This window comes from Melospiza georgiana, chromosome 32 (genome assembly GCF_028018845.1).
Source record: "Melospiza georgiana isolate bMelGeo1 chromosome 32, bMelGeo1.pri, whole genome shotgun sequence".
NCBI lineage: Eukaryota > Metazoa > Chordata > Aves > Passeriformes > Passerellidae > Melospiza > Melospiza georgiana.
This window is the reverse complement of record NC_080461.1, coordinates 747151-817781: the sequence shown is the minus strand read 5'-3', so window position 1 is coordinate 817781 and position 70631 is coordinate 747151. Positions and strand designations below refer to the sequence as shown.

The window sequence follows — 70631 nt, the reverse complement described above, 5'->3', positions numbered from 1 at the left end:
GGTCATTAAGAAGAAGCAAAGGGGAACAAGATCTGGTCATCATTATCATGAAAACTGTAGAAGTGATTTCATGCCTTAGAAGGCTGCGAAAAGGGTTTCAGCAGGTTTGTTTTTACCCCAACTGGCTTCAGCAATGGCATTGAAACAATTAGATTGGTTTGGATGTTGACTGAGTAAACAAACTAATGCCACATCCACTGCAATCAGTGACCTGTTGACCGATGTTAATAGTGTTAGACATGCTACCCTTTCAAATAGAGCAGCAATTGATTTTCTTTTACTGGTGCAAGGACATGGTTGTGAGGAATTTGAAGGATTGTTTCGTATGAACCTGTCTGATCATTCTGAATCCACCCACAAAAGCATACAAAAACTGAAAGATTTGAACGTCCAAATTAAAGAAGATAGTGAGTCCTGGTTAGATGATTTGTTCCAAGAATAGAGCTTTGCACCTTGGCTAAGGGAACTTTGCAAGATAGGTCTCATGTATTGGGTGTTTTGGTAGTGATATTAATAGTAATACCTTGAACACTTCAGTGTGTGCGACGAATGATGAACAAAACTGTCCAATAAGCTTTCATCATACAAGAGAGAGAAGTAGGAAGTAGACTCACAGAAAGTGCTCAAAATCTCACAGAGATGGTGGATGAAGGAATAGAAGTGGAGGAAGGTTTTGAGTTAAGACCCTGGAATCGACAAGAGATTTTTGAATAATGACTTGTAACTATTGTCAGGCATAATTTATGCCCTTTCCACTGACTGGACCTTCACAGCATTAAATTGCTGTGTTGTAATACAGCAATGCTTAGTGCCAACAAAAACATGCTTTAAGCAGAGAATAAGGAAAATATTATAGTAAGGCTACAAAATGCAAGTAATAAACGACATGATTGTGAAATTTTTTTAAGTGAACAGAGAGGGGGAATTTTGGGAATCCTTAAAATTAGAGGGTTTCAGAAAAGCTGCAGAAGGCAGGCCTCAGATACATCAGATTTGTGAACAGTGCTAAAGCAACAGTCATGAGATAGGTCAGCAGAAAAATTATTTAAACTGTAGAAAAGACAAGGGCAAATCGAACAATAAGCCTGTGTATTAATGCTTGTCTGAATAGCTCTTTAAGCTGCAGAAATTTTATCTAGGAAGATATTAGGAAGGTTGAAGCTTAAAAATGGAGCTCTTTGCATTGTGTCTTACAAACAGGTACTGTATTCAAAATAAGCAAGCACTGTTTTAACCAAAGCTACGTGTGCTTCTGGTGATTGGATAGAACTACCGTCAATATGCTTTTGCTTTGTGTGATTGGTCAAGAAGCTTATAAAGTATGTTGTAACCTTACATTTTTTGGCCTGATGCCTGGATTGTGAGCTGCTAGCAGCTTCCCATTATCATAATCATGTAATGAGATTGATACTGAAAAAATAAGTAGCTCAAGGCACTTTCCCAGCAGCCCTGTCCTGTTCGCATCTGTAAATAAACCCCCGACCGGCGTCATTTCTGACTGGGCCTGAGGCAGGGGCTGCCATTCCTCACTTGTGGGGAGACCGGAACTGCCAGAACCACACTGAGCCTGCAGGCACTGCCTGACAGCGCTGTAGCCACTGGGACGGTCGCGCCTCTGAGGCTCAGCCACTCCCTGCTGCTGCTGCTGCTGCTTTTAGGCACACGCAAAGCTCACTGTTAGGCCACGATGGTCTCTGCTTTTGCCCTCTTCCTGTCCCTGTGTAGGGATGGAGCATTGCTGTGCTTTCAGGAAGCTCTCTAGGAAAAACTTCAGCATTGCAAGCTCCTCTGCGCCCTCCATAGATGCATGCTGTGGAATCCCTGACAGATGCCTTCAGAGCATCCTCAAGCTGGCTCTTCTAAAACCCAGGGTCCTTGTTCCCTTCAGCATGCTCAGCAAGACTTTGAACTCTATGGTGCTGTGCAACTGAAGCAGCAGGAGAGGGACCTTTGCAGCCTGAGCAGCCCTTGTTGCTCTCTGCCCGTGCACATAACACAGCGTGGAAGAGAACGGCAGCAGGGCCCTGCATGTCCCCGGGCTCAGGATTTGTGCAACTTCAGCACAGGTGTGTAAAAAGTGACAAAGCCAAACTGTTTGTTAAGGGAAGGCAAAGCAAAGGGGTGAACTGGGAGGCAAAAAAGGGGATGGGCAGGGCCTGGGGGTTGAAGAGAGGGAGGGAGGGAGCTGCCAACAGGGAGGGAGATGACAGGAGCTACTGGAGCTTCCCACAGCTGTGACCAACAAGAGCTGTGCCTGGAGTTCCAGTTGGAACCCTGTGCTCTGCAGGTGGTCTCATCTTCATTGGGAACTGGGGGTTGCCGAAGGACACGGGTTCTTCTGGTCCTGCAGACCAAGTTTGGCGGCTCTTGCCTCGAAGTTCACCTGGATAAATTGGGTGATGAAGGAGGGGCACTCGTATTCCCTCAGGGCTTGAAGAGCTAGAGAAAAGAAGCACAGAGCCACGGTTAGAGGCCGGATTGCAGGAATCCAGGAAAACACTCCTGCCAGGGCCATTCCAGCCATCTCCTGCTATGGCCAGAAGGGAGGCGGAGACAAGGGCTTGGGCCAAAAGGTGCTGGCCTCGGCTCCCTCACATGTGCCTGAAAGCTCTCCGGGCTCTGCCCCCGCTGCCCCTTGTCTGCACAGGGAGCAGAGCCCTCGGCAGCCTGGGCAGGGATTGCAGCTCCGGAGCCGAGATTTGCAGCTGCCCCCGGCGGCCCCCGCTGGCACCCGTGCGGCTGCCCCCACTCACCCTGACTGAGGATCTGGAGCTATTCCTTCTGTCCCATCATGAGCACTCCGGTGACCCCTGGCAAGACAGAGCCCGTGGCGGCCCCGGGTGGCACAGCTGCCCGACACTGGCAATGCCAGCCCTGCGGCCGCACGCCCTCCTGCCCCGGCAGAGCTCCTGCCGGGTCCCTGCCGCACGCTGCCGCCCCAGGGCATGGCTGCGGGAGGGCGGCGGCAGTGCCGAGGGCGGGCGGGGCTGCAGCGGCCAGGGCGCGGCTCCCGCTGCCGGGGCAGCAGCCGGGCTGGGGGCAGGGAGGGGCGCGGGGCTTCTGGCTCACCAATCAACCTGACGGCCGCCTGTCGCAGGCGCCTCTGTGGGCTCTGCAGGAAGGGCATGGCCCAGCGCAGGTGCTCGGCCGCTCGGCTCTTGTCCTCCAGCAGCTGCGGGGAGCACCGACAGGGAAGGCTTGGCGCGAGCTCTGCCCCTCGGCCGGGCACTCCCTTCGCCCAGCCACGGCCGAGCCGGCCCGCACGGGCCAGTGCAGGGAGTGGCATGTGGGGCGCAGGCTGGCGGGCCAGGCGGTGTGTGGGGCGCAGGCTGGCGGGCCAGGCTGCGGGGCCGGGCAGGGGCACAGCTGCCAGCCTCAGCACGGGGGGCAGGGGGCTTCTCCAGCCTTCGTCTGGGCCTCCTGGGCTGTTCTTACCAGGCGCTTGGCGAACTTCATCCGCTGCTGCTTCGTCAGCAGCTTCTCCAGGTCCCTCTTCTTCTGGAAGCGGGCTGCACAAAGCAGGGCTTGGAAAGAGGCCTGGAGAGCAGCAGAGAGCCGCAGGTGGCACCACAGCCCAGGGCACAGAACCCGCATGCCTGTGCCTAAGCCAGGGAAGGCCGGAGCCTGCAAGGTGCCAGGGCAGGAGGCAGCCCAGCTCCTTGCCAGGGATGCAGCAGTGTCACACAAAACCTGACCTTTGCCACACCCCGGTTGTCATCGTGCCAGAGCAAGGAGAGAGGGATCAGGCTCTGGCTCACAATTCTCATGCGATGCTTTTCCCCCTCTTCCTCTACCAGCTCCATCACTTTGCAGAAGAGCCAAATGGAGAGCAGCTGCACCTGGCTGTCCTCCTAGAGGAAAGGAAAAGACCTTAGCACCAACTACTCCAGGCCCATCGGGGCAGAGGCCCAAATGTGCACAAGGCACAACATTTCTGGGCAGCGTCCAGTGCCCATGGCTGGGGGCACAGAGCCTTACATTCTCCAGGTATGGCAGGAGGTGCTCAGCCAGCTTCAGGGCGGTGGCGTTGAGTATCTTGAGGTCTTCCATGTGGAGCATGTGTGTGAGCACAGGGAGGATGATGGCGACCATTGCTACATCTGCATGTGCCAGCTGCTCCAGCAAGTGTTGACAGAGGCCGCGTATTCCTCCACCCTGTGTGCAAGGGCAGGCCATGCTGTGAAGCTGAGGACAGCCGCAGCACCAACAGGTGCTTGGGGCACTCGGGCAGCTGAAGGGAGAGGCAGGAGAGCTGGGAGCAGCTGCCTCTGCTGCCAAAGGCCAGCCAAGGCCAAAGGTCTGTGTTGGCCAGCCCCACACTCTCAGCGTGTCTTCAGCCACTGCCCCTTCTCACCAGCAAGTGCTCCTTGCTGAGCACCACGAGGCCTCTGAGCTCCGGGTGCAGCCTGTCCCTGCACTCGCTCGGCAGGTGCCTGAACACAACCAACAGGGCACTGCCACTGTGCTTGGTCAAGTGCACACCCTGCAGGGCCGTGACAGCCTCCAGCCTTCCCTCAGCCACTGCCCTGACAGAGTCTGCTGCACGCTCCGGGGAGGCTAAGGTGACATCAGCCTCTGCCCGCAGCTCAGCCGTACCCTCGGTTGTTGTGGTGCTGGGGTTTCTGCGCCCAAGGCCCAGGAACCTCCACAGTATCTGCAACAGAAGGAAGGGCGGGAAGAGAGGGACATTCTGTGGCCTGCTCCGAGTGCGGTGCTGGGCCAAGCAGTGCCAGCAGGCCCAGACCAGGTGGGGATGGCTGCAGATGCCTGCGCTGCTCTGTGGAAGCGGCCACGAGTGGAGTCCTGTTCTTGTGTCCCATCCTTGCCCGCATCTGGCAAAGAGCAAATGCAGCCAGATCTGAGGGGCTGCAGGAGAGGCCAGAGAACATGGCCCAGCCCTGCATGGCCCAGGCAGGGACAGCCCCCGGGTGCCCAGGGGACAGAGCACTGCCAGCGGGGGCAGCCCCAGCCCCTCTTCCATCCTGTCTGCGGGCACATCCACAGGGGCACATAGAGGATTGCAGTTACGTATGATCTTTTTCTCCGCCAGCAGGCCTTACCAGCAAGTTCTGAGCTAACGTGGGGCTCTGCTGCCAGCCCAAATCTTCGCTTCCCTTGCCCAGCCTGAGTGCAGGTGGGGAATGTGCTGGGCATGGCTGGAGATTTGTGTGGCCAAAATCCTCCTGCATTTACATCTGCCCATGGCTTTGGGTAGCACAAATTACGACACATTCATCTCACTTGACAAATGGCATTTGTTATAAATTGCTACACCAGCACTGACAGCATATAACTATAGAGATCTTTGTTAAATTTTAAAAAAGTAATTTTTTTGATTGTTTCACCATACTATTTAGAAACATACAAATATAAACTTCTTTTAATAAAAACTACTCTGCAAACCTCTACTACACACACAAAGATCAACAGAAATTACCAACTGAATTTATTGCATATGACAAGTGTACAGCCCATATAGAGATACAAAACTATCAGTATCTCCACGTAATACCAAGAACTCGATAAATAGAATTCCTCCACTATACAACCCCGAACAAATTTAAGTAGAACTATATACATATATAACCACCACAATATACACATGTGAATATAGATTAAATGTTACATATTACATTCAAGAATCAGATAAAAAAAACCCCTTATTTATAAAGAGACACACAGTACTACCAATCTAAATAACTGTACAACTGCATCAATAGAAATATACAGCTATACATCCGGATATATATGTAAATATAGCAGATATAGAAATAAATCAATATACAGCTAAAACTACAAAACCAGACATATATGCCGATACAAATACCAGTATACCTATTTAAAAAGAGATATACCAAAAACTACATCAATACAAATAGATACCTATACAACTGTATACTTATGGAAATCTAAACACAGATATTACAACATACATAAAGAACTAGATACATATACACACAAATATGTAACTGCAAACCTCTATGTATGTATATGCGTCCATATATACATATAACATTCATAAATATAATATATATTAATAGCTATATTATAATATAATATGTATAGAAATAGGTCTGTACAAATAGCAGGCTACATATGTACAAGTCCATATAATGATCCCTGTTCACATGCAAGTCCGTGTATCTTTAAACAGAGCTCCAAGCAGAGGGATCCCAGCTGCCCCATCTTCAAAGCCTCTCCCTCGGGCTCCTCCTCCCGTGCAGAGCAGCTCTCCTGGACAGCGACAGCCGATGGGGCATCCGGCAAGCAAAGGGAACACTGAGTGAGTAAGGGGACGTTTCTCTTGGCAGCCGCTGCACTTCCATCAGGGAAGGGGAAATGTTAGAGCCTCCCCAAGAGGGTCGGAAAGAGAAAGCAGCCGAGCGGGCCGGGCTGTGGTGAGCGCAGCCGCGGCGGGACTGTCCCGCAGCCCCGGCAGCCCGGCAGAGCCGGCACAGCTCCCGGGCCCTGCTGGCACAGCTGCCTTGCCCAAGGACAGCCCCTGTGCCAGCCGGGGCAGCTGCGCTGAGCAGCCCCAGCACGGGCAGGGCCCGCTGCTGCCCCGCCGGGCAGTGCCCACGGCCACAGCCCACGGCAGCCTCAGCCCCAGCCTGCCTCCCCGGGCCTGTGGCCTCAGTCGGGCTCTCTGCAGGCTGGCAGCAGCAGGTCCCCGTTCACTGCTCTTGCTGCTGGCCTTCAGCTCCTCCCTGCTGCCTCCCGCCAGTCCCTGGCTGTCCTCTGCAGCCGTGGCAAAAGTGGAGGCTCTGGAATTGCTTCCAAGGCTTGGCAGAGCTGCAGTCCCAGAGCCCTCTGCGCTCCCTGCTGGCCCCGTCCACCTGCTCAGCCCCGCCATGCTCTGGGTGAAGCCCGAGCCTCCTTCAGTTTCTTCAGCCCCTCACAGTCCTCTCACCCCCCTCAGTCCCTTCTGAGCCATCCCGTCACCTGAGACCCGCCACCCCATCAGCCTGTGCCACTTCCCTGTAACCTCAGTGCCACCATGGCCCTCGGCTGCCCCACAGCCCTCAGCCCCAGCAGCAGCTCGGGGTCGCTGTCCCTTCGACGCCACCGCCCCCTCAGCCCCCTCAGCCCCCTCAGCCCCCTCAGTCTCACCATCCTTCAGCAGTTCCTCAGGGGACAGTGTCTGGGGCCAGCGGCAGCTCCCACCGCTCCAGGGACAGCCGGGACTGGAAGTGCTGCTCCACCCGGCCCGGCCACCAGCTCGGACCCAGCACAGGGACAGGGGACACAGGGGGCATCAGGGGAAAAGCAAGAGGTTAAAATGGCAGCCAAGGGGGGAAAGAGGTAAAAATGCAGCCTAGCCTTACACAGCTCAATCTATGCATCTAAACTTCCACATACCTCTAACTAAATAACTATGCATATTTCTAGATCTATATCTAAGGATCTAAATTTAGGAATCTAAATGTAGGCATCTAAATGTAGATGTCTAAATGTAACTCTATTAATGTATAAATGTAAATCTCAAAATCTAGAAATGTAACTAATTCTATCCCATCTATAACAATATAGACCAATTTTTGTATATAGATGTATATATATGCACATATAAACACACCTCTGTAAATCTATAAATACAACTATATGGATATAGAATTAGAATTGTGGAAATCTATAAATCTATGTGTACATGAAGGGATTCCAGCTGTCTCATGCTCACAGGCTCTCCTTCTGATCCTTCTTCCCATGCAGGGCAGCCCTCCTGGCAAGGCAGATCAGCTGGAAGTCTGGGAAGCAAAGGGAACACTGGGTCAATATTGGCCTTTGTGCATCATTTGTCCCTTTGGAAGTAACTGTCCTTCTATCAAAGTCTGTAAAAGATGGGCCAAAAGGCAAAATCTCACTTGGCAATTTGAAGCCTGCTTTTCAAAGAGCCAGACTCCTTCCAAGAGTTTATAACTTCTGAAGTTTTGAAGTATCCCAATACACTGAAAGCCCTTGCAGTGCAAAGGCCCCCATGAGAGCTTGAAACACAGACAGTGCCAGCTGCCACAAAGAAGCCCAGCCTGGTTCTTTCTCTGTGCTGACAGAGAGATCTCAGTCATCCCTGAAATGGCTGAAGCTGAAGGTGCTGGGAGCTGAGTTATGAACTAGCACCGTTCCCTGCCATCTGCAACCTGCCCTCTGCAGTGAGCCACAGCTCCTCCAAAACAACCACTAGCTCTGGGATGAACAGCTCTTTGACAAATGACCAGGTAATATTGATTTGGAATTTAGGTATTAGCTTATGGATGTTGTTAGTGATTATAAGTATTTAGAAATAACATCAGTTAGAACTCTTTTAGCTGCTTGTAATAGAACAGAATCCATCAGCTTAAGCTTGCACTGTGTTGCTCATAGAAACATTAGTGTAATGAATATATTATCTATGGATCACTTATGGAAACAATTGTGTGATGAATGTATTGTGTTACAGAGCGTAGCAAAACATAAGGGGAAAAAAGGCTTGTGTGTAACTAAAAACAGTGTAAGGCTGTCCACTGACCAACCTGTCCAAGTGATAAAATAACCCTGACACAAACCAGAGCACCAGAGGACAATTAGAGAATACCATGTGAAATTTAGGGAGAACATACTAATACCTTATCAGAGGATGTGAAACAGCAGGAAAGAGAACCAAGAAGAAGTAAAATATGTTGACCTGACAAACAGGATGTCATGCAGTAAACCTGAGTGTGCAGAAGTCAAACAAAGGAGTTGCCAAAACATGGGAAAATTCCCAAGAATGCTTGAATAATTCATGAAACACATGAATATGCTTGCATCTCAGCAAGGTAACACCATAAAATAACACTGTGGCTACACACCAGGTGTTGTTTGGGTGTTAGCCCCGAGCACCACAGTGCTGCAAATATTGTCTTTTTTTATCCTATTAGTATTAAACTTTTAAAAATTCTAAGAAGTGAGTTCTGTTTTTCACAGCTGCGAAGGAAAGAGCTCCCTAACAGGACTGCAGGCAGCACCAGCTTTGCTCAAGGATGCAGACCCAAAGTGCTCTCTCTCTACTTTAGTTCTCACTAATTTAAAGGGGTAATTTCAGTTTTTCCTTGAGCTCCTGGATTTGTGACTAATGATTTCCTTGGCCTCAGAGCTTCTCCTGCTTGTATTTTTAATGTATCTCACTACAGCTATCAGCAGAGTGGCACTACATTGATTTAATGCTTGGAGACAAAAAGCTCAGATTTCTACACTGACCTTTTTCTGGGCTTTTCCTCTCTTGCTTCAAGAGTCACTCAGCGTTGCCTCCAGAGCACTGACATCCTGCAGCAAACTTATCCACGGACATCAGCACAAAACTGGGACAGCTGGCTTGGTGACACAACTGCCACAAGGTCAGGTTTCTCCCTGCTCTCTTGCCCCAGCACAGGACTCAGTGTCAGAGCCTCTGGAGAAGCGTGGAGGGAAGGGCTCAGGCAGGTTGTGCCCGTGCAGGATTTGAACTCAAGGCAGCAGGAAGCACCAAGCCTGCAGACAGGAACTCAACCCTTCTCATCTCCCTTCCTGCCAGAGGCAGGCTCAGAGCAGCCATCTCACCCCTCTCTAAACCAGTGGGGCCTCTGTCCTTACCAAGCTCCTTGGGCTCCTGGGAATTGCTCCTGCAGCTCTCGGTGCCAGGCAAAGCTCCCTCTGCTGCAGCTCTGTCCACAGGCTCCCCTCCTGAAGACTCAGGGGCAACATTAATATTCCCCTTGAAAGAGAAACAGAAATGAAGAAACCCTCCTCACCACCTACACAAAACACCTGGTCCACCAACTCCATGGCTCAGACACTTAATCCCTTCTTCCTAACAACAACTCGGGGCCCCAAAGCCATTCAACAGTCAGAAAAATTCTCAAACACAGTCCAAAAGCTGTCAGAGCTGACAGTGTTGAACATGGGGCTGACACTGAACACGTGGAATGGCTGCTAAGGAGGAGTCCTGCCAGCTCCTGGCACAGGGATGTGCTCCTTCCTCCACAGCCCTGAGCACAGCAGTCTCGTCCAGGCTGCAGCTTGGCAGGGACAGCATGGGAACACACATCTCTTCCCACAGAGATGCCCAAGCACAACAGGAATGAGCTCTGCAACATGGACAGCAAGACTGGCCAGTTTGCCCAGCTGAGGATTTCCCAGATGGAAACTGGACTGCAGGCAGCAGCTTACTGAGAGGACAAGAAAGCTGCAGCTGCAGCCCAGCCCTTGCTTTGCCTTGGCCTTCCCACCCAAAAGAGGCACAGCCCACATCTGCTGCAGCTGCAACAGAGGCACCTCTGGCATGCCCCTCCCCGCATGGGACACTTGGCCTTCAGTGCCACTTCTCCAAACACTCTTCTCTCCCATCAAACAAAGCCTCTTAGAACCTACAAAGCTTCCAATTCCTCACCACAAATGCTCCTGCATCAGGGGTTCTTCCCAGAAAAAGGAGCACCCAAACCTGGCCAACACAAGCTCACACCTTTTCATCCTTACTCCGGGATGACATTTTCATTCCCTCTTCTTTAGGAAGTCATGCTTTACCAGGCAAAACCTGCCTTGTCCATTCACAGCTGAACTCCAGAAGCCTTTCCTTCTCAGCCATGCAACAGCATTCACAAGTTCTCAGTCCAGCCCCTTTCTTCCCAGTCCAATGCAGTTGCCCAAGCAGAGGGAGAAAACATCTCCAGTGTCTCAAGCACCATGTCCAAATCCGGCGGTGGCAATTCCTCTTTCCCAGGAGTATTCCACAGCCAGCTGTGGCTGTCCATGCCGCAGAACCTGCACTGGCAGCTGGAGTGCTGGGGGCTGAAGTGTCTGGCCTGGCTGCAAGAATCCAAACACATTGGTCAGGCTCCACAATGTGTCTTTGGGACACAGAGCTCTAGTGCTGCCTTGGATCAAAACATCACAGGAAGCACACAGCAACCTCCGTTCCAGAAATGTGTTCAGACTTCCAAGGGGATTGAAGGAGTGAATTCTTCCTCTTAAAAATATTTATCCGAATTGACATGTACATAGATTAAAGCATGGACTGGAAATCTGATATAGACACACACAGAGACACAGACACACACAAACACCCTATAATCACAGTTTTTTGCATCTTCCCAGCAGCTTTGGGATTTGGCTATATTTGGTTTCTCATCACAAAAGACCACAGAAAATGGATTCACCCAGGAAGAGCCCAGATCTGTAGACATGCATGCTAAACTTGTACTGTGAGTTTATTCTAGAAACAGCCTTGAGGGTGAGGCCATATTCTTCAGCTGCAGCTGTTGTGGGGCACACGGAGCTCATTTCAATGGCATGGCTTGATTTGCAGGGCAGGCAGTCTTAAACATATGCAATGTCCTATCAGAGTCCCAGTTTGGCTTCATTCAAAGAAAGAGGAGAGTGCACCTAACACTGGCCACTTGTTAGGCAATATCTTTCACTGTGCCCTTGTACCCCTACAGAGAGTCAGTCTACAAAATGCCCAGAACACCCTCCAAATCTGCAGCGAGGACAGGAAAATGAGGCAGAGAATCTTTCTGTTTTCAAGGTCCCCCTTCCTAGGTGACTTGACACTTTCTACCTGCTTCTCACTTGAGATCTACCCATGATAGAGCACTGCCGGAAAACTCTTGAAAAGGGTCATTAACCAGGAGCTGCTTGGAAAGCAAGGGTGGAAGCTCTTTCCCTCCCTAATGGGCTGCGGGCTGGCAACTGCTGCTCTGAAGATGTGCAGCTGCTCCTCTCTGGAGAGGCCATGGAAGGGTTGTGATGGTTTATGGGTACCAGAGGAACGATGAGCTCAGGTTGGCATTTAAGCTCCACAGGAACAAGCAGAATGAAGAGCTCACAGTGGAGGTGAAATTTGCCTGTTCTTGGCTCCTCTGGTGAAACGCCAAGAAGTCCAGATGAAGCAAACACCTTCTCCCAAGAAGCTAGGAAAACCTCCGAATCCTGAGCACCTGCACTTTGCCTGGAATGGCATGGAGGCAGCTCTAAATGCTCAGGTGAGGCAGCACTGAGGTCCTGGTATGAGAGCGCTGTGTAGCAGTGAGGGAAGTAAAAGGGAAGCAAAGGGAAGGCTGGGTCACTATTGGTCTTTGGGTGTGCTTCCCTTGGCGGCAACTGTACTTCTGTCAGGGAAAACAAAAGCTCCCTGAATTGTTAAAACTGAAAATCACGGACAAAGACTCTCTAACTAGTCAAAGTTAGAAAGTGGTATGTTCATTACGCTGACGGCTGGCACAGGGGAGGGTCATTCCCGAAATGCATGACCGCTGGCCGGGCTCGGCTTGGCACGGCACAGCACAGCAGGTTCCAGCAGGACAGGGAAGGGCAAGGCGAGCAGGGAAGGGCAGGGCAGGGCAGGGCACTGGGAGCAGTGACAGGCTCTGTCCCCACGCTGCATCCCATGCCTGGGTAACCATCGGGGACAGAGAGGAAGGACATTGCTCTGGCTTGGCTGGGGAAAGGATGAAAAGCGGGACTTGGAAAACATTAATGTGGACTCTTTTTTAGCGGATTAGCTGGTTTTATCTCAGCATGTCCTCCTGTCTTTGGCAGAGTTGGCGCATTTCTCGTGATTTGGAGTCAGCTACAGCAGCAGGAAGGGGCAGCAATTTTGTCAGCATGGATATCAAAGCCAAAGTGCTGCCCTGTGGATGGATGTTGCTTTCTTCAAAGCATTTCTGGCCTAAAATTGTAGTGAACTCACACTGGTGTCTTCCCAAAGAGCGTTGCTGTTTTCTTTCCTCAGGAATCACCTTTTCCTTTTCTTCCCCCCATCTGGGGAGATCTCCAATGCAAATGCCTCCTGCAGCCAACTCCTGTCACTGTAGACTGACAAAGGAGATCTTGCAATGGAGAGAGACTCCGTAGAGCTGCTGTGGGGAGCTGAAGGGGGAAACTTTGTCCCTTAGTCTTGAAGTCGTGTTGGGGAGCTGCTTGTGCTCTGGGGGACGGACACCAACGATGTTTATCCAAGCCTTGCTGTTCATTCCTGAGCTTCTTGACACACCACAGAGACTTTGGGGTTGTCATATTGGCAAACCAGTTTCAGTCTGGGCACTTCTTGAAATGCTTCAATTATCCTTTTTTTCACTTTTCTGCAGAAATATTGTGATCATCTATTCCTTCCAGAGAATCTCTTCCTACTTTTTGGAGAATTCCTTTTTCTGCCCTCCCAGATCAGCCCAATTCCCAGGGCTCCTTCCCAAAGTGAGGTGTAGCCTGTGGCCTCCACTCTCCAGCCAGAACAGAAAGAAAGCACAGAGTTTGCTGTTGTGGGAGAGGAGCTTCTCGTGCCTGCCTGCTTTCCCCTTGGGACAGGTTGGTGTGTGCTCATTTGATAAAGGCAGGTTTAAACTCTGAAGCAGTTGTGTTTCGAACTGCTCCCTTCTCGAGCTCTTCTGTGGGTATCGTTGGACAAAAGGCCTCTTGGTGGGAGCTCCCTGTGGCAGCTTAAGGAAGGAGGTTGATATCTCAGGGTTGTGACTGCTGAAAGCAGCTGGTTTTCAGAGGTGTCCAGAATTGGGAGTGGCTCCTTTTCTCACCTGCCTGCAGAAAAGGAAGTTGCAAAGTGGGAATTTCATTTGTGGAGATGGCCACCAGGGGTGTTTGCCAAGAGATGGGCTGGCAGAGAGGCAGGTCTCCTGCTAAACTGGCTGTGTGTTTGTTTTGATGGTGGGGAGGGTCAGAGATGCAGACACAGACACCAGCTGAAGGAACAGTGTAATTTACTGTAATGCAAAAGTGCAAAAAAGATTCAGAAGAGGATAAGCTAAGCAATGAACCTCAGCATTATTACAAAAGGGTGCCTCTGGTTATTAAGGAAGATAGATCACCAGGTACCCCAATGCTTTTCCCTTCATCCAGTGCTGCACATCAGCTGGGGGAAGCTGTCCCAGCCAAGCCCTGCAGAGCCACGGCCAGGAACCAGGAATTCCTGTGGTGCCTCCACCTTTGCTGGCCATGAGGCTCCCGAGTGCGCTGTGAGAGTAGCCCGGCTCTGATAGTGCTGGACGAGCAACATGCCAGAGCTTCTGCTGGGGGCACAGCTGGTTTCATTCTCCTCTTGGTTTTCTCCTTGAGCCTGCCCAGGGCTCGAGGAGGAACCAAGGCCAGGTGTGGCCGTGTCTGTTTTCCTCATGCAGAAAGATGCAGACGTATTTCACCAGTGAATCGATGCAACAATATTTTTGACAGTAATACTTGGTTAAGGAGCAGATACATAGAACATTGGGTTGGAAAGATCATCTAGAGGGCAGCTTTGGCTCAGGTCCTGTTGTTGAGGCTTCAGTCAGGGTCTGTTGTTCAGGCCTTAGTCCTTTTGTATTTTGTGGTGCCAATCAATGCTGTGCAGAGCTGGAAACAAACAAGTCTGTATTTAGCACATTTGAGACAGGGAACAGGATTAGCCCTTCAAGGCCAGGCTAGGGCCAAGAGCAGAAGTCCAGCACCCTGCTTTTGCCCACAGCAGCCCTGCAGAGTAAGCAGCCACTCCTGCCCAGGGGCTGAGGTGCCCGAAGCTGCCTCCACGCTGTGCAGCTCTGCAGAGCCTGCGGGGCGCAGGGTCCTGGGCAGCCAGGGCAGCCCGGCTGCCTTGGGGCACAAGGAGTGGCCCAGAGAGAAGCTGCTGCCCTTTGCTTTGGAACTGTTCCTCAGAGTCTTGTCAATAATCCACAGTGTCTGATGTGTTTTCTTTTCCTCTCCCAACTTTACCAGAGATTTTTGAGAAAATTGACTGAAGTAGCTTCTGCTGCTGCTGGTGGTGCTTTTGCCTGCAGGTGAGGGCAGGAGATTTGAACCAAGGACGGAGTCCATTGTTAACACCCCAGCTTTGCCAAGTCAAGAAAACCATTCACAATTGGGCAGCCAGTGCTGGGCAATTTTCCTAGTTTTTGGAAAGCTCCCAACTTAAGAAATCCAAGAGATTTTCCTCCATGAGGATACAAGCAGTACCATGGTGCCAATGTTTTCCACCCCGTTGTCTGTGTCTTTGGTTCTTTTGAGACTTCCTCAGTTCCCAGCAGGAATGAAATTACCTGTGATCATGTGATTTGAGAGCTCTGTGTTGTTTGTTGCCCCATGAGTGTTCATGACAAGCTGGACACCCCAGTCGTGCCTCTGTTGAGTTAAATTCATCCCAATTCTGTGCAAATAGCAGCCCTGAGATGCTGAGAAGAGCAAGCACAGTGGGTGGGTGTGCATGCACATGCCCGGGGGCTGACTGCTTTGCGGGCAGAAGGTTTTGCACTGTTGTAATTCTTCACTCTCCCAAGCTGGAGGAAGAAACCAAATCTATATGAAATGAAAATATATAAATCTATATGAAATGAAAAAATATTAAAATGAATGAAATAATACCTATTAATTTCTCATAGATGTAATTTAACATCTATATACTATTGCCGGCTGGGGGTCTCTGTATGAATCACGAACAGGACGGGACTGCTGAGGAACGCGCCTCGAGCTGTTTGTTTTCCAGCATCAGTCTCATGACTTGGGTATGACTATGGGAAGATGCCAGCAGCTCACATCTGTGGCAGCAGGCAAAGAACTTAATGGTACAGCTTCCTTGAAAAGTTTTTTGACCAATCACACAAAGCAGAAGCATATTGACAGTAGTTCTATCCAAGCACTATACGCACATATACCTTTTGTTAAAACAGTGCTTGCTTCTTTTGAATAAAATACCTGCTTGTAAGCCTTAAAACACAATGCACTGAGCTCCATTATTAAGCTGAGAAGTTCCTACTATCTTGCTAGAGATACTTTTTTGAAGGTTAGGGAGTTGTCCTAACCAAGCATTAATACACAGACCATTGTTCTTTTTGTCCTTATTTTTCTACTTCTTCTATAACTTTTCTGCTGACAAGTCTTATGGCTGCTGCTTAGCTCTAATTGCAGGTCTGCTGTTTCTGAGGTCTGCCTTTTGCAGCTTTCCCAAAACTCTCTGATTTGAAGGATTCCCACAATTCCCCCTCACGGTACAACTAGAAAGAAACCTTTGTATCCGTGTAGTTTATTAACTACCTTGCATTTCGTAGCTTTACTATAGTATACCTGCTTATTACTTGCTTAAAGCATCCTTTTTGCTTGCATAAAGCCTTGCTATATTCCAACACAGAAATTTTAATGCTGTGAAAATCCAGTTAGTTCAAAGGGCAAAAGTCATGTCTGATAACAATTACAAGTCATTGTTCCAAAAAAGTCTCATCTGTTCCAAGGTCTTATTCAAAACCTTCCTCCATGTCTATACCTTCCTTCACCATCTGTGTGAGATTTCAAGAACTCCCTGTGAAACCATTTCCTACCTCTCTCTCTTGTGTGAGAGAAACTTCTTTGATAGTTTTGCCCATCATTTGTCACACACACCAATGTATGCAAGGTATTACTACTAGTACCACTACCAAAACACCCATTCCATAGAGACCTATGCTATAAGGTCCCCTTAGCCAAGATGCAAAGCTCCATCCTTGGAACAAATCATCTAACCATGACCCACCATCTTCTTTAATTGGAGCTGTCAAATCTTTCAGCTTTTGTATGCTTTTGAGGATGGATTCAGAGTGATCAGACAGGTTCATGCAACACAGTCCTTCAAATTCCTCTCAACCATGTCCTTGTGCCAGTAAAAGAAAATCAATTGCTGCTCTGTTCCATAAGGTTGCATGTCTGACAACACTAACATCAGTCATCATGTCACTAATTGCAATGCAAGTAGCACTGTCTTCTTTCTTCAGCCAACACCCCAATCGCTATAATGGTTTCAGTGCCTCACCCGAGGCAAGTGGATGCAGAAATAAATTTGATGTAACTCATTTTGCATGGCCCTAGGGTCTGAAATTGCTATGACACTTTTCTTTGTAATGATGGACAAATCTTTTTTCTCTGTGTTTTCTCTTGATGGCTTTTTTAATGATAGGTGCTATCACAGTGAGTTGTCTGATGCTGCATGGACCATCTTTAATTTTTGAGGAATTCCCTGTCAGGCTCTACCTCCACAAATGAGCCAATATTCTGTTACTGATTGTTGTGGGGACTCATCTAGGTCATCTGCTTGTCAGCAGTTTCACCCTTAGGGGACACTGGGGTAGTACAATTGCACCACAAACTTGAGTATCTGTCCACAGGATGATGGGGAGTAACATTTAACTGTGGATCTCCCTGGTACTGAAAGGCAGCACAGAATTCCATTAGAAATGAACCAAGAATTCCAATTCTTGACGTTCAGAAGGGGCTCTAAGAAGATCAGGGGTCCAATGATGCCAGCTGCTTATGGGATTGGTCTCGTTGGCAGCCTCACACCAATATTTGTCACGATTGGGTATTGGCCATTCCTTGGCTGGCACTGGCACACCGACCAAACAGGTCACAAAGGGTTTGTCTGGGCTCAAATTGGTCAAACATATGGTGTCTGAGCCTGGTGACTTGGCTAAAGCAAGGTAAACATTCATTTTTGGTTGATCTACAGGCATATATGCACTGCAAAAGCAAGCAAGCAAAACCAACGAATGCCAGTATATCATTTGATCAAGCTCCATGTTCCTGTGCAGCTGCTTTTTGGCAAAAGCTTCCCCATCTCTTTCAGTTCTCAAGCAAATCTTTTAGCACTTGTTCAGGGACTGGCCAACTATAGGGCACTAAACTGTCCCTCTGACCTTCAATTTTTACAAATGTGGATATCTTAGAATTCTTTTGAACAAAATGGGCACCATGCTTTTGCTGAAAGAGCTCTATGATACAAACAATTTTCACAGTCCAAAAATCAACAATCAAACTCAAGATTTGTAGCTTTCAAAGGTTGAACAGGGAACGTCTGGCATGAACCGTAGTTTCTTGGTGTGGCTCACGTCTGCGTGCTCAGTTCCCTGCTGGTGGAATTGTCGGTGCGCTCTTGTGTATGAGATGGTTTCATGTCCTTCGCAGGGACCCACTTAGGTCTGGCACCTGTGCAAATAAATACAAGCATACCCTTTGCCCCAAGTGATTAGTGCAAATGGTCCTTCAATTTGTCCTAACTCAAGGTTTCTGATCAAAACCGGAGGATTTTCTTACAATTTTGCCTGTCTGCTGATTGAAAAGTGCCTAAAAATTGGAGGATTATGTCCTGCAAATGAGCTATTCAAAGCATAAAGACATCTAAAGCTATGCTCAACACCTTATCAGAGGTGTTGCTTGGATCCCCCTTTTGTTGACCTAGAATGGGTTTTAGAGTCTGGTGCGTCCTTTCAACAATTGCCTGACCTGTGTGGGAATAGGGAATTCCAAAAGTGTGGCAAACACTCCAGTCCATCAGAAATGTCGCCAATTTTTGAGCTCTGCATGTGGGGCCATTTGTCGGTTTTTGCCTCGTGGGGGATCAGTTTGGCGAGCTCTGGACTCCAGTGACACTGACAAGGACAAAAGCAAAAGACAAGAGGCGCTCTTTCTTCTCCGGACCAAAGTCCCACAGCTTTAATGGAGAACAACTCCAGGAGAGAAAGGGGAGAAAGGAAGCATCTAGGAGAGGAAAGAGGATGTCCAGGAGAGGAAAGAGAGCGTCCACCTCGTGGCAGGAGATTTTTAACCCTGGAGGAGGGGGGGTGGTAGAAAGGAACTACCATAGGTCAACATACGTAAATCACCACACTGTAGTTTTCTGCATAAATTGCTGCACTTGTTGCAAACAAAATCCTAAAATCTCCCCAAATACAACCATTCAGTCCCAAATGCTCACAATGAGGGAGAAAAACCACTCAACCCCCCTGTATACCCAGGCACCCGGTGTCACAGGGAGTACCAACCCCTGCAACTACAAAGTCCATACACACAAGCTCACCGGGAAAGGAGTATCTCTTTATGAGGGGACAGAGTGCTTGCTTTTCTCAACACAACACACACCATAAATCACAACAGCATCCACCCACATCATCTTCCTCAAACATTCACACACTGAAAACACAACCACAATTACAACACACAGGAAAAATTGCAGCAATAAAACAGGATTTGCTCAATTCACCCCCAGAATTGCTAGCAGGTCGTTATTGACACAGCAAATCCTTTCTGCTGGCGGCCAGGCCCAAACCCAAACTGTACAGGTGCACGTTGTGCGCAGGACATCTCAGTGTGACTTAGGAAGAGCCCTTCCCCTGCGTTCGCCGTACGGGTTACTTTATACACAGTTAAACATTCCCTTTCTCCACAGTCCCAGCAGTCTTGTCTGTCCTCCACGAGGAACAGCCGAGAGCGGAGGTGCCTCCAGGAAAGGAATGTCCTGGCAGTGCCCAGAGACGTCCACAGCGCGGCTGTTCTCGCTGGAGCAGAGAAGCGTTCCTGGCGCGGTCACCAAATGAGGTGTGGAATAGAACTCACCACAGCTGAAGTTAGAAGGCGGTGTGTTTATTACAGCGCCAGGCACAGGAGTTGTCTCCTAAAGACATGTGTGAAGAATCACTGGCTCTCTACTCATCTAAAATATCTTACACATTCATATAATTCCCAAAAAACCTAACACATATTCATTAGGTAACACTGCCTACCGTCCTTTGTATTAAAATTCATTATAATCGAGTCCAAAGTTCCTTCACATTTCTGCAGTCTTTCACTTCAAATGGGTTGGTGGGTTTTAAAGTGGGGAATGGTGTCCTTCTGATGAAGGCCAAGACGTCTTCCTCAATTTGACCTCTTTCCTTATGACCTGTTGGCAGGCTTTTGCACTTCTTGGCTATAGCTGAAGTTTCGGGGCCCAGGTGCAGGCTCTGGTCCTCTTCTTTGTCACAAAGAAATCCGCATCCCATCCTGCTTCTTTAAACATAGCAAAGACAGGCAAGGGATATATTACCCTAGCCTTAACTACCTTACCTGCAAAACATTAACTATCCCTTATTACTTCTACTCTTCTTGCTATACTCCTTCCCCCTAACTAAATCTTGCTGAAATTTTAACTCTTCCAGTTCTTTTAAATCCTTGATTCATTGGCCTCATCTCACACACCAGCCTTCTGTGAGCCAATGACGTAACTGGGAAATTCCACTCCTGAGCAGGAGATATAGGGCCCAGTTCTGAGCTGGAAGGGTGAGAAGGATGAGATGCACACCATTTTCATCCAGGGGATGTCCTGAAAGTGCACTGCCTACCTTCCCCTGCAGCCGAGCACCATGCTCCACCTCCTTCTCCTGCTCCACAGATTTTTAGGAATCCAGGGGTTGCTGTGTATTATTTGCTATTGCAACTAATAGAATGAATTTGCTTTGCAAGCCCTGTTTTGTCCTGGGCTCTTTTGTGCATGGGGCTCCTCCTGAACCTGTGACAAAGACCAGCAGGGACCTACAGGACACTCCTATACTCATGTCAGGAAATTCTGAGAAGTGCTTTAAGTATCAATAAATCAAAAGGTATCAATCAGTAAATCAAATAATTTGGGGGAATATTAAGCCTGTGAGTTTTAGCAAAGTATTGAAAATGTCTTAGATCCATGGGTACAAACAAGTAAGTGAGATTGCTGGGTGTGCACGTATCAGGGAAGTGATTCCCCACACACCCAGTGCTGAGATCAAGGATTGCCTCTCTTCTAACCCTGAGCTGGCAGCAGGGATCAGGCCCTGCTTGGTAACATTCATTTTGAAGACTTCTGTTGAGCAGGTAAGAATGGTCCAAATTAAACCTTTTCCAGCTGTTTCCCTTTGGTTCACCCGTTTGAGGGTTAAAATTCTGTGCTGCAGGTGTCCTGGGTGTGTGCAGAGCAGAGCAGCCCCAGAAACCCCTTGGCTTGCCCACAGGTTGTCATACCTTGTTGCCAGGTGTGCCCAGCTGTGGCAGGAGGAGGAGCCTGCAGCGCAGTGGGCACCGTGCCCTGCCCAGCCGGGGCTCTCTGGCACAGAGCAGCAGCAGCGCCAGCACCATTCAACCCGCTCCTGCCTTGGCTTCCCCTGGCACACAGAAGCCTCTGGAAATCAACACCGCCAGCAGCATTCCCAGCTTGGAGCAGCTGCTGCTGGCGGGCAGATGCTGCCATTTCGACTGCTGCCAAAGGGCAAGAAAGGCAGAGATGTATATGCACCAGAGCTCTGGGCATGTCCAAGAAAGGTGCAAATATGTGGAGAGATTTGTTAGGAAGGATTTCAGCTGTGATGCCAACAGTGCCTTCTCTCCTGGTTCTGTGTGTTCTAGACAAGTAATGCAATGGTTGGCTCTGACAATTAAGAAGCAGATGTTATGTGGATGTTCAAATGTGTAGTGATGATATTGTTATATATCCTCCCATAGTCCTCTTTCTCCTCCCCTTTGTAATAGCCTTGGTAGTCAGGGCATTTGGGGAGGACTGGCTTGTGACCTGCAGGCAGGGGGAAACAACATCTGTCCTCCAGTCGAGGTGCAAGAAAGTAATCTCCACCAATGGACAGCAGAGAAAAAGTTGACTGACAAACCTTTTGGAGGGGCTAAGGGTATAAAAGGCAGAGCATCCTCTTTGTAGATGAGCACGTCTGCTAGTCATGGAGGCTCTCAATGCTGCAATCATTCCTTATTCATTCCTTTGTTAATGTTTAATATACCTTTAAAATGTTAAAATGAGAGTCATTTTTCACACTTGCAATGCTGTGGGCCATTGTCTTGGTCTGATTTCCTTTGCTTGGGTGCCATCTGAGTGCTCAGTTGGGGTACAGACTGTACATGTTTGGGGCACTCCTGGAGTTCCTCTTGGATCCCTTGAAAGACAGGGTTTGGCCCATGAGGGGAATTTGTGCTGCTTTGTGACAGAAGAGAACTTCCCAGGCTCTTTTGTGTTTGCTGTAGGGAAGGTGGGGTATTGCTTTGCATGAACTCACAGACCAACACAGAGCTGTTCCTTTGTGATGTCAGGGCATGGTTGCCACGTCATCATAGTGACATCAGAAGGTTGCCTTGGTGCATGGAAGGCCTGAGTGTCAGAGCAGCCCTAGGCCTGCTCAGGAGAACCTTCCTGGTCAAAGCATGTGTCAGTAGGCAGCTGCCTACTGACAAGAGGCTTGTTTATTTAGCTTTTAGAAAAGTTGCAGAAATGCCAATAATGAACCATCTCGCCACTGCAGCTTTTGCTGCATATGGCATTGCTTATTCCATTTATTATTTTACGAATTTTGCACGTAAGTAGAGGTTTCCCTTCCGCTTAGGTTATGGTGTAACCTAACCTGGGTTTTCTCTGTCTTCCTTCTCTTACTTAGTGACTGAGTGTCTGATTTTGAAACAGAAAGAGCATTAGGGTGCCACTGCTTTGGTAAAGCTCCTGTCAAGGCATTCATCTATAAAGGGAGTGTTTGTAGCCACAGGGGCAGCATTTGCAAGGGAACCTGCAGGGCTTCCATTCCCTCCACAGGAGAGTCTGTGGCAGCAGAGTCTGTCATTTCCTCAGTTTGCTGGGACAAGCAAGACACCTTGGAAAATGTAGACTGGCAGACCTTCTTGGAATGCCTTTTAAAATCTCTGCAGTTGTTCCCAGAATTCAGAGAAAGCTTCTTTCTTTTTAAATTTTGTCATGAAAGGATTTGACTAACTTGACCTTTTACTGAGTGCTAAAATAGTTGTTCCCTTGGAAAGCAAGTGCAAACTCTAAAGCAGTGAATGTCTGCTCCTGAACCTCAGAGGTGCTGCTGTGCTCTTCCACAATAGAACTGACATAGCTCAGGGGGATTTTGGGGAACCTTTTCTGGGACACTGTTTCCTGAAAGTTAATCAGAATTAGTGCATGACACTGATTGAAAAAAGAAGGAGTACCTGAAAGAGAGGATTTCAGAAGCTGTCTTATGTGTTTGGTAGAACAGGACCATTGAGTATTAAAGACCAATTTGCATTTTCTAGATCAAATTTGTATTCATTTACTGGCTAAACTGGCTGCAGTGTAGGCACAAGCAAGAAGATTGTCCTGATCTCTTGCTGGCTGTGTGAAGGAAATGTGTCTCCTGGAGGGATGTTGTGAAACGGGAAATCATCTGTGTTTGGGTTGCCTTGCTCTGTGGAATTCAGCAGCCCAGGCAGTTTTATGAGAGCATCTGGTTCATTTTCCCTTCCAAATACAGGACATCTGAAGCGTGTATTCAGCAGTGCTGAAGATCCTGAGGTGAGTGAGAAAGGAACATTTCATGTTGCTGGTGTTTAAGAATTGTAGAGGAAGATGTGAGATTGGCCAGTAGAAGTAGAGTGTAGAGGGCCAGCTGGGAAGGCCGAAAGAAAATACATATTAATGCCTGCAACAAAAATAAAAAAGGCATGTGAGGATATTTTAAAATTTCAATCTCAGAGCTTTGAAGAACTACAAATCCAGTTTTGCAGAGAGAACCTTGCTTGCTGACGGCAGATAGAGTGGAATATTTACTTAAGAGAAATTTCCTGTACAGTGGGATTAGACAATTTTGATTTAGTCAGAGTGCCTTACAATTCTATTCATATCAAACTTTATGATACCTACTTAGAAGATGTCGTTGTAGAAAAGGAAGGACACCTTGCAATGGTGCCTGCTGTATCTGAAGTGAAATGGGCACAATTGTGTCTGGGGAGCTGCGTGTCCCAAAAGGACGCAGGGCTGGTGGCCTTGAGCAGCTGAAGATGAGGCAGCGTGTGGCCAGGGGGCCAAGAAGGCCAAGGGCATGGTGGCCTGTGTCAGCAGCAGTGGGGCAGCAGGAGCAGGGCAGTGAGCGTGGCCCTGTGCTGGGCAGTGCCGCGGCCACAGCTGGAGTGCTGTGTGCACTGTGGGCCCCTGGGAAGCAGAGAGTCATGGAGGGGCTGCAGCGTGTGCACAGAAAGACAGGGATGCTGGGCAGGAGTGTGGAGCACAAAGCCAGTGAAGAGGTGCTGAGGGAGCTTCAGCCTGGACAATGGGAGGCTCTTGAGGCACCACCAGGCAGACTTCCATCAATCCCTGCATGACAGTGCTCAGCACAAGGGCTGTTTCAGTGCCAAACATGCCATCACTGCATCCAAGGGCTTTAGACACTGGAGTGGGTGACACTTCCATCTTGAGGTTTGTTGGCTCCTTGGTTTGCAAGCACGAGATGGGCTGTTCATTTTCCTGTTTATCCAGCAAGCAAAGATGCTTCTGCACAGCGTTTTCTTTTTTTTCCTGCCCTGGATGGGATTCTGATCCAGTTTTAGGTTTCCACATCTGCAGCAGCAGTAGCAAAGGCATTGCTGTCGCTTTCCTTGTTTACCATTTCAGTGCTTTCAAGAACTAAAAGCTCCGTTTTTCTGAGATAACCTTGCTTGCTGATAGCAGCCAGGCAGGAGAATCAACTTCATAACCATCTAGAGTGCTGTTGAATTGTCCCTTTTTAATTTGGTGGCTGTGACTTAGAACCCCTCTGTCGCTATGAAATGTTACGACTTTTTCCTTAGAAGATGTGGTGGTAGCTGTTAAAAGAAATGAGGTTCTACATGATAGGTACCGGGCTGTCCCTCATGCTTCTCTCTTGCCACAGATGACAGAAGCAAGAGCTGTCTCTCCCCTGGCTCCCGCTGCTCCTGGAGAAGAAGCCAAAGAGGAGCAAAATGAGGTGGATGACAACAACCCTCCAACGTTGTTCTCACCGCCCTATTCCAGACCTGTAAGTGCCAGTTATGTGTGGTGCTGTCTTCAGTGCAAGGCAGAGCTGCAAGTTTTGGAGCAGCCAGCACTTTGCTGTTGCAGGCTGAGGATGCTGGGTGCTGGAGTCCTGCCAGGAGCTAGGGATTTCCTCCAGGCAGCCACCGCACAACTTGGCCTTTCACCTGTCATGTTGAGGCCGCAAAGGGCTGGTGCCTCTGGGAGAGCATCTGGCTGCTTGGCTCAGGGAAGCTCTATCTCTTGGCTCCTGCAGTGCTATGGCCAAGAGCAAAGGAGGAGGTGCTGGAGGTGCCAGGGCTTGGTTTGTTTGTTTTCCCTTTTTGGCAAGGTGTGATTGGCTTGTGAAAGTGGTCTGCACTTTCCTTGAGCAGTTCTTCACTGGTAGAGTCTAATTTGGGCACACTGTCTTTTGGCTTTTGATAAGCTGCAAAGGGAGGATTGTGTTGTCCATGCAGCTGTGGGGGGCCATTCTTGTCCCATGTGGAAAAGGAACAAAGTGCGGAGTTGCGAAGCCTCCTTGTGAGGCCAAAAGCAGAAGTGGCCAGTTTCTGTTGAGGCATATTTTCGTGTAGTCCGCAGCTTTGGCAAGTGCCTTGGAGGCATAAGTGCGGGTTAAGCTGCAAGTCCTTGCCTGCTGTCTTGTGTTTCTCGGAAGAGGTAGACCATCTTGCAATGGTGCCTGCTCTATTTGAAGTGAAATGGGCGCCATTGTGTCTGGGGAGCTGCGTGGCCCAAAAGGACGCAGGGCTGGTGGCCTTGAGCAGCTGAAGATGAGGCAGCGTGTGGCCAGGTGGCCAAGAAGGCCAAGGGCATGGTGGCCTGTGTCAGCAGCAGTGGGGCAGCAGGAGCAGGGCAGTGAGCGTGGCCCTGTGCTGGGCAGTGCCGCGGCCACAGCTGGAGTGCTGTGTGCACTGTGGGCCCCTGGGAAGCAGAGAGTCATGGAAGTGCTGCATTGTGTGCACAGAAGGACAGGGGAGCTGGGCAAGGGGGTGGAGCACAAGACCAGTGAGGAGGTGCTGAGGGAGCTTCAGCCTGGACAATGGGAGGCTCTTGAGGCACCACCAGGCAGACTTCCATCAATCCCTGCATGACAGTGCTCAGCACAAGGGCTGTTTCAGTGCCAAACATGCCATCACTGCATCCAAGGGCTTTAGACACTGGAGTGGGTGACACTTCCATCTTGTGGTTTGTTGGCTCCTTGGTTTGCAAGCACGAGATGGGCTGTTCATTTTCCTGTTTATCCAGCAAGCAAAGATGCTTCTGCACAGCGTTTTCTTTTTTTTTCCTGCCCTGGATGGGATTCTGATCCAGTTTTAGGTTTCCACATCTGCAGCAGCAGTAGCAAAGGCATTGCTGTCGCTTTCCTTGTTTACCATTTCAGTGCTTTCAAGAACTAAAAGCTCCGTTTTTCTGAGATAACCTTGCTTGCTGATAGCAGCCAGGCAGGAGAATCAACTTCATAACCATCTAGAGTGCTGTTGAATTGTCCCTTTTTAATTTGGTGGCTGTGACTTAGAACCCCTCTGTCGCTATGAAATGTTACGACTTTTTCCTTAGAAGATGTGGTGGTAGCTGTTAAAAGAAATGAGGTTCTACATGATAGGTACCGGGCTGTCCCTCATGCTTCTCTCTTGCCACAGATGACAGAAGCAAGAGCTGTCTCTCCCCTGGCTCCCGCTGCTCCTGGAGAAGAAGCCAAAGAGGAGCAAAATGAGGTGGATGACAACAACCCTCCAACGTTGTTCTCACCGCCCTATTCCAGACCTGTAAGTGCCAGTTATGTGTGGTGCTGTCTTTAGTGCAAGGCAGAGCTGCAAGTTTTGGAGCAGCCAGCACTTTGCTGTTGCAGGCTGAGGATGCTGGGTGCTGGAGTCCTGCCAGGAGCTAGGGATTTCCTCCAGGCAGCCACCGCACAACTTGGCCTTTCACCTGTCATGTTGAGGCCGCAAAGGGCTGGTGCCTCTGGGAGAGCATCTGGCTGCTTGGCTCAGGGAAGCTCTATCTCTTGGCTCCTGCAGTGCTATGGCCAAGAGCAAAGGAGGAGGTGCTGGAGGTGCCAGGGCTTGGTTTGTTTGTTTTCCCTTTTTGGCAAGGTGTGATTGGCTTGTGAAAGTGGTCTGCACTTTCCTTGAGCAGTTCTTCACCGGTAGAGTCTAATTTGGGCACACTGTCTTTTGGCTTTTGATAAGCTGCAAAGGGAGGATTGTGTTGTCCATGCAGCTGTGGGGGGCTGTTCTTGTCCCATGTGGAAAAGGAACAAAGTGCGGAGTTGCGAAGCCTCCTTGTGAGGCCAAAAGCAGAAGCCGCCAGTTTCTTTTGGGGCATATTTTGGTGTAGTCTGCAGCTTTGGCAAGTGCCTTGGAGCCATGAGTGCGGGTTAAGCTGCAAGTCCTTGCCTGCTGTTTTGTCTTTCTCGGAAGAGGTAGACCATCTTGCAATGGTGCCTGCTCTATTTGAAGTGAAATGGGCGCCATTGTGTCTGGGGAGCTGCGTGGCCCAAAAGGACGCAGGGCTGGTGGCCTTGAGTAGCTGAAGATGAGGCAGCGTGTGGCCAGGTGGCCAAGAAGGCCAAGGGCATGGTGGCCTGTGTCAGCAGCAGTGGGGCAGCAGGAGCAGGGCAGTGAGCGTGGCCCTGTGCTGGGCAGTGCCGCGGCCACAGCTGGAGTGCTGTGTGCACTGTGGGCCCCTGGGAAGCAGAGAGTCGTGGAGGGGCTGCAGCGTGTGCACAGAAAGACAGGGGTTCTGGGCAGGAGTGTGGAGCACAAAGCCAGTGAGGAGGTGCGGAGGGAGCTTCAGCCTGGACAATGGGAGGCTCTTGAGGCACCACCAGGCAGACTTCCATCAATCCCTGCATGACAGTGCTCAGCACAAGGGCTGTTTCAGTGCCAAACATGCCATCACTGCATCCAACGGCTTTAGACACTGGAGTGGGTGACACTTCCATCTTGCGGTTTGTGGGTTTCCTAGGAGGAGAAGCCCTGTTCATTTTCTCTTTTTCCAGCAAGTAGGGATGCTTCCGCGAAAACTTTCCTGTCCTTATAGGCACTGTAAGGGATTCTGAGCCCTTTTTACTTTTTCATGTCTGCTCAGCAGTTGCAAAGACCTTGCTGGCTCTTTCCTACTTTTCCATTTCAGAGCTTTCAAGAACCAAAAGCTGCCTTTTGCAGAGATAAGTTTTCTTGCAAATAGCAGCCAGGGAGGAATATCGAAGTCATAGCCATGTACTGTTTTTTTGAATGTGCCCATTTCAATCTGGTTGGAGTGACTTAGAATGCCATTGCTAACAAAGTTGATGAGTTCTCCTTAGAAGAGGTGGCGGTGGGTATGAGGAGAAACAAGGTTATAGACACCAGGTAACGTCGTGTCCTTATGATTCTCTCTTGCCACAGGTGAGAAAAGCAAGAGCCATCTTACCCCTGGCTCTCTCTGCTATTGAAGAAGAAGTCAGAGAGGAGGATAATGAGAAAGATGACCACTGCCTTTGTCCAGCCATGGTCAGACCACGGCCTGCTCATCATTTCAAGAGAGTAAGTGCCCGTTGTGGCAGGCGCTGTCTTTAGTGCAGGGCAGAGATTCAAGTTTCTGAGCAGCCAGCGCTTGCTGTGTCTGGCCGAGAATGCTGAGTACCGGAGTCCTGCAGGACGTAGCCATTTCCTGCAGGCAGTGAGAGTGAGAAATTGGCCTTTGACCTATCCTGTTGGGGCAGTGCAGAGTTGGGGGCTTCAGCTGAGCTTCTGGCTGCTTGGTTCAGGGAAGCTCCATCTCTGGGCTTCTGTGATGTCATGGCCAAGGGCACACATGGTAGTGCTGGAGGTAAAAAGGTTTGTTTGCTTCTTTTCCCTATTTGGAAAGGTGTCTTTGGCTTGTGGAAGTGTTCTGCAGTTTTCTTGAGTCATTCTTCAATTGTAGAGAAACTGTTGGCCCAGCTGTGTTTTGGCTTTTGGGAAGGTTCAAACACCAGATGGGGAAACTTTCAGCTGATCTGTTTAGTGGTGAAGAATGAAGCTTTGGCAAGTGCATTGGAGCCAAGAGTGGGGGTGATGCTGCAAGTCCTTGACTGCTGTCTTGTGTTGCTCAGAACAGGAAGGCCAACCTGCAGTTGTTCCTGCTGTATCTGAGGTGAAATGGGCACCTTTGTTGCTGCGGAGCTGCATGGGCCTAAAAGACGCAGGGTTGCTGCTGGCCTTGAGTAGCTGCAGATGAGTCAGCGTGTGGCCATGGGGCCAAGAAGGCCAAGGGCATGGTGGCCTGTGTCAGCAGCAGTGGGGCAGCAGGAGCAGGGCAGTGAGCGTGGACCTGTGCTGGGCAGCACCGCGGCCACAGCTGGAGTGCTGTGTGCACTGTGGGCCCCTGGGAAGCAGAGAGTCATGGAGGGGCTGCAGCGTGTGCACAGAAGGACAGGGGAGCTGGGCAAGGGGGTGGAGCACAAGGCCAGTGAGGAGGTGCTGAGGGAGCTTTAGCCTGGACAATGGGAGGCTCTTGAGGCACCTCCAGGCAGACCTCCATCAATCCCTGCAGGATAGTGCACAGCACAAGGGCTGTTTCAGTGCCAAACATGCCATCACTGCATCCAAGCGCTTTAGACACTGGAGTGGTTGACACTTCCATCTTGTGGTTTGTGGTTTTCCTAGGAGGAAAAGCCCTGTTCATTTTCTCTTTTTCCATCAAGCAAGGATGCTGCTGCGCCATCTTTTCTGCCCTTATCAAGCTCTGGAAGGCATTTCGCACCCTTTTTTTACCTTGATGCAGATGGAGCATTTGTGTTTCCAAGCCTTCATGCATGGCCTTAAAGATCACTTTGGGTTTAACACTGTGTCTGTTTTTCAACAGCCCTGAGAATCACTGTGTGATGTGTTTGGAAATTTAGCAGGAGGTCAATGTCCTTGCATTCCAGCTGCTCCTCAGAGATCACAGAAACTGGAAGGGGCTGGGCTGCATTTCTATTCCAGCCACTTTCGCACTGTCATTGTGGTTGAGTCCAAGAGAACTTCCCCGAGCACAGATGGACGAAGAGTGCAGTTCCCACTGCAATGCTCTGGGTCTGATTCCTTTCCATAAGGACCTACAATCTCCACATTCTCCAAGAGTGTGCTTTTTTGAGGAACAGGAGAACAATTTCAGGATTGATGCTGATCGGCACACTGGCTACCAGGTTTGATGTGTGCAGCAACAGAGAGGGCAGTAACTGGAGATTGTAGAAGTGAGATCTATCTGTCTATCTTCCTACCTATCTATCTATGTAACATTTACTTAACTGAATCTTCCTGGCTCTGGTCCAAGGCAGTTGGAGATGCAAAGATCACCAAAAGCATCCCTTCTGGAGAGGATTAGAGACATGTTCCCTCGACCAATTCTGAGCAGGCAGAGATGTTTCCCCCTCCAGATATGATGTTTTTTCCATTCAGAATTGTTTTCCTCCTCAGGCTTTTTGTGTCCTGATGTCTCCAGTTAATTCTTTCAATTTCTTCCTGTCCTAGAGAGGTGGAACAATTCCATGTTTAGGTGGTGTTTGGTGACTCTGGTCATACATGCCATGCATTACATGACACATGGTTTCCTTCACTGGCTTCCTCAGGGCTGTGTAAGTGCATTCGTTCACAGGACCTTAGGAGAGTGTCTTTTTCTGCTGGTCAGAATTCTCAGTTGACAAAAGAGGGAGAAGAAACACTTTGGTCTTCCTCCATGTACTGAGGTGGCCATAGAGGCTCTGTGACCTCCATCAGAGATCTTTGCATGCATCCTCATCTCCTGAATGACCAGGTTTTCTAGCAAGAGAGTGGATGTCAGAAAGGAAGAAATGCTGGTGCAGGCCTGAAGAGAACATGAACTCCAGGAGTGTCTCTCACAAGGGCTGAGCTCACCCAGGATGGCACCTGCAGAGCCAGGATGGAGCTGTGGGACATGGTGGGGTGTCAGTCACTACTGAAAGACAAACAGGACATGGCAGAAGCAGAGGGAGGCCCTCACCAGACCCTTGAGAAATGCCACACCTTCCCTGACAGGTGCTTGAGAGGCTGTTGAAGCTTCAATTCCAGATGGTCCCTGATTATAAGGCCAGGGTCACTTTGGAATCTGTGCCTCCTCTCGGGCAGAGAATGACCCAGCAGAGCAGCAGCACAGTGCTTTGGGAACGTGTGAGCCCAGCAGTCTTTGAGTCTTGACCTACAAAGGTCATGTGGGAAGTTGAAACCCATCTTCTCTTGCTTTCTGTTCAGGTGCTTCTAGAGAAAGAGCAGGAGCAGAGTGCTTCATCAGAGATGCCATGCCAGACTCAGGGAGAGCTGTTCCCAGCCCGAGAGCAGGAAGAGCAGCTCAGGCAGCAGGTGGAAGAGCCACAGGAGAATGGCCAGGTGAGCCTGACTGGCCAGGAGACAGAGGGAAGGGCAGGAAGAGGGGAATAAACCAGAGCTCTTGGGACTGAGGAGGCCAGGAAGTCCCACAGGCACTGAAAGCACAGGGTCTTGGAATTTGCAGAGATCAGCCCTGGGACAGGAGGTTTGCAATGGAAGCAGATGTGGGGAGGGAAGCAGAAAGAAGGGGCTGAATAAATGTGATTTTGAGGCTGCAAGTGGAAAAAGCTGAGCTTGATGGCAGCTCCCAGTCACTTGCTCTGCATTTGTGTGCACAGAAGATCAAGGCAGAGCCACAAGCAGAGCTGCCCGAAGCTCAGAGTGCCATCATGGTCGTGAAGAGAAAGAACAGGGAAGACATGGGAAGAATTCAAGAGGAGAATCTCCATCAGCACAGGAGCCATCAACAAAACCAGGTGAGTGAAAGAGTTGCAGCCACTCCACTCATGAAATATCCTTTCCCTTCTCCTTTACAGTCTATCAAGGGACATGTGCAGGCAGAGCTGCAGGACTCTGAGGCTAGTAACAGGGCAAGGGAGAAGAGGCTGGAGGAAGAAATGAAAATTGTCAGAGAGAAACTTAATCGCCTCCCTCAGGCTCTAGAATGAGTGAAAGTGGGATGCAGTCCCTGCAGTCACCAAACTGGTGGTTTCTGTCCTTCTTGCCTTTCCACTCAGAACAGCAGGGAGTGGGGCCATGCCTCTGAGTGCCATCCTGCTCTAGTGTGTATCACAGTCACTCTGAAGGACATTTCCTGGTGTGCTCAATCTCCACTGCTGCTCTGTTCTTCTGGCCTATTCCTGCTCTCCTTGTTCCTTCAAGTGTTTGTACAGTGGAACATGGTGACCCAGATGGAGGACTGAAACAAGCTGTCTGTATCCCTTGTCAATCTCTTCTTTGCCTTTCCTCACAGTTGACGACTCCTGGCTGACAGGGACAAGCTGTAGTGTCTGACTGCTTTGTTCTGTTTGACTTGAGGTGCGAGTGTTGACATCTCACCGGGCAGCCTGCGAAGAATTCCAGCCAATGTCTGGCAATGAAGGACCCCAAGTTTGGAGTGAGGCACAGGAACAGTGCCCACCAGAAGTGCTCCAGGTCCAGCACATCATGGGCTCTGATCCTGCTGCCGCAGCAGCATCATCCCAAGGAAGCCTTTCTGTCGAAGCTCGGAGCTCAAGCTCGGGCAGTTACTTCATCTCCCTGAAAGAGGAGACTGAGGAGAAGCACCTGGAGATGCTGGGTACGTCTGGGGTGTTTCTTGTCTGAGGGACAGTGTGTTGTGGGCAGGTGTCAGCAGAGCTGTACCAAATGCTCCTCCTGAGTTTGGTGTCACAGGGCCATTTAGGACTCCCCAGAGGCAGTGCTGTGCTCCGAGGCAGCGAGAGAGCGCTCTGGGTGTTCCTGCTGCCTCTGAGTGCACCTGGGACTGGCTTGGGTTTGCCTGAGCTTCTCTCTCTGCTAAAGGTTGAAGCAGGGGATGTTCTGGGATCAGCAGAAGGCTGTGACCTTGCAAATGATCTAGACAAGTCTCGTGTGCTAGTGCCAAACTGAACAGAATTTTTACTTTCCTAAATTCTCCTTAGACTCCTGACTTCGAACCAGTAATCAGAGCAAAAAACTTCAGAGAAATGGACTGGTTTTGGAGTTTCGTCTTTTTGGTTGGGGACTTTTTTTTTTGGGAGAGGGGCCATGTTTTTGTATTGTTTATTTTTTGTGGAGGCCTTTTTTTTTTTCTGTGGCAGGTTTTTTTTGTGTTTTGGGTTTTTTTGGTTTATTGTTTGTGGGGCTTTTTTAATGGAGTTGGTTTTTCTCCATCCTGAAAGGGCCCTTCTGCCCCATGTCTTACTGATGGCATTTTTATGACTGCTACTGTTACCACTACTACATCTGCAGTTTATTTTGACAAGAATGCTATCTTTTTGTCAATAAGAACTACTTTGGAAGGATAACAGGTTACAGGACAAATAGAGAGCAAGAGATGTTTTCCATGTGCCCCCAAAGAAAAAAGCAATACTTTTGTAGCAACCTTTATTTAATCTTCTAGTTTTATGCTTATCAAGATGAGTCCAAGAGACGCATCCAAGTGGCATGATCAGATAAACCTGTACTACAGGCATTTCTCAGGAGAGAGCCTCCAGCCCAGCCATGGTATATTCCTCAGATCCATGGCACTTTTCCATACCCGATTCCCACTCTTTCCCATGACTGTTAGACTCCTACCCATTGGCCCAAGCCCTGCTCAGATCAGTCTCCAGGAAAACACATCAAGTCCTTGGTGATTCTGCAGCACAACCCAATGAATCTGCTTCTTGCCTGTAACAGCTGCCAGTGCTGTGCTCTCAGATAAGACCTGGTTGGGCTGTGACCAGAGCCCAGTGGATTCTGTGTCTGCCATCACCTGTTGGGACAAAAAGGGCACTGATCCACCCCTCGGTGTGGCTAATCTCAAAGCCCATCCTGTCGTGTCATCAATGGGGGCAACAGCTTGTAAGAGGCTCAGGCTGGCTATGGCTTCTTCCCACTGCCTGCCAGTGCTCATGCTTGGGCTTTGCCAGCCTTGATGTGCTAGCTGCCCTGCCCCTGAGGGCTGGAAGGGCCGCAGAGGCTGGAGCCTTCCTTAGCTGGGAGAGGGGCATCTTTGAGCTCAGCCTGCTCATAAACAGGTCAGGCTCCTGATGCTGAAAGCCCCTTTGGGATCAGTTATAGCATGAGCTGCTCTGGTTTACAAATGGAAATAAATTCCTTTGGCCAACTGCTGAAAGGGTGGGGAAGATATCCTTCTCTCCTGGGAGTGCATCTCCCCATGCTTTGTTTCCTGTCAAGAGAACTCTTCAAAGGACTGTACAAAATCAGTCTCTGTGCCAGCCATCTGCACTGCAGGGCTGCCTGTCCTGTTGCTGTTGTGGTTGTGGTTGTTGTTACCCAGCTGACCACAAAGGGCTCCGAGCCCCAGACAGTGGGGCTGCCTTTTGTATCTCCTGGAAGCTGGGATCTCTGCTTTAAAGTCACCATCCTGCATTTTGTTTCCCTCAGAGAGAATGGTGAACCAGGAAAATCCCTTTAGGATATACACCGAAATGGAACACATTGGCAGCGGGTGAGTCCAACTGCAGTTACTCCTGCACAGCCATGGCCCAGGTGTTTTTCTGGTGGAATGTCTATCCAGTGTGAAGTCGGGCCAGCTGCAAACATGTTCACACACTGGGGATAGATGACTCCATCTCTCAGTGCTGCTCAGATGGCATTATCAGTGACATCTCCATGCTGCCAAGGTCTTGCCTGCATCAAGGAACAGGACCTGGAAGATCTCCTTGTGTCTCAAGTTTGGGACAGCTCTGTGTTAATTTCCTTAGCAGTTTTTCTATGTCTCAAAATCATACTGCCCCATTAATGAGAAAAGAAGAAACTTGCTTGCCTGAAAGAGCAACCTAGCCTCTATCAAAGCTGTGTGAGACAACAGTTCCCAAGAACATTTCTTTCCCCTGGTTTGCAGAAGGAAATACTCTGTGGTCAGGATAGGAACCACACAGTTTAGAAAGTGAAACCCAAGAGGAATGACTAAACTCCCTTTAGAAGTTGAACCCCAGTGCTTCAGGAACAGGCCCAGTGCCCATGCACTTGAGAGGAAAATGCATCATCTGCCTTCTGGCAGAGCCCTCCTGCCTCCCGCAGGTTTTTGACACTTCCAGCAGACACCTCCTGTGTGGGCTGGCTTTCACTCTAGGAGCTAAACAGCTTCTCCTTTCTCTGCTTCTGTTTTGTTTCTAGGGGTTTTGGACAAGTGGTCAGAGCACTCAACAATGCCACAGGAGGAGAGGTAAATGTCAACAAGCCCCGCAGACTCTGCTGCACATGAGGGCTTTCCCCTCTGGTGTGAGCTGTGGCTGGAGCACTGGGCAGAGCTGTGCTGAAAAGGGACAAGAAGCACAGACTGGTGCTAGCCTGCACAATACATTTGAGACTTTGTCCTCCTCAGCTGCCAGAAGGAAGGCAGGGAGGCAGCGGTTCCGTTCAGAGAAGGACGTGCTCACTCACTCTCCATTGCTAAAACAAAGGTGGTGCCTTAGAGCACCTCACTGCGCCTTGGGGCTACAGCTTCAGAGTCCTGAATTCTCATTTCTGGCTGCCAACAAATCCATCTGAAAGCTACTGTTATTTCCTTAGCCACCTGCAGTGCTGCACTTGGGAACTGCACGTAGGGAGAGATCTGCAAGGTGTCCCTAAAAGCCCTAAGCCATGCTGATAGCCTAAGATGTATGCACAGAGTATTAAGGCATGGATTACTTCTTCTGAATCCCAAACAAAGCAGCAGAGAGTGTGGTCAGAGGTTTGTGGGTGATAGCTGAGACACCACTGTTACCAAGTGGACAAGGCAAAACGTCAGTGGCCCCACGTGTCCTGTAACTGTCCCCCAAGGGAGCAGAGAAATGGGCTGTTGGAATGTCAGTTCCTAATTACTGCAGTGCCTAATCACAAGGCAGTTTGGCACAGCTCAGTTGTGTCATTGCAAAATCACTTGCTCAATGTGCGTTGTCGTCTCATGCCACCAACTTCTCAAGTTACTGATTTTTAATGTCATTTTAGGTGGCCATAAAGAAAATACATCTTGAAGGACTGAGAACGAAGGAACTAACTGTTAATGAAATCATGATCATGAAGAAGTGTAGGAGTCCCAGTGTTGTGAATTATTTAGACAGGTGAGAGGTCATGGTCTTATCCCATCAATGGGCATTTACATACAGCAAACATGAGAGGTTAAAAACCCACTTTGGTCAGTGGCAGAAAGTAGAGCTGTTAATTTTTATTTATTCATATTTCTTTACTCATCTCCAATGGATGTGAGGAGAGTGCATCTTGTCTGCATGAGTTTTACCTGCCACTTGTCGTTTGAAAATTATTCCAAAATTATTCAAACCTGGCTCAGCTGTATCTTACTAAGTCAACACCCTCAAAGTACACTGCCTCCACATTTTTTTGGGATTGATTTTTTTAAAGATTCCTAAATGCTGATGAGCCATCCTAAAGTGGATTTCCCTTAAATATTTGCCCCTCTTTGTGATTGCTGGGCATACCAGGAAGACTTGGTGCTTATTTCCAGAAACACCATGCCTGACAGGTTTTTACCTGGGCTGTTACTAAACTGCATTTTTCACCTGCTGGCCATCTAAGACATCTCTAAGACATCTCCTTTTTCACTGCTGTGCCTTTCTCCTCCAGACTGCACAGACTGCAGATTGGCTATTCCTTTGATTCTGTCCTAGTCACAAAGGCACCTGGAAACAAGAAACTCGGAAGCAAAACATCAAGGTAGCCATGCATGTTTATCTCCCCGGCCTTGTTTCCTTCTTTCAGCTACCTTCTGGGTGAGGAACTCTGGCTGGTGATGGAGTACATGGATGGAGGCGCCCTGAGTGATGTCATCCGCAAGACCTTCCTGTCTGAAGACCACATTGCAGCCATCAGTCGGGAGGTCAGCAATCCCATCTGTGCTTCTGAGGCCTTGGGCAGGATTGTCTGGGAACAGGGGCTCAGAACAGGAGTGATTTCATGTGCCAAGCTTTGTTCCTGAGTGGCTGGTATGCTATGGGCAAGTAAAAGCATCTCAAGTGAAAGGCCTGCCAGTGGCCCTGCACTCACTGTACTCAGTGCCAGTACTCTTATCTCCTACTGTTGTACTCTCGCTCCGCCTCTTGTATTTGCTGTTCCCCATCTTGCCTCGTTAAACTTTTTTCTGTCTTCACTGCATTCCTTGCCTGTAAAAGCAAAGGTGCTGGTGGCAGGATTTGAAACAAACAGCAAAGAAAAAAGATAGACTCGATTCTCTCAGTCCTTAGCTAAGAAGGATAGAAGTGCAGCCAAAATGCTCTTTGCTTCTGAGCACATCCACTGCAGCAGGAGTCATCCTGGCTGGTTTGCAGGGGAAAGTCTAAAAGAGCAGGTGCTGTTGCTCTTTCCAAAGCTGACATGCCTTTCCTCAGAAAGGTCCTGCTCTGCAAGTGTTGGAGCAGCAAGCTCTTCCTCTCAGTGGCACTGTGTTCTGCCATTACTCCCCATTCCCCTGGAGCGGGAATCTTTTAGATTGTTTCTTTCTCGTGTGATGAAATCACATCACTCATTTTTGCCCTCCTCTTTCTCTTTCCTCTCTCAGTGCCTGCAAGGACTGGATTTTCTTCATTCAAACAATGTGATCCATCGAGATGTGAAGAGTGACAACATCCTTCTCAGAACCGATGGCTCCGTCAAGCTGAGTCAGTAGATTCTTGGTCAGGTGCAGCGTTCCAGGGATGTGGGTGTGGGGCTGCTTGGAGTGACAGCCAGCTCCCCAAAAATGGTGCTGGTGGCAGCGCAGGGACACCCACTGTGAGCTGAGGGCGCAGTTGCCACGTGCACAGAGATAGGACAAGGAACAAGAAGTCAAGAGTAGTGTTATCCTGTGTGTGTCCAGGAAGAGGGAGGGAGCTACAAGTCTAAAGTTTCCAAAGAACAAAAGCCACTGCTGGAGGCAGTGTAAAAAATCGGGGGATTTTTTAAGTTGCCATTGCCAGGAGATTCAACAGCACATTTTCAAACCTCTACTGGGGAATTCTTTTGCTTGCTTTCCTAATTGCAGAGAATTCAAATAAAACCAGTATTTTGCTTTCTCCTCAGCTGATTTTGGCCTCTCTACTCAGCTCAACTCTGAGCAGAGCAGACCGTGCTTGGTAGCCGGGACTCCTTGGTGGATGGCGCCTGAAGTGGCGACAGGTCAACCATATGGCCCCAAAGTGGACATATGGTCTTTTGGAATTGTGGGGATTGAAATGTTAGAAAAAGAACCTCCTTACTGGGACCAAAGTCATGCCTCGGTAAGCAGCAAATACTCACCGATCCCACTGTCTTTCTCACCTGTCCCATGCCCTGCATGCCATTGGGCAAAATCCCATTGCCATCTGCTGGAACTACTTCCACCAAGGTCCCCTCTAAAAATGTCCCTGCAACACATCAGCATCTGCTGTAGATTTGGATACATCAGTGGTCGAACTCAAGCCTTACCACATGCAAACAAACTCCATTCTCAGGAAACACTTTCCTTTGGGTTATAAGTGGTTCCAGTTCTTTTGTCTGTGGAGATGGCCCCAGAAAAAGGAAACAAGCATCTTAGAACTTCTGTTACCTTTCCATAAATGAAGGAAGGAAACCCAAACCCAACAAAGTTTCTAAAACTGTAGTCTTTAGAGAGGAACCTAACCCAGTGTGCAGTTTCTTCTCACTGGGAAACATGCCTGCAACATGGGCGTGAGTATGTAAAGGCCACTGAGTCTCTTCTGCTTCTTGTGCAGTGCTGCTGTACTGCATTTAGTGACCATGTTTTTTCACAGCCCAAGACATGTTCTCTGTGTCACCAAGCCAGAGCCTGGTGATGTGGAGAGCCTGCCAAAACCTCCCGTTTGTTTCCTGGCACTTTCTGAGATGGGCCTACCACTAATGCATTGACTTGAGTAGCCAAATGAGCAGAGGGTGACCATAGGGATGGCACCTCTCCTTTTTCTGACCATGACAATTTTTCTTTTGCTGCAAAATGGGAAGCTGCAATTTTCAGACTGCTGAGAGACAGAGCTGCAGGTGGGTCCTGTGTGCCCAAGCAGGCGTTTCCATCCCAATACACCACTGCAGGCATCTTAATGTGGCTGTGTTGAAGATGAGTTTGTAAATCTTTATTTCCTTACCTGGGGATTACCTGATGGATTTTCTTTCTTTTCTTCCAATTCCCATTGTTTTCAAGAACAGCACAAAAAGCTTGATGAGTTTTGTTCTAAGGCACGTGTGCTTAAAGGACCAACAAGCAGTGCAGAGATGCCTTTCATGAAGTGACCCTTCAATTTAGTTAGTATAGCACAGTCCCTCTTCCATAAAGCCTCTAAAACTGGTATGAATCCTCAGAGAAGCAAACATGCTTTTGCTGATGTAATTCCCACTAACTAGGTCAGTGAATGAAATCAGCTGCCAAGGCAAGATCTGCGGGATGGTGGAAAAGCTGTGGCTGCATCAGGGTTTGGGTTTTTGGTTGGAAAAGGAAAGTAATCTCTGGGTCTCTGTCAGGGCAATAACTGCCACTGAGGAACAGAGGCTAAACAATGGGATCTGGGAGAGCCTTAGAGATGTGAAAGCAGCAGGTGGAGCCTCGTGGTTTTTTTTTCTCCAGGCTCGACGCCTGATAGCCAAAGTAGGGACCCCAAAACTTCAGCATCCCAAGCTCCTCTCACCTTTGCTGCGTGACTTCCTGAGCTGCTGCCTGCAGAGAGATGAGGAGGAGCGCTGGTCTGCCAAGGAGCTCCTGCAGGTAAAATGTGAAGGGGCTGCAGGTGAAACAGGCTCTGAGGGATGGGCTCTTCCTCCACTCAAGTCCAAGGCATCATATGAGCCCTCTTCTTCCTCACTTCCACTCTTGGGGCTCTTCAAATGAAAATGGTGAGGAATCCTAGACTGGGCTGGGCTGGCAGGGCCCTGTAAAGGTCCTCTGGTGCAAGTGTCCTGCAATGAGCAGGGACATCTTCAAAGAGATCAGGTTGCTCAGAGCCCTTTCCCACCTGACTTGAAATGGTTGCAGGGACGGGGCACCTACAAGCTCTTGGGGCAACCTGTGCCAGGATGGCACCATGCTCCAAGTAAACAAGTTCTTCCTTAGACCTACTCTGACTTGATCCCCATTTTGTTTAAAAATATTCACCCACATCCTATTGTAATTGGCCTAGTTAAAAAAGATGTCCCCCACGTTCTTCAAAGCCACTCTGAAGTCTTGGAAAGTGGCAATAAAGTCTCCCAGGGGCCTGTTCTTCACAAAGCTGAATAACTCCACCTCTCTCTACATTTCCTGAGAGGAGAGGTGCTCTGTTTTCTGTTTCTGTCACCCTCTTAGTTTTTTAATTTGGTGCTGTGTTCAGTTTTACCTAATGTCAAAAGAATTGAAGTAGAGCAATGCAGGGTACAGAGACATGAAATGGTGGTGGAGGAACCCAAGGAAGCCAGTCCCAGCTGAGCAGTCAGAGATTTGGCTGTGGGCAGGAGGGGCTGTGGGGGTTCACTCTGAGCCTCTGAGGGGCCCTGGTTTGTGCCCCCCAGCCCACCCTCAGAGGTTTCTGCCACACAGAGACAGCCAGGAGGGACTTGTCCCAGCCCCATCTGCTGCCTGGCACCCTCAAGCAGACGGGAACTGTGCCAGGGTTGCTGCCAGGTTGTGTGGCAGAGTGGGAGCTGCAGGACCCAGTGCCCGTGGGCTGGCCCTGCTGGGAAGGAAGGTGCCAACCAGCACACGAGGGGCAGGGCATGGAAAGGTAGACACTGCTCTGTCTCCCTGCGGAAATCAGCACAGTGCCTGTCTTACAAAGAGAGGGACCAATGAGAGGCTTTGGAGTTTCCTGAAAAGAAGAAACTCCAAGGACAGAAAGCACCATTTCTAGAGCACTGGCAGGGCTAAAATCTCAGCAAGATGAAGACACCTGTATAAATGGGTGAGTGAGATTCTGGGCCAGGTTTGCCTGTGATGGCAAAATCCTGCACATAAAGATGGAGGTGTAGACAGTCCCATTGTTCCTCTTCCTGCATCCTTCTAGGGGCAGGAGGAATCCTGTGAAGCACTGAGCTTGGAAAGTCATGGTTCATTGTATTTTGTTGATTTGGTTTTTTTCCCTTTGGGCAGCATCCATTTGTAAGATGTGCTGAGCCTGCGTCCAGCCTGGTGCCACTGATTGTTTCAGTGAAGAGGAAGGAGACAAAAATGTGACAATCACATCAGGACCATTTATTTATTCCTTAACAGGTTTAGAGTAGGATTGTAGGTTAGGACTAGGATTAGGATTAGATTAAGGATAAGGATAAGGATGAGGATAAGGATAAGGATAAGGATAAGGATAAGGATAAGGATAAGGATAAGGATAAGGATAAGGATAAGGATAAGGATAAGGATACGGATAAGGATAAGGATAAGGATAAGGATAAGGATAAGGATGAGGATGAGGATAAGGATACGGATAAGGATACGGATAAGGATAAGGATAAGCATAGGCATAAGGATAAGGATAAGGATAAGGATAAGGATAAGGATAAGGATAAGGATAAGGATAAGGATAAGGATAAGCGTAAGGATAAGGATAAGGATAAGGATAAGGATAAGGATAAGGATAAGGATAAGGATAAGGATAAGGATAAGGACAAGGATAAGCATAGGCATAAGGATAAACATAAGGATAAGGATAAGGATTAGGGTTAAGGTAAGGGTTAGGGTTAGAGTAGGATTGTCTAATAGGACTGCAGAACAGGATTGAAAATCAATAAAGTTTCTGAAACCACAACTCACCTTGAGGATCCCCTTCCTTCTCACTCTGCAAATGAACTCCAGAATTCCTTCTGAATTGTCTGTTGTTTCTTAAAGGAGGAAAGTGAAACGGTATCTTTGGTATGGTGTCAAAGTGGGGAAGGATCTTCTTCATTCATGCTCTCCAGACCAGACTGCCTTTGGAATATGGCCCACTGGTCTGTTTTTGGCCATCTTTGGTACTTCTATTTGAGGCAGAAAGGACAATGGCATTTGCAGGCAAAAGCAAAGGAAGAATGGGGCAGCCCAAACATCTTATGCAGATGCAGGCCTTCAGCTGGGACTAGAGAGCATTGGGGTTCCTGCCACTTGGACTTGGATCCCTAAATGCAATAATCTCTTTGGCTGGAGGAAAGCCTTGCTCAAGTGAGAAAGCAGAAAGATCAGAGAGGGTGCTTGGGAAGGTCTCCTGTCGTACAGAGCTGTCAGCACCTGTGAGGTGAGAGCGAGCCCGGCCTTGCCTGGGCTGGAGCCCCAGCTGAGCCCCGGCAGAGGCAGGGTGGAAGGAGGCCCTTGGAGCTGCAAGAGGCAGCAGCCGGGCCCTGGGTGGCTCTTCCTGGGAGCGGGCGAATCCTCCGCCCTCAGAGCCCAGGTGGCAGCTGGCTGCTGCCAAGGGGAAATGCAGCCGTGCTGGGCACAACCCAGCCTGGAGGTATTTGCCGTCTGCAGTGTACCCAGGAGCAGAGAAAGGCCAAGGGCAGCCGAGGGCCAGCAGCAAAGGCCAGCAGTGTGTGCAGCACTCTGGGCACCAGGGCAGGGAGCCGGGCTGCTCGACAGGCTGGAGCACAGGGCAGCCTCCTTCAGGCCCAGCACTTGTGCCAGGGGATGCGAGGCCAGCGTGAGGCAGGGACAGCTTGGCAGGGCCAATCTGCAGGAGCCAGCGCCTCACGCAGCTCTGGGAGGAAGCGCCTGCAACCCTGCAGTTCTGCACTGAGCCAGAGCAAAGGTGTGACATGCGGAGTGTTTGGCAGAAATATGCAGGCCCACCAGGCCAGCCTGCTTTGTGCTCTCTGGTGCACAGCAAGGGCTGTGCAATGCAGCTCTGAGCTGGTGGGAGAGAGGCACATCAGGGATTTGCCTGAGGCTTGTGCTTGAGGAGTGAACTGATTTGGCAGGGGGCAGAAGGGTTTCAGTAGGCAATTTGTGTTTTCTTCATTAATTTCTGAAAAAAAGTCATAATGTGTTGCACACAGGTAGAGTTATTAGAAAAGAAAGGCCTTATAAAATCAGGCCTTCCTATTGGTATGTTTGCCCAGTTATCCCATCATAAAAAACCCAAACAATATTAAAAGTAGTAGCAATTTTAATTTATTATTTAAAAAAAAATATAAAATTGGTTACAATATCATTTGATTAAAATAAGGGAGAATTTGGTTCCAATAATAGCACATAAGCAAAAGATAACCACGGGGTGTGGAGTGCAGGTCTCTGGGACCCTTGCCAAATCACGTACGAGCTTGCCAAGTGAAGATTCTTCCTTATATGCCATCTGTCAATGCCATCTCCTCCCATTTTCGATTCAGCACACTTCTACCTCCGCCCTCATCATCTTTACCACGTATGTGCCACCACTCAGTTTGGTGGTCGCACAGGTCTTTGGGGGTCATCTGAGGAAGATTTTGTAGTCTTCCTCTTTGTCCTTTAATTCACCTTTGCATTACACATCCCCACCAAGCCAATACAATGTAAGCCAAAACTAATAAAATTACTGCATTTAGGCATCAAGGAAAAAAATCCCTTATAATTAGCATTTTCCTGGGACACAAGCAGAGAGTCCCTTCTTTGCTAATTTTTAGCAACCATGATCTCATGCTTTCCTCCTGTTCCTGAACATCTGCCAAGAGGGGCAGGAGGAGGTAGAGCCCCTCCTCTCCCTTTTTTTTTGGCATTACAACTTTTAACTGTTTTAATATTTCCAAATATTAATTACCGTATCAAAATTGATTCTTGTTTCAATTTTTATCAGCACGAATCATACCTATTTACCACACTATGGTAAATTCCCAGCTGTCCTGTTGCATCTTCTACATGCAGCCAGCCAGCTAACTTCCCATGGGAATAGTCATGAGTGCAGTTAGCAAAACAAGCTATTGTGCTAAGAAAACTGTTTGCATCTGTAATAAACAAGAAACCTGTCCATGAGCGTCCAAGAAAAAAAATGTAATCACCTGAGTAAGAGTGAGTCTTAGAAAGTGTGAGTCTTAGCATGTACACACTAACACCTTCTAAGCAATAAATTGTGTGGCAAGGAAACTACCAGCCAGTTGGAGTTGAACACGAGGTCTGTGAAAACCATATAAAAATGAGTTATGTGAATAAAGAATTGGCTTTCCCTGCATGAAGAAACTGAGTCCCAGCTGCTTTATTGACACAGCAATGTGGCTTCACTCAGCAAGAGCACTTGCAGGGTGTATTGATGAAACACTTGTGTTTGATTCCCAGAATAGGATGGAGAGGCATTAAGTCCAACAAACAGGGCATAGTCTTTTCAATTCCTTTAGCTTTAACAGGAGTGCTGAACCATGTATTCCCCCACTGCAGTACTTACTGTGTGCAAGTGGCTGTCTTGGCCTTGAGAATAAGGAGAGTGGTCCTGCTAAGAAGGTAGCTGGAATGCATTCAAGGGGAAGAAAGTGTTTTTAGGAGGCTCTTGACCTCCAAAGGAGAATTTGAGGAATGGGAATATTTCCCAAATGACTGTGTCAGGAACTGGAGTTGTGTCCCAGACCCTGCCATTTTTGATCCATGTTTGAGCAGGTTGACAAGACAATGAAGAAAAGTGTCTTGTTTAAGAGGTGGGACCTTGAGCCTTGAAAGAGAAACAATGGATCGGTCAATGGGTGGGCAGTCAAGCTTTGGAAGGAGAGCAATGCACAGTAGAGCCCCTGGTGGCAGGGAGTCATGGAGTCATCCTGAGCCATCATCTCACATGCCAGGCATGGGGAAATTCCACTCCTGAGCAGGAGATACAAGACCTAGTTCTGGGCTGGAGATTTGAGAAGGACGAGGTGCGTACCCTTTTGATCAAGGGGATGTCCTGCAAGTGCGCTGCCTACCTGCCCCTGCTGCTGAGCACCAAGCTCCAGCTCCTTCTCCTGTTCAGTTGATTTTTGGGAATCCAGAGGTCAGTATGTATTATATGCTACTGCAAGTAATGGAATGAATTTGCTTTGCAAGCCCAGTTTTGTCCTGGGTTATTTTGTGCATGGGTCACCTGAACCTGTGACAATGACCAGCAGGGATCTACAGGGCACTCCTACTCTGATGTCAATAAATTCTGAGAAGTGACTGAAATATGTCAATAAATTGGAGGTAATGTTTAGCCTGTGAGTTTCAGCAAAGTATTGAATATGTCTTAGTTCCATGGATACAAACTACTAGGTGAGATTGCTGGGTGTGCATGACTTAGGGAAGTTACTCCCTGTGCACCCAGCAATGAAATCAAGTAATGCCTCCTTTCTAACCCTGAGCTGGCAGCAGGGATCAGGCCCTGCTTGGTCACTTTCATTTTGACAACTTCTGTTAGCAGGGAAGAAAGGTCCAAATGAAACCTTCTCCAGCTGTTTTCCTCTGGTTGATCTTTTTAGGCACCAAAGCTCTGTGCCACGGGGGGCCTGGGTGTGTGCAGAGCAATGCAGCCCCCACAAAGCCCTTGGTTTCCCCACAAGTTGCCAGTTTTACTGCTTCCAAAGGGCAAGAAAGGTAGAGATGTACATCCACAGGAGTCCTGGCCATGTCCAAAAAAGGTGGAAATACGTGGGGAGATTTGTTAGCAATGATTTCAGCTGTTATGCCAACCCAGTGCCTTCTTTCTTGCTTCTGTGCATTATAGGTGAGTAATGTAATAGTTGGCTCTCACAATTAAGATATAGATATTATGTGGATAGATATTCTGTTCAAATGTAAAGTGCTGTTATTGTAATATGTCCTCTCATAGTCCTCTTTCTTTTCCCCCTTGTAATAGCCTTGGTAGTCAGGGCATTTGGGAGGGCTGGCTTGTGACCAGCAGGCGGGGTGTAACAACACCTGACCTCCAATCAAGATGCAAGAAATTAATCTCCACCACTGGACGGCAGAGAAAGAGTTGACTGAAAAAACATTGGGAGGGGCTAAGGGTATGAAAAGCAGAGCATCCCTTTTGTAGATGAGCATGTGGCTGCTAATCATGGAGACTTTCCAGTGCTCCAATCTTTCCTTATACAGCCTTTTCTTAAGGTTTAATAAACCTTTAAAAAGTTAAAAGAAAGATAATTTCTCAGATGGGCAATGCTTTGGGCCATTTTCTTGGTCTTGTTTCCTTTGCTTGGGTGCCATCTGAGTGCTCAGTTGGGGTACAGGCTGTAGGTGCTTTGTGCACTCCTGGAGTTCCTGTTGGATCCCTTGAAAGACAGGGTTTGGCCCGCAAGGGGAATTTGTGCTGCTTTGTGACAGAGGAGAACTTCCCAGGCTCTTTTGTGTTTCCTGTAGGGAAGGTTGGTTATTGCTTGGCATAAATTTACAGACCAACATGGAACGTTTGCTTTGTGATGTCAGGGCATGTTTGCCACCTTGTCGTAGTGACATCAGAAGGTTACCCTGGTGCATGGAAGGCCTGAGTGTCAGAGCAGTCCTAGCACTTGCTCAGTTCAGGAGAATCCTCCTGATTGAGGAAATTGTCAGTGGGCTGTTGCACACCAACAGGAGCCTTGCTTTTTCCAGTGTGTGAGCACAGCCTGCAAACTTGCAGGACAGTGTTAAAATGATTGAGGGAATTGCTCCTTTGCTTTTCGCTGCCTATGGAATTACCTATGGTGCCTATTTTGTAGCACATTTCACACGTAAGTAGATGTTTCCTCTCTTCTTAGGTTAGGGTGTATCCTAACCTGGCTTTTGTATGTCTTCCTTCTCTTTCTTAGTAACTGAGTTTCTGGTTTTGAAACAGAAAGAGCATTAGGATACCACTGTTTTGGTAAAGCTCCTGTCAAGGCGTTCATCTTAAAAATGGGTGTCTGCAGCCACAGGGGCAGCATTTGCAGGGGAACCTGCAGGGCTTCCGATGGCTCCATGGGAGAGTCTGTGGCAGCAGAGTCTGTCATTTCCTCAGTTTGCTGGGACAAGCAAGACATCTTTGAAAATGCAGACTGGCAGACCTTCAGGGAAGGCTGAATAGTTGGACTAGGACTACTGTTGTAATGTAGCTTAGGATTTTGCGCTCTGCTAGTGTAAGGAAGGCTACTGTGATTAAGTTTGGGAGGGCATAGGAGCAGGCTATGATGAGGTTAATAATGAGGGTGGTTTTGGTTAAGCTAGGGAGAGGATTGGAACCTCTGAGTTAAAGGACTGAAGTCTTTTGCATTTTCCGAGCTCTGCCACGCTAGCTGGTGCTTTTCTTGGACGTGGTGGGGTGTAATAGCCTTTTGTAATTTAATTGTTTTCATTACTTAAGGTGAAGGCTTGCTTCTGGTATTGGCCTCCCTTTTCCTATCCTTTCATACTGGGAAGAGTTCATCATAGATAGAAACCGACCTGGATTGTGCCAGAACTCAGATCACGTAGGACTGTTAATCGTTGAACAAACGAACCCTTAGTAGCAGCTGCACCACTACGATGTCCTGATCCAACATCGAGGTCGTAAACCTCCTCGTTGATACGGACTCTCAGAGGACATTGCGCTGTTATCCCTGGGGTAGCTTGGTCCATCGATCAATTGTATTGGGTCTGGATGCTATTAGCACGTTGAGGGGTTGCTCTTAGTCCAGAGGTGTGGTCTAATTTTTGGAGGTTTTGTTTTGCTCCAAGGTCGCCCCAAACGAAAAAACACAGACCAGAAGCTTATGTGTCAGTGAAGCCAGTAGGTGAGTATGTATTTTAAGGTGGTTGCTGGTTTTGAAGTTCCACAGGGTCTTCTTGTCTTACAGGTTTATCCCTGCTTTTGTACAGGGAGATCAATTTCACTGATTGCTGGTAAGAGACAATTAGGACCTCGTTTAGCCATTCATACTAGTCTCGATTTGTGGGACAATTGATTCCACTGCCTTCGCACGGTTAGGATACCGCGGCCGTTGAACGTGAGTCACCGGGCAGGCATCACCTTCAAAACTTGTTTTGCATTTGCTGAAGGCTATGCTTTTGGTAAACAGTCGGGCCTTGACGGGTTTGCCTAATTCCTTTTACAGGTTTTAATCTTTCTTAATCTTTCTCCTCTGTCAGGTTAACAAGATACTTATTACTGTGTTTGTTTGATTTGTCATATATTGGCGACTTGTTCATAATGTACAGATGTAAGCTTGCATCGTAGAGGGAGGACCCTAGTTACTCATTCTAGCATTATTTCTCCTATTTGAATAAAGGTCAGCCTGTTAATGGGGAGGGAGTCATAAAGTTCTTATATTTTTGTAATGTAGAGCTTTAACGCACTCTTTGTTGATGGCTGCTTGAGGGCCCACAATGCAGTTGGAAAAACCAGTATTTATCTGCTCGTAGAGATTGTAGTCTTTTTTAAAGGAGCTGTACCTCCTTTAAATGGCCCTTAATTCGATTCATTAGGGTTTGTAGGTTTTCCTTGGAGAAGAATTAAGAGTGAACTTAGATTCGTTTCACAGGCAACTAGCTATCACCCAGCTCAATTGGCTTTTCACCTCCACTGACAAGTCATCCCACTCTTTTGCCACAGAGACGGGTTCACTCAATAATAGCTGCTCGTAAGTAGCTCGCTTGGGTTTCGGGGTAGCAAACTTAAATTCATTTTGCATTATTTTTCTTGCTAGACCATGATGCAAAAGGTACAAGGGTTGATCTTTGCTGTTTATAGCTTAGTTTTCATTATTATTTCATGTTTCCCTTACGGTACGTGGTCTCTATCGCGCCAGTGGTGTCTTTTCTATTGCCTATACTGGGAACAGTGAATGCTTTAGTTGGGTGTGGGGGAGTAGCTTTGTTATTCCAGATCATGTCGATTGGGCTAGAGTTTGGCATCAAGACAATCTGGTGTTAGCAGACATTTTTCAGGTGTAAGTTCAATGCTTTTGCTTAAGCTACGTCTTGGTAGCCTAAGTGCACCTTCTGGTACACTGACCTTGTTACAACTTACATCATCTTTGGCTAAATAGCTTATTAGTTCATTGAGGGGGGGGGGGGGGGGGCGCCTGCGAGGAGGGTGACGGGCGGTATGTATGTGCCCCAGGGCCAGCTTGAAGAGGGCTCCATTGTCCCACTCTACTGCTAAATCCACCTTCCAGGGGTTATTTCATACCCCTTTGCCGCTATGTTCTAACTTAGAAAATGTAGCCCATTGCTACCATTCCATAGGCTATACCTTGACCTGTCTCATTAGCGTGGTGGGGCTATTGAACTCACTATTGAGCTTTCAGGGGAGGCGGGCTGGTGACAGCAGTATGTAGGCTGTTTTGGCAAGGAATGGTCAGACATATCGTGGATCATCGATTACAGAAGAGGCTCCTCTAGGTGGCTTTGGGGCACCGCCAAGTCCTTAGAGTTTTACGCGTTGGTGCTTAAAGCATCAGGCGGATGCTTTAGTAGTAGGTGTAAGCATCAAGATTTAGGGCCAGGCATAGTGGGGTATCTAATCCCAGTTTGGGCCCTGGCTTTCGTGGAGTTCAATTAATCATTGTTCTAAGATCTTCTTTGATGGGGAGGCCTTTTTGGCATCTTGGGCTTGTGACAACTCAGTTGCTTTTTAATCTTAGCTACTTGGATAGCATGTGACCACTCTTTATGCCATTTTAAAGTTAATTTGGGTCTCCTGTATGACTGTGGTGGCTGGCACAGGATTTGCCAACCCTGGATTTGCTATGGCTAAGTCAAGTTTACACTCATTGCCTAATATTAACTACTGCTGATTATCCGTGGGGGTGGGGCAATTGCAAGGTATCTTGGGCTACGGTTGTGGTGAGCCTGATGTCCGCTCCTATCTCCCTGATTGAGGTGTTCAGGGCATCTACACTGGAGCACGGATACTTGCATGTATATACCTAGCAAAAACTAACAGTAAGGTTAGGACTAAGTCTTTTGTCCTTGGGTGTGTGTGGCAGCCATCTTGACATCTTCAGTGTCATGCTTTCTATAAGCTACAAGGACATGAAATTTGGTGGATAGTTGGTTGATGGTTTGTCATCATGGCTTGTGGTTTTGTTTGGTTTTTGGAGAGGGACTAGCTTTGGGATTAATATTATGTTTGTTTGGGGGTGGTTAGGGGAGTGATGATGGTGGCTGGTTATTATTTTTGACAGTAGGGAATATCTCTATATTTAGAGTTAAAGTTAATTGAAAGTGTATTAATGGTAAGTAGTTTGGACAATGTAGGGATATGTGGCTTAGTTTTTTTTTAAAAAGATGTCTAGATAAAATGTTAATTCCTAGTGAATGATAAAATAATTAATATGTCTGGCAACCATTACACTATCTGTTGTCTAGAGGTAGGTAGAGCGCCCTCCATGAATGGGGTCAAAGTGCATCAGTGCCAAGTTTGCGACAACCTTATCCGTTAGATCATGACATTCTGGGTTTTTGGGGATTCATATGCTTGACGGTCATGTGATGGACATGTCAAGAGGAAGATAACACCTGCTCTGCACTTGAGGGGCTTATTGAAGAGACGCTAAAAGAAAACAAGTGCAAGAGGTCGGTATGCCGAGGTAATGAAGTTAGGGAGGAGTATTCAACCGACCACTTGTATCTGTGAAGGGCAAGGAGGAAGGAATGAAGCAAGTTATGATCCTGAAGTTACAACCAATAGTGCAAAAGAGCAAGTATAGGAGAGGTATGTGCTTGAGGGCAATAAACTAAAGTACATATGATGTTGAGTAGCTCAGTTCTCGTGAGAAGCGCGATCAAAAGATAACCATGTCTGGCTTGGGAGTGCTTGAAGGCTGTTGGCTGAGAATTTTACCTAGGAGGTGGGCAAATCCTGTAGACTAGGGGAATTCAAATGTGTACTGGGACATTCCTCGTTCTCTAGGTTGGATATTGTGTACATTAGTTAAGATCCTGGGTCTTTGGGTGACACTTGCGGCTTGGCCTTGGGTAGAAATACTTAGGTTGTATGGTACCTGAAGCAAGAATGTGCCTGGTAGGTAGGCTGGCCGAATACCTCCGTTTGGGTTTTTGGTGGAAGAGCTTGACATGTAATGTGGATTATCCTACATTTCATGAGCTGTCTGATGGGGCAGAGAGTGCGATGCATTATTATACATACCCTGAAAGCAAGAAGAAAACGTGCTGGGGGGGGGGGGGGGGGGGTAAGGGGATAGGGGAGGGAATGAAGGACGTATTTAGGTGTTCTTATAGTTAAACTTTGTAACGACGGCTTTTCAGGCCGTAAATCTCAGAGGGAGGCCAAGCGGGAATTTATGATAGAATCTGTTTTGTTTTTCGGGCTGTGTTTTGTTCTAGGGCGTTGGCGGTTGCATCTAACCTGTCTCCTTACTATGGGGTGTTGGGGCTGGTCGTAGCAGTGGTTGCGGGGTGCAGCTGACTAGTGAGTTTGGGGGTTCCTTTTGTTTCTTTGGTACTTGTTATGGTTTATTTAGGGGGAATGTTGGTAGTGTTTGTGTATTCAGTGTTGCTGGCAGCGGATCCTTATCCGGAGACTTGGGGTAGCTGGGGTGTTGTTGGTTATGGTTTTGGGACGGGGTTGGTTGTCATGGTGGAGCTTGTTATAGGGGGTGTGTTGGTGTTGTTGACGGACGAGGGAATGGTGAATAGTGGGGATTTGTTGTCGGTCCGGTTGGATTTCAGTGGCGTGGCTGTGTTGTATTCAGAGGGGGTGGGATTGCTTTTGATTCGGGGGTGAAGGTTGTTGTTGACTTTGTTTATGGTGTTGGAGCTTGTGCGGGGGTTGTCTCGGGAGGGCAATTCGAGCTCTTTAGCGGTAGGGTCAGGAAGTAGTTTAGTTAAAAATGCCAGGTTTGGGAATTGGAGCAGAGGGTTTGAGTCCTTTCTTCCTGAGGTGGGTGGTGGGGTAACTCTAAGAAGGGGTTTAGTCTTCAATCTTTGGCTTACAAGACCAATGTTTTTTATAAACTATTAGAGTTAATTAAAGTTTAAGTAGCTTGTTTTCTAGGGCGGCTGCAAGGGGGAACAGAACTAGAATGATTGTGAAGTATGTGAATGAGGCTAGTTGGCTGATGATGATGAAGGGGTGTTCTACTGGCTGGCTGCCTACTCAGGTTAGGATGAGGACGTTGGCTGGGGTGAAGTATTCTGGGTCACCTAGGAGGCTGAGGGAGAATAGGGCTAGTGAGACAAGTAGGGAGAGCATTAGTACGAATCCTAGGATGTCTTTGATGGTGTAGTATGGGTGGAAGGGGATCTTGTCACAGACTGAGGGAAAGCCTAGCAGGTTGTTTGAGCCTGTTTCGTGGAGGAAGGTGAGATGGACGAGAGTAAGGCCTACGATGACGAAGGCAAGGAGGAAGTGGAGAGAAAGAATCAGGTCAGTGCGGGGTTGTCGACAGAGAACCCGCCTCAGGCTCACTTGACTAGTGTTTGCCCAATGTAAGGGATGGCAGAGAATAGGTTTGTGATTACTGTACCTCCTCAGAATGATATTTGGCCTCATGGTAGGACGTATCCTACCATGCAGTTGCTATGAGGGTTAGGAGGAGGATGACTCCAATGTTTCAGGTTTCTTTGTTTAGGTATGTGTCCACGGAAGGAGACCAGGACATCAATTAGATCATCACAGGCTTGATTTTATTGATTAGTACAGCAGGTTAAATCCAGTTCATAATGAGCTTCATACATATTGCAAAAGTTGAGATCAGGATTGGTTATTTACATATCAGCAACTACGCCTACTTCTGCATTCTTATGGTTATACTTTTGATACTTTCTACATATTCTCAGGAAGAATCTCTCTTCCCTATCCTCATGTTGCGGCAAGGGCATTCTGTCCTTGCCTGTCATTGGTCACTGACTGCTGACTTCTCATTTCAGCTTACTGACTGCTGACTTCCCTCTCTCAGCTTAACCAGCGGCATTATGTCAGCATGGCCTTTCTCAGCCAACCAACTATTGATAATATCCTCCACATTTCCCCCGTTTTCTTCTTGAGCAAGGAGATTAGTTTGGCAGGTTTTTGCTATTGTACAGCTGACCATGTTTTGAATACAGTTAAAGATACAAGGCAAAATAAGCAAAAACAGTAAAATTACACCCAGTAGTCCTATAGCATAGATCACAAGGTTCCTCAGCCATGGCCCAAGTCCTAAGCTTTTAAGCCATTCATCAATTCCTAAACCTTCTTCTTCCTTGAGATTGTGAAGTCCCTGTTGCAGTTCTTTTATCTTAGTGTTAATGGACACTGAGTGATCAGACAGATTCATGCAACACATTCCCTCAAACTCTTCACATCCATGCCCTTGTGCTAAGAGCAAAAAATCTACAGCAGCTCTATTTTGCAAAACAGCATGGTTAACACTTTGCACATCTGCGGTTAGCATATCTAAAATTTGTGATGTCTTGTTCAGCTCATCCTTTGCCCAGCATCCTAATTGTTTTGCTAAATTCATGGCTTTATTGGGAGATCCTCCTGGCAAGATAGTTGAAACCACCACTTGTTTGAATGTACCCCAAAACTGTGGATCTCCTATCTGGCTGCAGTCTAAGTCATGTATGCTATGTCTTTTCCTGTTTGAATTTTGACTCAGCTGCATTAGCAAGGACACATTAGGGTGAAATAATGACAATTTCCCCAAATAACAGGGTCCACCCTGTGGTTTGGCTGGTATACCATTCCACGCCCTGTCTCCACAAATCAAAAATATTCCTGTGGGTAATTTCATTGGTGCTGTGATATTTGTGCCGTTACATTGACTGTAATACTGCTGAGAGAATTTACTCACATTCAGGGATGAATCTAGGGTGGCCCATGTTTCTTTAGGTTGGTTTAAATTCTGAGCATCCGAAAATTTGAAGCTTAACCATCCGCCAGCTGTAGTGTTAGACATACTGGCGTTTGTACTTCCAAAAAGATCCAATTCCTCAGGAGGAGAATGCAAAGAGGTGTTAAGTGATTGGATTAGTAAGCATTGACGATAGCCATCACTCTGACTTGCAGTATACCCTTGCTGTACTGGCAGTGTGATGTTTGACATGTTAGACATACATAAGGTTTGATTGTTTATCAAATTGCAAAATTCTCCAGGAGACCACACCGGAAGTCCTACCAGGCATGTTCGAAATGGGTTAGTGACTCCTCCAAGACTAAGACAAAGTGATGATTGGTTACTTTGATTAGCAAGTGTCACCCATAAATTTTCTCTTGGTTGACTAAAGTGTGTTATTCCTACTGCTTCACTTGCTACAGCATTGAGCAGTATAACAAGAACAAACCTCATTTTTCTTTCTGCTTGCTTTGTTTTTCCTTTCTTCGTTGTCTTTTCCCTGGTTTGCTAGATTGTCTATTGTAAGGCTAAGTCAGTTTTTGAATATACTGATCTAACTCTAAATCAGCATCCTTGCTTACAGGTATAGCATGAGGTAAGTTTGAAGGCTCACTGATATCCTTACTCAGATGAGATCGTTCCCTTTTTTGCCTTCCTTTTCTTATCTATCTTAAATCTTGCTGCTCCTAATTTTACTGGTCCTGCCACTTGCAAACTCAATTTTTGCAACTTTTCAATGCAGCAATCTAGTGCTCTATCAGGATTCCCCTTGAAGGGTCTTACAATTGAATGCTGTGTTAAAGGTACTAATTTCCTACACCTTATAGAAACTATGCGTGATTTACTTTGAACCTTAATTGTATTCACAATACATTGTACCTCCCATCGATAATAAGCAAGAATTTTCTGTTCAGGAGACTCATAAAGGTTTAAAGCTATATATGCATTTTGCCCTGTTTGTCTCCTTAATTCATCTTGCCAGCTTTTACCCCACGTGTGCTCATGTTCACAAGTGTGACACCACAAATCCCACAATAATGATTGTTCTATCCAAAAAGTTCTATCACAACCCTCACAACGTAGGGCTATCCAGGCAGCACAATGTGGATTGTGACAGTCAAGGCAATGTTCTTTCGCTAGATTTGTTAAGCGAAAAGTTGATAATGAGTCAATAAAACCAATCAACTCCTGGGCTGTCCGGTAGTGACGTGTCAGTGCTCTGTCCACCGCTTTCGAGTACCCCTTCAATTGTAACAGTAGTGGTCGTAGGACTAGAAGCAGTTTCTTCCCCAGTCGCTCCCTGTCATCCTCCGTAAGGCGATCCACCAGAGGCTGCATCAAAAACAGGTTTAGTCCACTTAGCAGGCACCCACAAAGGCCCTGTAGGTGAGGAAACACAAAGATACCCCCGACCCCAATATAATACTTTTGCAGCTTTTTCCCATAATCCTGCACTCGGGTTCTTATACTTAACCCAGACCTCTGTTTCCTTAGTATTTTCCTGACTTAACCTTGGATGATGTTTAATTGCAGGAGGGGTATCGTCTTCCCCAAAAATACATAAATGGTTAATCACATACAGAATCTTAGCCAAACATGCTTGTGGATCTCTCAAATCTTGATGTTTTTCCAAATACTGCTTAAGGGTACAGTTTGCTCTTTCCACTATTGCCTGTCCAGTAGGGGAGTGTGGAATACCTGTCACATGCTTAACAGACCACTGATTCAAAAATTTCTGGACTCTAGCACTTACATAAGCTCGACCATTATCCGTTTTGATACTCTTTGGAACTCCCATAACAGTGAAACAAATTATCAGGTGTCTGATAACATGTATAGCTTTCTCTCCTGCCTGAGCCATAGCCCATATGTAATGACTATACGTAGCTATAGTGACGTGCACATGCTTGACTTTACCAAATCTAGCTATGTGTGTAACATCCACTTGCCATTTCTCATTTATTTCTAAACCTCGAGGATTAACCCCGATGCCTAGAGTTATGATAACTACATGTTGGACATGCTCTAACAATGGCCTTGGCTTCTGACAAACTCAGCTCAAAGTGTTTTGCTAATCCTTTTGCATTTTGATGATATCTACTATGTGCTTCTCTGGCCAATGTATGCTTATCAATAGGACAAGAATTATCAATGGGTAGGGTAACCAATTTATTTGCACATTCATTCCCTTCTCCTAAACCTTCAGACCATTTATGACTCCTAATATGAATCACAGAATACGCTGCTTTTCTCTCCCGTAAAGCCTTCCTTAACTGTATCAGTAAATCATAAAATCGTTTATTATTCACTTCCTTAATTGCTGCTTCCTCTATCCGTCTGACTACTCCTGCAACATACATAGAGTCTGTGACCACATTTAAAGCTTCCTGTAAGTTGGACACTGTCCATACTACTGCTAACAATTCCAGAGTTTGTAAGCTATCTGCAGGGTCTGCTGTGAGGAGTTGATGCTTCCATTGTCCTTTTTCTTGTCAGGTGACAGCAGCACGCCTTGATTTCTTTCCTGCATCTGTAAAAACTGTAATAGCTCCTTCTATGGGGTATTCTTCTCTCAAAGGTTGAGTGATCCAGTTCCATTCTGTCATCCATTGCAAAACTCTAGGCACTAATTTGCTAGTCTCTACTTTAGCAGGTGACATCAATAATGCTTCCTGTAAATCCTTCGAATTAATCAAGTACCAGTCCAAGGTTTCTTTTTCCATAGGCAATCTAATGGTAGCAGGTTCTCTACCATCCACTTCAAGAATTCTGAGATGCCCCTTTTTAATTAATGCAGCTAATTGTTCAATTTTTGAAGATATTGTTTTCTTATGCTGTAGTGGTGGTGACAACAATTCCAACACCCGTATCTCCCCCGTTTTCTTTTGTAATTGAGAGAGAGCACCAAGCAAGGGGCAAGGGCTATTCCAAATAGTAAGATCAATGGGGTGATTGAGTTGTCGACGAGACACATACCCTTGCTGTACACAATTACTAATTTGCTGCAAAGCAAGATGATACTCCTTTGTCAGGTGTACAGGAGTAGTAGGGTCAACGCCCTTAACAAAGGCCGTAGGATTTCTAATAAATTATTTGGTATTCCCACAATGGGCTTCAGCCACTGTAAGTCTCCCAGCAACTTCTGTGCATCATGTAGAGTCTTAATGTCCAATTGTAATTCCAATTTTTGAGGTATTACTATTTGGTCGGTCAAAGTCCATCCCAAATATTTCCAGGACCTTGTAGTTTGAATTTTCTCTGTAGCAATAACAAGTGAATATGCAGCAAGTGTATTTTTAATGCTGTTAATCTGTAAAGAGGAGAATGGCTGTTGCTGTGCAAACAAAATATCATCCATGTAATGATATATTATAGTTACTGGCCATTTGCGACATAGTGGCTGTAATGCAGCTTCAACATAAAGCTGACATAAAGTGGGGGAGTTGCGCATGCCTTGCGGAAGAGACGTCCATTCAAATCTTTTATCCAGTTCTCCACGATTTATTGCTGGTAAAGTAAAAGCAAATCTCTTCATATCATCAGGATGCAGCCCAATAGTGAAAAAACAATCCTTTAGGTCAATAATTAAAAGTGGCCAGTGTTCTGGTATCATAGCTGGATTTGGAAGACCAGGCTGTAAGGCCCCATTGGTTCCATTTGGTCATTTACAGCCCTCAAATCATGTATCAAATGATATTTCCCTGATTTCTTCTTGATTACAAAAATAAGTGTATTCCAAGGGCTCGTGGATAGTCGTAGGTGTCCCTTTGTATATTGTTCCTGTACCAATTCATGGGCATGCATAAGACTCTCCCCTTTTAATGGCCATTGCTTAACCATCACCGGTGTATCCGTTTTCCAGGTGAGTGGAATGGGGAAAGTCCAAGCAATGGTAATTACCCCAAAGGGTGCTGATTAGTTAACACTACTCCCAATTGTGTTAAAATGTCCCTTCCAATTAAACAGGAAACTGTAGGAGGCAGTTGAACAATTGAAAACACAGCAGATACTTGTTGATTCTCAATGCACATAGACAAAAGCAGCGATCTGCTTCCAATGTAAATCCTCCTACTCCTGTGAGCATGTTTGATGATGGAAATAGGGGCCAATGTTGTGGCCACACTTCTGGAGAAATGATGCTGGTATCTGCTCCTGTATCCAATAATCCATAAAGGGTTATGCTTTGATGCCCATAAGTAATTTCAGCCTTTTGCTTTGGTCTATTTTGTAAATCCACAGTCAGAAGTGTAACACCAGTAGAGCCAAAACCTTTTTCATTCCGTGTTTGCCCAGTAAATGATTGTATTCCCAATGTCATTTGAGATAGTGGTACCAATTGTGCGATGCGTTGTCCTTTAGTAATTTTAATCGGAGGATAAAGGGTGTAACCCATGATTTGTATTTCCCCTGTATAATCCGCATCAATAACACCAGTCAAAACACATAATCCCAACATAGTTGTAGAAGAACGTCCCAGCAATAATGCTCCACATGTTTGTCCATTTAATATAAGAGGACCCTTTACTCCAGTGGGTATCCTCTCAGGCCGGTTCGTCATTAGTGTGACGTCTACTGCTGCTGATAAGTCCAAGCCAAGGCTCCCTGTTGTTGCGGGTTGCAGACAGGAGGTGGCAGCGATGTCACGGCAGCAGCTTGTGTCTGGGCGCGGCCCCCGTGATGCGCGCTCCGCTGATGGTTTACCGACCGGAGCCTACAAGCCGTAGAATCTTGGGAGCTGGATTGGCAGTGTTGACACCATATGCCAGTCGCTCGGCATGTTCGGCGTGTGTCCTTCATTGCCGCATCGGTAGCACTTGATGAATGGTTTCGAACCTCCTTGCGTGACTGCCAGTGAGCCGCTTCAGAGAGGAGCAAGAGCAGCTAGCACCTGATTCTGAGTAGACTCTGCTTGCTTTTGTAACCCTAATCCTAATTCCTTTAAGGCTTCTGCTATAAAGGCCTGTGAAGCTGTTGGCATTAATGCCATTCTCTCTAATGCCTCCTCAATACTCCAATTTGCCTCTAAAGTAGCTAACACTCTTTGTGTTGCTGGATTGCTATTTTGCAAGGCCCACTGCTTCAATAGTGCCCCCTTCATGTAGTCTGCAACCCCGGCCCGATCTATAGCAGTAGCTTCTCTATTGATAAAATTTCCAAATGATTCTTCTCTACCTTGTTTAATGCCCATATAAGCTGGTAACCCTCCTGGCTCTTTAACCATATCTATTGCAGCACGCACCAACCGCATAGACTCTCTAATTTATCTGCTCCCGATATCATCTGTGCCTCTGTACGTAAAAATGCCCCTAAGCCCATCAGCTCCTCTACTGTTACTCCATGTAATGGGTCTCCCTGGGCTCGTTGTACAGCAACCGACTCATTTACCAATGTGCATTAAACAATAACTTGCTTGCCAATGTGCATTAAACAATAACTGCTGATGCTGAGTGAATATCAACCGAATTATTCCTCTTAAATCATTAGGACATAAAACCTGAGTATTAAAAAGATAATCTAGCATTTGCCTAACAGGTTCACTTTTTACTCCAAACTGACTAACCGTAGAACGTAGCTGAGCTAACAACTTCCAATATAAGGGAGTATATTCCGCTTTATTATGCGTAAGGTTCCCCTGTGCATCATACTGTGGTGTGTATGTGACCGGACATGCAAGACTAGAAGCTACTTCCACCGCCTCGTCATCCCCCATTTGCATTACTTCTTTTGCCAAAACAGCCCAAGCTTCCCTCCTGTGTTTAGCCATCTCCCCCCATAGATCACGGTGTGCCCCTGGGATGGGATCTGACTCTTTAAGGGTGCTATGTTGCTGGCGCTTCGGTACAGACACCGAGTTTTCGCACGGGGAAGGCAGTGGAGCAGAGGCTGGCTCGCGCGGGGGAAGCAGCCCCCCCGCTGGAGCCGACAGTGAAACCGGAGCCAACTCGAGTGGAGCCGGCTCGCGTGGAGGAAGCGGCCCCCCCGCTGGAGCCGGCTCGTGCGGAGGAAGTGGCCCCCCCGCCGAAGCTGTAACTGGAGCCGGCTCACTCGAGGGAAGCGGCGGAGGCAAAGCTGGCGGCGGAGGCGAAGCTGGCTTGCTCCCACCCCCACCATCCAACCCGCCTGAAGCTGACGGCGGAGGCAAAGCTGGCTTGCTCTTACCCCCACCATCCAACTAGCCCTCCCTCTCTGACAGGAAGGGTGCAGACGGTTCCACTGTGCCTATAGGAAAATCCTCCACACCACTTTGCTGGGGACTCTTAGGCATAAGTATCTTAGTTACAGAAGATGCCAGGGGATCATCCTCACGACCATACCCTATATTCCTCTTATGAGCTTCTGTCGCCCTTTCTGCTGCCTTTGTCTCACAGACCTGCTGAAGTAACGTGTTATACACCACCCGCCATAACTTCCCTAATTTCTTTGCTGACTTATCATCGTCTAACACTGTATCCCACAGGATTTCCCCAAATTTGTTCCACTCTGCTAGCTCATGAACTGTATGTGGATTAGCAAAGATACCTTTAGCATGGCCGTAAGCTAATAACCCTGGTAATTCCTTTTTTAAATCTATCCCTTTTATTCATCGACGTTCTAAATACGCCGCGAATAAATCGTATGCCGCTTGCCTATCCATACCTATTAGTCAGCGCGGGCTGTTGCAGCTCTCCAGGCTCCTGCGACATGTATTTGCTTGATTCACTGTTGTGATCCTCAAGGGTGCTTCAAATTCCGGCACCGTCCCGGCTGCAAGGACCCAAACCCAACTTCCTCGACCGTGGCGTAATCCCCTTTTTCTTTTAATCCGAGAAAAAAGGACAGAGATTTGGCGTTGCCCGCATTCTCCACCATTTGTCGACGGAAGGAGACCAGGACATCAATTAGATCATCACAGGCTCAATTTTATTGATTAGTACAGCAGGTTAAATACAGTTCATAATGAGCTTCATACATATTGCAAAAGTTGAGCTCAGGATTGGTTAGTTACATATCAGCAACTACGCCTACTTCTGCATTCTTATGGTTATACTTTTGATACTTTCTACATATTCTCAGGAAGAATTTCTCTTCCCTATCCTCATGTTGCGGCAAGGGCATTCTGTCCTTGCCTGTCATTGGTCACCGACTGCTGATTTTTCCTTTCAGCTTACTGACTTCTGACTTCCCTCTCTCAGTTTAACCAGCGGCATTATGTCAGCATGGCCTTTCTCAGCTAACCAACTATTAATAGTATCCTCCACAGGCATGAGCCGTAGTAGAGTCCTCGACCGATGCGTAAGTAGATGCAGATGAAGAAGAAGGAAGCTCCGTTTGTGTGGAGGTTGCGGATGAGTCACCCGAATTGTACGTCTTGGCATATGTGAGTGACAGAGGAGAAGGCTAGATTTGTATCTGCTGTGTAGTGCATAGCTAGAAGACCTGTGACGATTTGAGTAATTAAGCAAACGCCTACTAGATACCCAAAGTTTCATCATGTTGAGATGTTTGATGGTGCTGGGAGGTCGATTAGGGTGTTGTTGATGATTTTGAGGATTTGGTGGTTTTTACAAAGGTTGAGGGCCATTGGTTATTTCTGTATGTGGATATGAGGATGATGAGAATGGATAAGGTGAATGATCCTAAGTAAGCTTTGATTAGGCCTGAGTGGAGGGTGGTGGCAGTTTTGGTTGCTATTAGTTGTAGGCTGACTAGCCCCTCTGGACCTAGTATTTTGTATCAGGAGAGGTCAATTAGGTGGGATGCGATGTTTTCTCCTCCTTTGAGGAAGTTGGTTATACTTAGGCAGTGGGTTAAGGGGTTAAAGTATCCTAGGGATGTTGAGAAGTTTTAGAAGGGAGCTTGTTTTGTGAGGATGAGTGTTTGGTCTATTTTTGAAATTTCTAGAACTAAAGCGATGCCTAGGGCTGTTAGGATTAGGGAAGTTATTTAATAGAGGGTGGCATGGTTATTGGAAGGGTTTTTGTGGGGATGATGAATGAGGTGATGAGGAATCCTGCCAGGATGCTTCCCAGCACAAGGCGAGTGACAGGGGAAGTTACTGTGGGGTTGTTTTCACTTACTGGGGTCAAGGGCGGAATTCAAACTGTACTAGTACGGTTATGCGGATTGTGTGTACTGTGGTGAATGATGTGGCTAGAAGGGTTAGGAGTAGGGCTCAAGTGTTTGAGTAGGATGTGTTTAGGCTTTCAATGATTTGGTCTTTTGAGTAGAATCCTGCTAGGAATGGTGTTCCTATTAGGGCGAGGTTGCCGATGGTAAGGCATGCAGTGGTTGTGGAGAGTATTTTTTGGAGTCCTCCTATTTTTCAGATGTCCTGTTCTCCATTTAAGCTGTGAATGATGGAGCCTGAGCATAGGAAGAGCATGGCTTTGAAGAATGTGTGAGTTGAGATGTGGAGGAAGGCTAGTTCGGGTAGGTTTAGTTCGATTGTGACTATTATTAGTCCTAACTGGCTTGAAGTGGAGAAGGCAATGATTTTTTTAATGTCGTTTTGGGTGAGGGCACACGTGGCTGCAAATAGTGAGGATAAAGCTCCTAGGCAGAGGCACAGGGTTTGGGCGGTTTGGTTATTATTGAATAGAGGGTGGGTTCGGATAAGTAGGAAAATTCCGGCAACTACTATTGTGCTGGAGTGGAGTAGGGCGGATGCGGGCGTTGGCCCTTCTATTGCAGCTGGGAGTCATGGCTGGAGGCCGAATTAAGCAGATTTTCTGGTTGCAGCTAGGATGAGACCTAGTAGGGGTAGTGTAGGAGATTGGGATGGGGTAGGAAGTTGTTGGATTTCTCAGGTGTTTGTGGTGGAGCCTAGTCGTGCTATGCAAAGGATAAGCCTGATGTCTCTGATTCAGTTGTAAAGTACGGCTTGGAGGGCGGCGGTGTCGGCCTCTGCTCGGCCGTGTCATCAGCTGATTAGTAGGAAGGTTATGATTCCAACTCCTTCTCAGGAAATGAACAGGACAAACAGGTTGTTGGCAATGATTAGGATGAGTATGATGATTGAAAGAATAGTAGGTAGTTGTTCCCAGAATTCAGGGGAAGATTCTTTCCTTCTACAGTTTCTCCTGAAATAATCTGACTGTCTACCTTGACCCTTGACTGAGTGCTAAAATAGTGATCTTCCCATTGCAATGAAATGCAAACTCCAAAGCAGTGAGTGTCTGCTCAAGAACCATGGAGATGCTGCTGTGCTGTTTCACAACAGAAATGCCAGAGCTCAGAGGGATTTTGGGGAAGATTTTCTGGGCAACAGTTTCCAGCAAGTTTAGAAGAATTGGTGCATGCAACTGATTTTTTTTAAAAAGTACCTGAAGGAGAGGATTTTAGAAGCATTTTTATGTCTTTGGTAGAACAGTAGCATTGAGTGTTAAAGAAGAACCTGCATTTTCTTGGTTATGTTTTTAGTCATTTACTGGCAAAACAGGCCAAATTGTAGGCACAACCAAGAACATTGCCCTGATCTCTTGCTGGCTGTGTGAATGAAAGGTGTCTCCTGGAGGGAAGTTGGCAAACAGGAAATCAGCTCTGTTTGGGTTTACTTGTTCTGTGGGATTCAGCAGCCCAGGCAGTTTTCTCACAGCATCTGACTCATTTCCCGTGCCCACTACAGGTCACCTCAGGCATGTATTTAGCGGTGCTGATCCTGAGCTGAGTGAGAAAGGGACATTTTATGTTCCTGGTGTTTAAGAATTCTAGAGCTAGCTGTCACCTTGGCCAGTAGCAGTAGAGGACTGGCTAGGGAGACCGAAAGAAAATCCATTTTGATGCCTTCAACAAAGGTAACAAAGGCATAAGTGGATAGTTCCTAGCTTCCCTCTCAGAGTCCTGAAGAACTACAAACTCAGTTTTGCAGAGAAAATGTCACTTGCTGACAGCAACCAGAGGAGAACACTGAACTAAGAGCAACATCCCAGAGAGTAGAATTAGCCCAGTTCAATTTAGTCAGAGAGACTGAGAATTCTATTCCTGTCAATTTAGTGACATCTCCTTAGAAGATGCAGTTGTGGAACAAGAAGGCCACCTTGAAAAGGTGGATGCTGTATTTGAAGTCAAACAGGCAACTTTTTGCCTGGAGAGCTGCGTGGGCCAAAAGGACGCAGGGCTGGTGGCCTTGAGCAGCTGAAGATGAGGCCGCGTGTGGCCAGGAAGCCAAGAAGGCCAAGGGCATGGTGGCCTGTGTCAGCAGCAGTGGGGCAGCAGGAGCAGGGCAGTGAGTGTGGCCCTGTGCTGGGCAGCGCCACGGCCACAGCTGAGGTCATTCTTGGAGTTCCTCTTGGATCCCGTGAACAACAGGCTTTGGCCCACAAGGAGAATTTGTGCTGCTTTGTGATGCAGGAGAACTTCCCAGGCTCTTTTGCATTTGCTGTAGGGAAGATTGTTTATTGCTTGATATAAAGTCACAGACCAATACAGAGTGTTTGCTTTGTCTTGCCGGGGCATGGTTGCCACCTCGTCGTAGTGACATCAGAAGGTTGCCTTGGTGCATGGAAGGCCTGAGTGTCAGAGCAGCCCTAGGCCTTGCCCAGTGCAGGAGAAACCTCGTGTATGAGTCATTTTTCGGTGGGCACTTGCACATTCAAACGCCTTGTTTATTCTGGTGTTGCAGCAAAGCCTGCAAACTTGTAGAGCAGTGCTATAATGATTCACCATCTTGCTCCTGCGCTTTTTGCTGTATATGGTGTTTCCTCTTCAATCTACTATTTGACTCTTTTTGCACATAATAGAGACAAGATAAGAAGAGCAAGAGCCGTTTTTCCCCTGGCTCTCTCTGTTATTGCAGAAGAAGCCAAAGAGGAGCAAAATGAGGTGGATGACAACAACCCTCCAACCTTGTTCTCACCGCCCTATTCCAGACCTATAAGTGCCAGTTGTGTGTGGTGCTGTCTTTAGTGCAAGGCAGAGCTGCAAGTTTTGGAGCAGCCAGTACTTTGCTGTTGCAGGCTGAGGATGCTGGGTGCTGGAGTCCTGCCAGGTGCTAGGGATTTCCTCTAGGCAGTGACCGCAGAACTTGGCCTTTGACCTGTCCTGTTGGGGCAGTGCAGAGCTGGGGGCTCCAGCTGTGCTTCTGGCTGCTGGGTTCAGGGAAGCTCCATCTCTGGGCTTCTGCGATGTCATGGCCAAGGGCACACGTGGTAATGCTGGAGGTCAAAAGGCTTTGTTTGTTTCTTTTCCCTTTTTGGAAAGGTGTCTTTGGCTTGTGCAAGTGTTCTGCAGTTTTCTTGAGTCGTTCTTCACTTGTAGAGTCACTGTTGACTCAATTGACTTTTGGCTTTTGAGAAGCTGCAAACAGCAGACGGGGAAAGTTTCTGCTGATCCATTTTGCACTGAAGTCTGCAACTTTGGCAAGTGCCTTGGAGCCATGAGTGGGGGTGAAGCTGCAAGTCCTTGACTGCTGTCTTGTGTTGCTCAGAAAAGGAAGGCCATCTTGAAATGGTGCCTGCTGTATCTGAAGTGAAATGGGCAATTTTGTGGCTGGGGAGCTGCATAGGCCAAAACAAGCCAGGGTTGCTGCCAGTCTTGAGCAGCTGCAGTTGAGGCAGCGTGTGGCCAGGTGGCCAAGAAGGCCAAGGGCATGGTGGCCTGTGTCAGCAGCAGTGGGGCAGCAGGTGCAGGGCAGTGAGCATGGTCCTGTGCTGGGCAGCGCCGCGGCCACAGCTGGAGTGCTGTGTGCACTTGTGGGCCCCTGGGAAGCAGAGAGTCATTGAGGGGCTGCAGCGTGTGCACAGAAGGACAGGGGAGCTGGGCAAGGGGGGGGAGCACAAGGCCAGTGAGGAGGCACTGAGGAAGCTTCTGCTTGGACATGAGGAGCCTCATGAGGGACCTTCAGCATGTCCTCAGTGCATCCAAATATTTGAGCTGCTTTTGGAAGCGACTTCTCCCCTTTTTCCTTAGTTTTTTTTTTGTTTGTTTGCTTGGAGGAAGAGGCTTTTTCATTTTCTTTTTCTCCCAACTAAAGTTGTTTTCATAATTTTTTTCTGCCCTTTTATAGCACTGGGACTGAGTCTGCTAGAATTTTGATTTCCAATGTATCACTTCTGGAGAATGCAGTAGTTTTGCATGAGAACACATCATTCTGTGCAGGGACCTTGGTGCAGAAGGAGCTGTTGTGGTCCCAGGCCAGCCAGTATGGCCTCACACATCACTTTGAGCTTAGTAGTGACCGTGCCTTTTTGCAGCCCAGGGAATCAGTGTGTGTTGTTTGGGAATTGAGCAGCAGGTCAATGCCCTTGCATTCCAGCTGCTCCTCAGAGATCACAGGAGCTGGAGGGAGCTGGGCTGGATTTCTCATTCCAGCCACTTTAGCACCACCAGTGTGGTTGAGTCCAAGAGAAGAACTTGCCCGAGCACAGATGCACAAAGAGTGCAATTCCCAGTGCAATGCTCTGGGTCTGATCCCTTTCCGTAAGGACCTACACGCTCCAGATTCCGCAGGCGTGTGCTTTTTTGAAGCAACAGGGGAGCAATCTCAGGATTGTAGTTGAGCGGGACACTGACTACCTAGTTCTGTTGTCTGTAGCAACACAGAGGGGACAGTAAAGAGAGATTTCAGTAACGAAATCTGTCAATCTCTCTCTCTCTCTCTCTCTATCTATCAATCAATCTATCTATCTATCTATGTAACATTTGCATAATTGAATCTTCCTGGCTCTGGTCCAAGGCAGTTGGAGGTGCAAAGCTCACCTAAAGCATCCCTTTCTGGCTAGGATTAGACACATATTCCCTCGACCGATTCTGAGCAGGCAGAGATGTTTCTGCCTCCAGATAGGATGGTTTTCCCTTTAGAGCTGTTTCCCTCCTCTGGCCTCTTCTGCCCTGATGTCTCCAGTTAATTCTTTCAATTTCTGCCTGTCCTAGAGAGGTGCAACAATTCCATGTTTAGGTGGTGTTTGGTGACTCTGGTCATACATGCATTACATGACACATGGTTTCCTTCACTGGCATCCCCAGGGCTGTGTAAGTGCATTCGTTCATGGGGCCTTAGGAGAGTCTCTTTCCCTCAGCAGCAGCAGCAGCAGCAGCAGCAGGGAGCGGTGGCAGGGTCAGGACCAGGAGGAGGTGCCTGCCCTGGCCCTTTGCTCCCGGGCCCCAGGCCGGGAGGGCTCTGGCTGCAGCAGGGCGCTCTTCGGACAGCCCCTGGCAGCCTCTGCACGGAGCACGGCACGCTGCCCCACCCTGCTTGTGCCACTTTTCTTCAACAATACCCTAGCTCCTCTTCACAAGGAAAAAACTCCAGCAATGTAAAACGAACTAATTCAAGTACAGTTCTATATGCCTTTGTGTTGTAATTCAAGGCATGTATTTTTTTGTCTAGAATTTCATGATTTTTATGAAAACATGCATTCATATCTGCACATTTTTGTGGTTTTAATTATTCATATACCAAAACACTCCTTTTTAAACTCTTGATTTATTGCAGTTGATAATTTTGACGTTGTATATTTTAAAATGTCACACAACAACACCCTTTGGGTAGTTTTTCTCACACTTAAAAAAAAAACCCTGTAAGTAATTTTAGTCTCTGTCTCTCCAAGTTGGTTGATACTGGCATGTTTTAAATCAGGCTATAATACTTTTAGAGGCTTGAGAGAGGTCCAATGAAATGCACACCAGTGATTCCTCTTCTGCAATGTCCTGGCCCTGCCAGAAAGCCTCTTTTCACTTTTTTTTTCTCTCATTAGGTCAACTGCAAACACACGTTTAGTTGCAAACTTACACAAGATGAGCAAAATGAAAATGATGTGAGGGGCCTTTGGGAGCTCCTTGCTGATCTTTCTGCTTCTTCAGCTGTGCAAGGCTCTGATCCAGGCAAAGCGATTGCACTTAGTGCTACACAACCATTTGTCTGGAACTCTGCTGATTTCTAGGGACAGCTGGAGGCCTCAATCTCCCTAGGATGTTTTGGCTGAGCCAAGCTTTGCTGGGTTTTGGCTGCAGATACCATTGCCCTTGCTGTCTTATATCCACAAGGACCCTGGCTGGGCAAAACTGCCACGTGGGCCATCTTCCAAAAGCACTTTGTTCTGGAGTTTGTGACTGAATGAGAGCCTCATCCACTGCCAAACCACATGAAAAAAATAATGAAACAGAACTTCCCATCCTTAACAAACAACTGACAATTCAGAAGTGGATCTAGAGCATCGGAATGAAAAGGAAGGCAATTTTCCAATGGAGTTGTGCTTTCGGGAGTTTTTCTTCTGACTCCCACTCACAGCTGGCACTGGAAAAAGTCACGTCTCTGCAAGCGTCAGTGTCTTCTGTCTGCCATCAGTTGTTTTGCTGCAACAATCAGAACAGGCAACAGGCTGGAGAGAGGCTCAGCTGATGCTAGCAACAGGAGCTGCCCCAAGGAGAAAAAAGAAATGAACTTTTACCTCCCAAACCCAGAGGCTCAAGCAGGATTCCTCTGGTTCCCAGAAATACAAAGAGATAGGGCTGAGAAGACCCTCTGCAGCTATGTGTTCATGCACAAGACTTTGCTGATGCCATTTGGGTTTGGCCTTTTTTTCTTTTCTATCATTTCTGTATTCCTTGCACATCAATTTAGAGCTCTGTAGGCTACTCTATTTGTGACTACTTTTCCCAGTCCTTTTCCATGGCCTTTGCCTAAGCAGAAAGACAAACTTCCAGAGCTCCAAGCGCCGGCGGGTAGAAGGCCCCAGTGTTATCTTGGTTCTTCCTGGGACAGACCCCTCTGGGGAGATGGTGGACTCACCATCCCTGCAAGCCTTTACAAGAAGACTGGATGTGGCACTCAGTGCCGTGCTTTAGTTTACGTGTTAGGCCATGGGTTGGACTCGATGATCTTGAAAGTATCTGTCTTCCAAGTCAGGGATTCTGTGATTCTGTGACTGAGGCAGCTTTTCCTGCAGCCCTGGAAAGGGCTGCGGGGGCACTTGGCCAAGGACGGGGATCAGGGCTCATGGAAAAGAAGCAAAGGGCTCAAGGCAAAGGCCGAGAGGGCAGAGCTGCCACAGCGCGGCCCAGAGAGAGCCTCATGTCCTCCTCCTCAACCTGCGCCCTCTGCGCTGCCCTTTGCGGCGCCGGCGGCTCCTCTCGCTGCAGAGCTCCAGGGCGTGCTGGGGATGGGGCCCCTCATCTCCAGGAAGCGCCGGAGCGTCGGAGGCGAGCGGCAGCTATTGTGACCGGCAGGGGAGAGCTGCGGCTGCGGCCCTGGGCACGGCGAGCAGCTGCTATGGCTGGCTTCTGCCGTGGCTCCTGACTCTGCTCCGGCCTCTGCTCCTGCCCTGTGCGCACAGACACGGCCGAGGGCTGCCCTGCAGCTCCCTGCCACTCCGCAGCGGGCCCGGCCGGGCTGCTGCTCTCTGCGGCCTCTGCCCGCTGCTGCCAGCCCCGCCGCGCTCCCGCCGGCCTCTGCCGCAGCCGGGCCCACACGGGAGGCAGCACATTGCGGCCGGCTCAGAAAAACCCTGCTCGCAAAGCGCCACGGCCTCTGCCTCAGGGCACAGGCTGCCGCCATCCTCGCAGCTGCGAGCCGGCCCGGGCCGCCTGCCGGCCTCGGCCACAGCTCCCGCCTGTGTCTCCGTGGCCGCGGCTGCTCGGCACAGCGGGCTGAGCACAGCCAGCGCCAGCAGCAGCTCCTCATGGGCCCAGGCTCTGGGCGCTCCGAGCCCGCCCTCCCCCGAATCCCAGCCCTGAGGGGCTTGGCGTCCCAATGCATCCCCTGGGAACAGCAGGGTCGGCCGCTGAGCTCCGCCCAAGATGACACCACCAAGTGACCAATGGAAAATTCACCAAATCCTCATCAGAGACAACTCCCATGGTGCCTGACAGCCTGAAGCAACTGCCAATTACAGATCATTCCATCCATGTGGGAAAAGAGACTTTTGCGTTAAAGCAAAACAGAGTTGTCAAAAAGTAGAGCAGGAACAAACAACAAAGTTATTTGGACTCATGCTTCTTGTCTCTGTTAGAAAGGCCAAGAAAATGCAATCCTTGCTCTTCTGACACAGCTCTCTCTGTTCGTGGTGTGGGACAGCGAGTGCTGATGATGTGCAGGACCTGATGCAAGGGACAGGGAGGAGGATGCAGCAGGCACAGTGCCAAGCTGACAGAGGGATGATCTCTGGCAGTGGCACTGAAGGAGAAGAGTTTGCAGGCAGCGCAGAAAACGCCTCTTTGTTTCCCCTCTTCTTTCAGTGCTGCTAAGAATGTAGGCTGGAGCAAGCTGGGAACACCAGAGCATGGAGCCCTTTCCAGGCAGGGCTGCATCTGCTGAAAGGGCACAGGGAGCTCAGCAAGAATTACGCACAAACCAGCAGGGAACTGAGGAGCCCCTCTGGTGGCAGTGAGCAGCCTCGGGCTCTGCTCACTGCTGCTGCCATTTTCTATTAAACCATCTCCAAGGACTTCTGTTGCGCTCTGTATTTCTAAGTGGTTTCCCCCTTGTTTTTTTTTGTTTGTCTCCTGCACCTTGATTTCTCTAAATTTTGTTACCCTGTCAGCAGCAGCCCTTGTCCAGAACTGGCTCTAAAATATCAGCAAAGCAGCTAAGAACAACAATGGATGGTATCCTCTGGCTCAGGAATTCGTATGCCAGAGCCCTGCCTGTGCATTATGCTTCGTCAGGACCTACTTTTTCTGTGCAAAAACTAGTGAGCAGAGCAGGTTTTTTGCCTAAGAGCTCCTGAGAAGCAAATATTGCGCTAGGTTTCTCAGAGTGTATCCATTAAGTTCATTACTGGCAAACAGAAAGTAAGGCCAGGGTAGCAGAGCAGCTGGGAGCTGGTCACTCCCTGCAAAGGGCTGGTGTATGATGTGAGAACACCACGTTCCAGGATGGGCAAGCAGGGTAAATGTGCTCAAGGTGCTGCAGGTGAGGTTTGGGCTCACGTACAGGGCAGTCAGGGGTGGTGAGCACTGCAAGATCCAGCTGCAGTCCCCATCCATGTCCCTTTCAGTGCCGGCTTTAGTGTGTCTGCAGCCTGGATCCAGAGTGCCCTGGGCGGCTCCTGAGGCTGCCTTTGCACTCAGGGTGAGGATGCCCAGGAGCCCCTGAGGCTGGCAGTGGGGACCAGGGCTGGGGCTTGTAGCCTGGCAGGTGTGGCGCTGGGGGCTGTGACATGCCAGGGCGTGGGTCACTATCACTGCCCTCTGCAGCCCTGGCTAGCTCTGGGATGTTCCAGGGACAATGCCAAGAGTGGAGAACTGATTAGACTAGGGTTTGCCTGAGCCAGAACCTCTAGGTCAGCTGCCTAGCAGTAGAGACCCCTGGAGGACCAAGTGGAGCAGGCAGCAGAAGCTCTTCTGTGGTGTAAAGTGCAATGAATTTATTAGGAGCGGCTGAAAGAAAGCACTTAGCACAAAATCCCCAAAGGGAAGCAAAAGTTTAAAAAACCCCCCAGCACCCCTGTGCACAGGTTTTTAAAATCTTTCAAAACGGAGGGTGGACACCATACAGTAACCAATAAGCGACTGTTGGGATGTGGTTTTGAGGGCCACAACAAATCAGAACAAGGGGAGGAGAGAGGGTTGGGATAGAGGTTGGATCTTGGGGTAAGAGACAGGGA

The 70631-nt window shown here is 48.1% G+C and overlaps 1 protein-coding gene and 1 pseudogene across 1 annotated transcript; one reads left to right on the top strand and one right to left on the bottom strand.

Moving 5' to 3' along the window:
* Positions 1-23697: 23697 nt before the first annotated feature.
* On the top strand, positions 23698-40633 carry LOC131094987 (serine/threonine-protein kinase PAK 3-like). The gene is made up of 10 exons (XM_058042586.1): positions 23698-23772; positions 24399-24524; positions 30739-30873; positions 31152-31469; positions 35458-35570; positions 36226-36343; positions 37022-37121; positions 37522-37718; positions 39056-39193; positions 40550-40633. The coding sequence occupies exons 1-10, from the start codon at positions 23698-23700 to the stop codon at positions 40631-40633; spliced, it is 1404 nt and encodes a 467-aa protein (XP_057898569.1).
* A 10753-nt stretch (positions 40634-51386) lies between these two features.
* On the bottom strand, positions 51387-60720 carry LOC131094986 (cytochrome b-like; annotated as a pseudogene).
* Positions 60721-70631: the final 9911 nt, after the last annotated feature.

Excerpts from the sequence above, each read along its gene's own strand:
- LOC131094987 (XM_058042586.1), top strand. The coding sequence starts at position 23,698 with ATGGAGGGGCTGCAGCGTGTGCACAGAAAGACAGGGATGCTGGGCAGG. Across the intron at positions 23,773-24,398 it reads AGCACAAAGCCAGTGAAGAG|ATGACAGAAGCAAGAGCTGT; the intron begins GTGCTGAGGGAG and ends CTCTTGCCACAG. Across the intron at positions 37,122-37,521 it reads CGATGGCTCCGTCAAGCTGA|CTGATTTTGGCCTCTCTACT; the intron begins GTCAGTAGATTC and ends CTTTCTCCTCAG.